The 72,089-nt window shown below is 33.6% G+C and overlaps 1 protein-coding gene across 1 annotated transcript; it reads right to left on the reverse strand.

Moving 5' to 3' along the window:
- Positions 1-16,765: 16,765 nt before the first annotated feature.
- LOC115881430 (tryptase gamma-like) lies at positions 16,766-42,119 on the reverse strand. The gene is made up of 6 exons (XM_030898903.1): positions 41,858-42,119; positions 41,603-41,805; positions 40,536-40,786; positions 24,747-24,962; positions 18,747-18,960; positions 16,766-17,023 (listed from the first exon to the last, which is right to left on the reverse strand). Exons 1-6 carry the CDS (start codon positions 41,907-41,909, stop codon positions 16,814-16,816), a joined length of 1,146 nt encoding a protein of 381 aa, XP_030754763.1. The 5' UTR covers positions 41,910-42,119; the 3' UTR covers positions 16,766-16,813.
- Positions 42,120-72,089: the final 29,970 nt, after the last annotated feature.

Raw genomic sequence — 72,089 nt, forward strand, 5'->3', positions numbered from 1 at the left:
TAGTAATAAATATAAAATACCAATTTTACTTTAAAGATTCTTTATTATAGTGTACCGTTTTTAAAAAAACTTTATTTACTCTATATAAATATCATAATAGTTCAAGTTATGAATCTCCTTTTCTATATAAATATGTTTTATCCTCTCCCAAACGATATCCCCTAAATGTCTGAGACAGCAAATAAAAGAGAACAGAGTTTTATAGTTTCTTGCGGCGTAATCTCTGACAGTTTACGATTCTATTATTGACTTTTTCGGAATTCGAAGCTGAATATCGAAGAGACCGTCTCAGTTTCTGCGGGGGTTAGTCCACGGACAATAAAAAAGAGGATATGACTTTTTAAATATCTCTAGGGCTTCTGCGGTGTGACAGTAAAAAAGTTTCTCTTTTAATGATAAGAATCGAGAAGTATACGAAGAAATAAATAAATCTCAAAAAAGCAAATAAAATTGAATAAAAATTCCTGGGTATTACGTACAATTTTTTTTAAACAATTTTTCATTGCATATATTATTACAGTTGAGGGTTGGAACCTTTGGTGTTACACAGCAAAATAAAACGCTAAATAACCACAATACACCAAAACACTTACTTTTACACTGGACGCGCTTTTCGCTAACCATATTAGCATCATCAGCAGATGATTATAAACTCACATAATTAGTTTATAATCATCTGCTGATGATGCTAACATGGTTAGCGAAACGCGCGTCCAGTGTAAAAGTAAAAGTGTTTTGGTGTATTGCGGTGATTAGTGTTTTATTTTGCATTGCATATATGTTTTTTTTATTTATATATCTTTTACATAAATTCTCTAACAGTACTTAAGACTCTCTTAACTTACTCTGGCCTCGAGAATACATGTGTTAAATACATCAACAAAAAAATATACTTTAATTTGTTTAACAAACACACTATATCTTTGAATAACTTTTTTTAACGCTTAAATTAGTCGTAGCCTGGGGCGCTATTCTGTAAAATCGTCGGTATCGGTAAGTTACGACAGCTCTCGATACGTATTTGTATATAGTAAAAATGTGCTAATTGTTGTTGTCATAGCTACCGATCGGTCCTATGGTAGATATCGCAAATGTGTACCGACGAAAATCGGTATCTCTACCGTGCCCTTGTCAACCTCACGGTAGAGATACCGAGAGCCGTCGGTACAAATTTGCGATATCTGTCATAGGGCCGATCGGTAACTATGACAACAACAATCAACCCGACGCTCATTGGCCGTACGTACCGATAGCTGTCGGTAACTTGCCGATACCGACAGCTATCGTGTTGATTGTTGTTGTCATAGTTACCGATCGGCCCTTTGGCAGATATCGCAAATTTGTACCGACAACTCTCGGTATCTCTACCGTGTGGTTAACAAGGGCACGGTAGAGATACCGATTTTCGTCGGTACAAATTTGCGATTGACCGATCGGTAACTATGATAACTAACAATTAACACATTTTTCACTTTTATATACAAATACGTACCGAGAGCTGTCGTAACTTACCGATACCGACGATTGTACAGAATAGCGCCCCTGGGTAGATATTATCATGTTATCTGGTATCATACAGATGTGTGTACATTGTTGAACATTATAATATTTATATATGTATTTTGCAATTTATTTATTATGTTATAATACAGTACCGTTATTCTAATACAGTACTTAAGTCTAGGGTTCTTCTTTCAAAGAGGAAATCAACTTAAAACGGAACTTAATTCGTAATCTAGAATGAGAATTCTCCAATAGTCTAAGACACTCGATAAATTTCTCAGGACTTAGGACCGAGAAAAATCAAAGATTTTCCTTGATTTAAGAAAGAACAATATTCGGATTGTCTCAATAAACACCTCAGAAGAAATAACCGCGAATGCAGATTCTTTGGGGAAATGGACAAACACCAAAACACCTCATCGCTGAGTGCACTGAGATAAAAACCAGTTGTGCCATAAGCTATGGTACGACTGATATCGGAGATAGAGAACAAACCTTTGTAAAACCTTTAGATACTGGCTTTTGTCCAAGTCCTGAGACTGTATAAAGACTTATAACTCAAGAGATAGGGACACAATAAGGTCGAAGTGATTAAGTTTCTCCCATGCACTCTACATCTAGAAGTCTGTAATCTAGAACTATAACAGAATAACACTTTTAAAACTGGCCAGAGTTGGTCTTGGTTACCCCAAATTGGCAATAAATGCACAATTTTTGAACCAAGAAGGCAATGTAGATCCTGTGCTCTGAAACAAATCTAGAAAAAAATGTTATTTTTTGTTAAATCGATCAAGTTTGTCGATCGCGCAGCGTCCGACACCTTGCGTACTAACGGCCACTCAAGTATTTAAACCAAAGAAATGTGTATCACGTCTTTAAAAATTGTGTGAAACTAGTAATATGACTTCAGTTCTAGCGTTTTCAAAAAAATCTAGCAACTTAGAGACCGAACTATCTGTCTGTGGTTCCTTCTTTTTTCAGATTAATTTAAAACTAAATTTAATTAAAATTTATAATACTGATGTTACAGTACTACCTACAGCAAATTCCTCTAAAAATAATGAAATTTAATATATATTACAAATATATTACAATATTACAATATTAATTAATAATTAGAATATATTACAAAAGGCCTATTTTTAAAAATTTTTGATGAGGAATCAATACGTACTTATTTAACATTTTGGCAAGTTAATGATATTAAATTTTTAAAGGTTGCTATAATTTGATTAAGGCAAATTAATTAAATTGTGTTTATCTCATCAATGAATCAACAAAATATCTAAAGACAACTTTTAATCAGCAAGGTCTACACAATTTAATAACTAACAAAAGAAAAAAATGTCAGTGACGCACATTTTTTTTAGCAAAATCCGGTGATAACCCATCCCTATTAAATATGACGACAATTTTTTCATTCGAATCACTAAAAGTATTTAAATTCGTAAAATTATAATAAATAGAAAGAATATTAAAACTTTAACCCTCTGTAGCTATGAAATAAAGCAGAATCGGACCTATGTTAATATAAAAAAAAATATTTTTACAAGAGGAATCTCCCCACGAGAGATAGCACATGTTTTTTGAAGCACCCTGTATATTTCATATCACTTTTATTTAATAAGTAGCTAAGAGGGTTCAATGATAGACATATGGGAGTTAATGAAACTATTATTATTATGATATTCTTATTCATAAAAAAAATATTTTTCCTAGAACAGATTTAAGCATTAAAAGAAGACACTATAGAACAATTTTATTACAAAATGTCTAGACATATTTCCATTATTCAAGGCCGATATAATAGCTGGCAATAACTTGACGTAATATATAAACGGAGGTCTCGAACTGAGGCGAAACAAACATGTTTGCGGAACCGTAATATGATGCAAATTTAAAATTTTTACGCCGCGCGCTTCGGCCCCGGGAATACCTAAGAGATATAAATTACAAAAGAAGCTGAAATGTTTTCTTGAGTTATTCCTTTATTTTGGTCGGGCGCGGGAGTAATATTAAACCGGTTAAGTTTATATTTGTATGTGCCCTGGAAAAACGTAAATATCGCTCACCGAAGCGGATAGTTTTATTTTGGACAGCTTAAAGGGAACTATCTCTCGACGACGTCAAAAAGCGTTTAAACTGCTCGTCTTTTCCAGGTTCTTTTCGGACCAGTTTATTTTTCTAACAAAGGAAAACAATAGCAAAATAAAATACTAATTTACTACAATACATCAAAACAACTTTACTTTTGCATTGGACGCGCGTTTTGCTAACCAATTTTAATTAAGTCATCAAATAATTTATATACTCTGTTTTTTTTTCTCAGGTAAGATTCGACAGACGATGACAGAAAAATAGCAGATGACGTCCATACCAATCTATTTATTTCGCTAAAAAAAGTTTCTAATATTTTTTAGGTTAACTATGGATGGGTTTATGTATGTTATGGCTAAAATGAATACTTTTCACACTAGCCAGCTTTTTTGCAAACAAACAGCACAACCAACACCACAAACTGACACCTAACCAACCAAATAACAGCGCTTTTTGCAAAATAGCTTTTTTTTATAGATGGGAAACGCCTTTAGGGCCGGAGTGTGGGGATCTCCCTCTCTACTCTACCCAGAGGGCCTACCCACTAAAAACCCATCTTTGCCAAACCTCAGTCTCCGTCTCGGAACCGCCCGGGGCATTACTTCAAGACTTTTTTTTTCTCAGGTAAGATTCGACAGACGATGACAGAAAAATAGCAGATGACGTCCATACCGTTGTCTTATGTGTGCATCCTATGTATTAATCGTTGCGCCAACTCTTCCTGAAATTTGGTTTTCATAATAACCCTAAGCATTTCCGCAACCGCTACGCTCTTCTCTTGGTCTTCACCCATAAGTGCCCCGACGTTATCTAGCGTGACCTTGGTGCCGCACCTTGCCTCTGTCACGTCCCTAAATTCCCTCCATCTTCCACACTCGAATAGAGTGTGCGCAGGGAATATCCTGCTCCTGGCAGTACACACAGCGATCGCTATCTCTTTTGCCCATCCTTTTCAGGTATGTGCCAAAACACCCATGACCTGTGATAGCTTGAGTAAGAAAGTGGTCTACCTCCACCCATCCATTCTTGTGCCACTCCGCCACATTTTCAATAAATTGCTTTGCCCAGCCATCATATCCCTGCCAATCCTCCTGCCATTTCATCAAGATTTTTTCTCTTACTTGCATAATATGTTCCTCGCCCAGCCTGTAGGTGTCGCATCTTTCCTCTACCTGGTGTACAATGGGCATGACACCAGCCAATGCCAGTACTGCCGTTGTCGGCGCAGTGCGGTAGGCGCTCGTAATAGGTAAGGCCAATTTCCTAATCATAGATTGCAGCATATTTTGATAGTGTTGATATTGTATAGCTCTTCAATACTGCTCTTGTAAAATAGCTGGCTAGTTTAAAAACTATCCAAGTATCCATTTTAGCAGTAGCATATATAAATCTATCGTGCATCGCGCGTCGTCCCTTGTTGTTTTTAACCAGTTTATTGGTTTATTTCAAAAATGACTGATCATATTTCAGTATTATTGGAGCGACGTAACGATGAACGATGCATGGACGCTCAAGCGTATGAAGTCACCTTAAGATTTTTGAGGCTTGTCATGTCTTGCCAAATTATAGGTTATAACTTTGTGTCAAATTATGTCAAATAACCTGCGTTATGCAAGATTATAAACATTTGCGAATTGTTCTTGTATTTTAGTTTGTGTTATTACGTGTGTTTTGTGTCTTTTGAAGTTAAGTGGAGGAAAAATCAAGGGAAAATGAACTGTATAACCAGATCACAGTTTATAGTTAATATTCGGTGCTCAGTGTTATTATTAATAAAATATTTTGTTTTATTTATGTTGTGTTTTATTTATTCCTGTGCAATATTTTTTTTTATTTTTCAACATAAGTTATATTGATAAATATAATAATAATGAGTTTCTTGAAACTTCAATGTAAGAAATAGTTCTTTTTTATATTTTTTGGTATGTCGTGTTTTATTTAAAATACACCCTTGTTTGTTTGGTATTAACACCGAGATTAACACATGTCGTATTTTTTAAATAAAATAACTCAACTAACTAAAGATTTTTTCAGTCTTATAGTTTTTTTCACAATATTTTGAAGTAATCATTTGTCACTGCCACTCAAATTTTAAATATATTAATTGTTTGCTATGCGTTCCAATCTTTGAATAAGAAGACTAAGGAAGGAGCATATCAAAAATCTTAGGTACACCGCGATGGGCCTCAAATATGGCCGACTTAAATTCCGGTTTATCAGTGTCGTTCTAATTTTATTTAAAAAATGTAAAACTATGATGTAGGGTAGACGTGGGGTAGACTCAATAATTTGTTGTTTTATTTTACGTTGTGAATAAATGTTGGTAGTTATTAAAATTGTTATAAAATATATAATTCTAATAAAAATAGATAAGTTATAATAAGTATTTATTAACACAAACATCCGATACGCTACTGAAGCAGGTAAGTCAAATTAACGTATCTAAATTCTTTGACATCTAATCTTTGACAAGTAATAAATAAAAGCTAAAATGCAAGAAAAATATATAATTTAGTTAATTTAAGTGAATTTCATAAATGATCGGTTTACTACACGTATGTATATTATATAGCCACTTACTAGCGAAAAGTTGTTCCATTATTTCACACAATTTTTGCCGAGATCTACCGCACGCTACACAACCAACTATTTTAGAATCTTTTTCGATAAATCGCGATAGTGTCACTGATAATTTAAGTTCTGCCACAATTTCCATCTAAATTTACTACCTTTATACAACTATCAGTAGTAGAATAAATAATAAATAACATAAAATAAGCTCCGTAAAGACTGACAAATCCACAAAATTTCAAATCAAATTCAAATGTGTCAAATGAATCGTCAAACAGAACTGTCAAGGATCTCCACCCTAGAGTGCTTTTATAGCGCTTTTTCCGCCCACCATGCATGAATACATGGATAGCATTATGCTCCTTCCTTAGTCTTCTTATTCAAAGGTTCCAATAATTGTACCAACTTATTTCTCTGTAGAATAAAATAAACTACTTTAAAATTAAAATGACAAACACATCTATCACTGTCAAGGATTTTGTCGTTGGACAGCCTATAGTTCATATCAAATAAAATTTTAGTCGCGTGATTAAGCTTGACCGGCACAGCGTTGCCCACTTTTACATATTTTGTTTTAATGAAAATATTTTCGGAAACAAAAATCATTTAATTATAAATTAACAATATCATTACTAATTATTATATAAACAATTATTATACAGGTTGCTACAAATTCGAGGGACGAGCATTGGTATCTCAGTAACCATAATAGAGACGAACATAATTAAATTGTGGTAAAGTTGCGCCTTTGGGATGTTCACCAAGATGCTATCAAAAAAAAATTTCAAGGATTGCTGATTTTTTTGGAAAAAAAAACGGATTTTTTGGAAAATCAATTTTATTTTTTCCTGTCGTTACTTTTTAGAAAATCAAAAAACTAATTGCACATTCTCATAGCCAATTTCTTAGGGCTATCTGATAGTATTTTTATATTTTCAATTTAGCTGATAATTTGTGAGATACAACTTAGTTTTTTTAAATACGGACCGGCATTTTTTATTTCAGGTTTTGAAATAACTCGTCTCCTGAATACTTTGTTTCCCTTATTTATTTTTATTTTATTAAACGCAGGTATATATATTTGCGATTTTGTGAATTCGACTTTTCAATTGGAGAAAGATATTCAAACTATCTTTCAATACAGTTTGATAGAGAGTCATCCCGTGGTCTAAAAAGTATTTTAAAGAATGCCTAACCTAACCAAACCTAACATATAGCTCAGATATAGTAGACGAAAAAAAAATTTTTTTGATTTTTCTCCTTGATTTTTCTCGGTCTTAAGTGCTGAGAAATTTCTTCGAGGATATTTAATTGTTATAATTAATACTGTTATTTTTAAAACAAATCTATACAGGGCGAGTCTTAAATAAGTGCAGATATTATCAGGGCTAATAGATCTCGATAAAAGGAACGTATTTTCTCTTTGCCGTTTGTCAAAAAGAGTCCAAAATAACCCAAATATTTTACTTTGAAAATTTCCAAAAAAATATATTTTTTTCAGTAAACTTTCAGAACCGCAAGATCTTTTCTGGGTCTTCTTTCTTGTAAATTTAATCTACTACCTATGTTGCCATATTATAAAAATTTTATGTTTTTTAACTAAAAATTACCAAATTTTCATTTTTTTTCGCGAAAGAAACCTCATAGATGTGTTTCTGGGGTCGAAATATACTACTCTGCTATTGCACTTATTTAAGAATCACCCTGTATGATGCGACGTGATGCAAGGAACTGCTGGTCGACCGTCAACTGAGAGGTTTACATCAATTTGGCTAAATAAAATTATAATTTTACATTTTTTTTTAGAAATGATACTAGCAGGGACAAAAAATATTCGTAACAGTCTCAATTAATTATAGAAATGTAAAAGACAAAACAACTCTTACAATAAGGTTTTTATAATGAAAACTTAATAATAAAACTGACTTTTATAATGAAAACCTAGACAGAGGAATAAAACGACGAAACTGTTTCCAGTGCCAACCCAAGTAGAATAATTGAGCCCTCAACGTTTGAACAGAATTATTAGAATTACACCGAACGTTTCAGGTAATCTCCGGGGAAGGACAATGTAATATTTAATAGAGCTAAGTAGTTCGCAAACAAATCTAAACCTAGCTGGTTGATTAATCGAAAAGATAGAGCAATAGTTGCTGAACTCGCTGCATCGTTATATATTTAGAAAAAGAGTGGCATTCATTAAGAATTTATTATACCATGTATTCAAGTATGCAAAAGTTTGGAGCGAACCAAACTCAAGTATGAAACAAAAAATGTTTAAAAAAATCTAAGACACATTACTTAGATCATATACAGGATGTGCCGTCTCTCGTAAAAATAAGATTTATTTTTATATCAACATAGTGAGAGATTCTGCTTTGTTTGGTAGCTACAGGGGATTAAAATATTGATTTTGTTATAGATAGATTTATAATTATACTATTTATTAAAGACTTCTTAATACCAATTTAATATTTTTAGGGCCATATTTTAATTCCGATTTAATAATCATAATAAATAGTATATAATACCGCATGATCAAAAAATGGCGTCCAGTTGGCTAGTTTTGCATATAAAATGACAGTGATCTTCATTTTATAACCATCGCTGACGCCATTTTTTTTATCACATTGAGCAGAGGCCAACAATATTTATTTGGAGTTGCATAAAAATACGATTTCCTCTTTTAGTCCGACATTTAATAGTCGGTAATATTATTTTAACAAAAATATTAACGTGAAAATTAAATACTTTACAGATACTCCCGTACTAAGCACAGTATAAATAATTTTTTTCTTGTAAATAACTTTCTTATCGTTTGCATTTTATGCCTATGCCCATGATGTTTGTTTAGGGTTTTTTTTCAAGTCTAAATATTGGTGCCTGCATTTACGCTTATATCACCGCCGCACTATGGGGTATTTTACCTCAAAACCTGGTCAATAATATTTTTATTTTTTTTTGCATTCTTCCGTCTTTTAAAACGTGAGAAAATAAAGAAATTGCTTCAAATTTTAATACATACCTAGCGTTTTTTTATTGACAAGATTAAGTCGAGACTCCCTCGAGTATTGGCAATAACATGTCAATACTCGAGGGAGTGATTCCTCAGGTCATTTTATGGAGAAAAGTTCTCATAAACATAGGTCCAGACATGCATTGTCTCTAAGATACAGGGTGTTGAAAGTGAAAAACACTACATTTTTATTCGATTAAAAAAATTGTAACTGCCAAACTCGCATAAATTAGCAAAATTTCTTATCAAGGTCTTCTAAAGGAATACTTAAGCTACAAAACCAGCCAGATTGATATACATGATAAGGTTCGATTACATACTAAAAGTTTACATAAACATTCTGTTATAAATGAAATAATATGTCTATTATTGAACTAGCAGATTAATATTGTTGTAACTACAAAATAACAGTTATACTAAAGAGTAATACTCCATATTATACTCCAAACTAATATAAGATCAATAAAAGATCGCGATTAGTAAGAAAAACCAAGATAATTATTGTTAAGTAAATTTTGTAAAAGCACAGCGATACACAGCCCGTCTATTCGAAGAACAATTTGTGATTGGCGCGGATTGTAACACGGGGGGACATTGACCCCTACCACCCACCCTCGAATACATTCATGTTTATACAAATAATTCCTGGTATCGGTTGGTTGATATCTTGAATTTAGATTTTTGAATATTGGCCAACTTTTTGGGTTAAATACCCCTTAGTGCGCCGGCGCCATGCCATAGAAACGAACGATGGCATTGTGGTCCGATTCAATTCTTACGATTCTTTTTTACGGCTCATCAATCAAATGTTAGAGATCCGTGCTGGCCACGATTCAATTGAACGAATCGAATATCGAATCCCACGATTCATTTTTAATACTCGTTCAAATGAACGACTCGTTCGATCTTTTTTTGCCCACCTCTACTATAAATGCTACATATTTTAATGCTAAAAAAGTGTCGATATTTTCATCAGGCACGTACATATGGGTTATAAATGGAATCTTTTTCTAAAAAACATGTGCGCCAATACTTTTTTTTTCTCTTGTTCAAAGTTCATGTTTTTTTCTCTCCTACACAAAAATTGTGTAGGGCGTTTAATGCCGATTAAATGTTGTACCTTGATATTTTGTCGATATCGATTTCCTTGATGAGATAAAATAAACTAAACCAAAAAAAAATAACCTATGCTTCAAAAGTTCTAACATCCTGCAACTTTAAAACTATGCATTTCCGCACCCAGCTTATAGGAACTTTTTTTCATAGTTTATGATGAGGAATCAAAGAGTTCTTGTTTAACACTTTTGGTAGTTAATGACATTAATAATGTTTAAAGGTTGCTATTGGATTAAGGCAGATTAATAAAATTGCATTTATCTCACCAAGAAGAAAAAAATCGACAAAATATCAAGAGATTGATATGAAGAGAATAAATATCAATTAATCAGCATTAAACGACACGACACGACATCATAACTTTACAACAGAAAAAAATCAGAGGCTAATCAGGTCGTTTTATTTAATATTCCAGTGATAACCCATACGCACGTCCCTGGTGAATGTGTCAACACCTTTTTAGCAGTAAAATATGTAGCATTTATAGTAACTTTTACCATCAAAATGTCATTCAAATCGGTTAAAGCACTTAGAGTAGCTGCAACGACGCGACGTTCCGTAATGCTGCTGTTAAAACATAACAATAGGTTTTTATATAATATAAAAACCAGCTGTTATGCTTTAACAGCGGGATTACGAGCCGTCGTTGCAGCCACCCGTAGAAAAAAATTATAATAAACCAAAAAAAAATAAGCCTTTAACCCCAAACAAAATTGTTTAACAATTAACCCCCTACAAAACGAAGCAGAATCGGACCCTATATTGATATAAAAAATAAATCTTACTTTTACGTGAGGAATCTCTCCACGAGAGTTGGCACATGTTTTTTGAAACACCCTGTATATCTTTTTCAGATTCCATATTTACGAGATTATGAACAGCAGAGTTGAAAATATATAAATTTATATAAAAATATTCTAAAAATACAGGGTTTTTACATTTTCAGTTCTTAATTTAACTACTTTATTAAGTTCTATTAACATTACGCAATGAAAAGATTAAATTAAAAGACACAACGAATATTCCATCCGCCTACCCAGTTGAAACAATGGCTAACAAGCCTTTGTATATCTCCTAAGTTTAAACAGCATTATTTGGATTATAGCGAGAGCATTTCGCTAATATCTGGAAAAGGGCCCGGTGATATCTAGCAGTCGTGGGCTAAGTAGACTGTAAACAAATTTTAGGGTATTTTCCAGTTAATCCGGACGATAACGAGATTACCTTGATATTAATTAACGTTTCTCCGGCTAAGTTAATTTAACCGTTTAATAGTTAGCTTTCGTCCGGGCTTTTGCCACGGGATTCTGCTTTCGGAGCGGTCTACTAGGCACGCACTGCCTGAGAATTTAACTCAAAGAATGTACCAAGATTTAATACGCTATTAGCGTTGAGTGAAATAGTTCTATGTTCTACGTGTGGTTTACTCCACCCTGTATTAATCTGTTTTTTTTATATGACTAATATATAAATCTTGTTGTTTGCTGCAATTTTTGTTTTCATTTTAGAAAATATACAGAAATATCTTAAAAAAGTTCTAATATTGATATTATATTGATAATATTGTCATTATCATTGAAACTCTAAAACTTAAAAAAAATAACCTAAAATCTCGTTATTTTTTTTTCGGAGAAACTTTCGATAGCTAGTTTTTAGATTGTCACTCTGTATATATAATTTATTGGCTGTTATAGTATTTCTGACGAAAAAATAGCATCGAAAATGCCGGAAGTCGATGGAAACATAAAGGTCACGGTCATTTCATAAAAGTTAAATTGGATTTTTATTTTGGCGGAAGCAGTTTTCGATTTTTCTCGTGGGTAAACAACCAGACGTCGCCATTGGCTATTTGGGACGTTATTTTCAAAGAAGTCGAACCGGTTTCTGATCAAAATGGGGCTGCGACAATCTTTATTAACTCTGCTGTTATTATATTTTGAAAATATTGTTTATAGTCGCGTACTGGTGTACTGAACTTTTTTTAAAAATTCTTTTATATAATCAAGACTTCAATTTAGGCCGACTTGGGTTTATCGATTTGGGAAGCATGTAAAACGTAATTTCAGAAAAATCAATTTGATGTAGGCTCAAGGGATATCAGTTACGTCGAGCTATAAGCGATACCAAATAAACTTTTAGCTACGTCATCGATGGCGCGACTATTAAATTCATTGTTGCCAACAAGGGACTATTCGGCGCCGGACTGACTAATAGAGTAAAAAGGCCATTACTACCGCTTTCCTGTTCAAAATATTCTAATAAAGTTTACGTTTTATACGTAAAAAAGGTCTCGTGGTAAAAATCGCTACGAGTAATGGTTTTCGAGATATTTGGAATCAAAATGATCAATACCTGTCATCATTGACATAAATTAAACATGTTGTCTAATTGTTAGAGATGAGCAGAAAATCGCAAACTGCGATTTAATCGCAGCGATTGTAAATTCGCAATCGCAACCGGTGATTCCTTTCCATAGCAAACTTCGACTTGCGATTGAAACATATATCTGCCGATTTTGGATTTTTAGGCAACCAATATTACACCAGTTGCGATTTGCAATCGCAGTGGGCACGCGAACGAAAATCACAGCATTGAGATTTTCGTTCGCACCGGCGTTGCATCGACACGGCACTGAGAAGCCGAACGATGAGCTGCGAACGAAAATCGCAATATTGCGATTCTCGTACGCCCCGGCCGGCGGCGGCGCGTCTTCAACACGGCAGTGGACAGGCGAACGAGGAGCTGAACGAAAATCGCAGCTCATCCCAGCATTGCGATTGCGATTTTCGTTGGCACCGGCGCGTCATCGGGAGTGGGCACGCCAACGAAGAGCGGCGATTGCGATTTTCGTTCGCAACTCCCAACACATCGGCCTAGACTAGATCGCAAAATCACATTCGCAATCAGGGCCCCGTAATTTTTATGAAGCGTTGGAAAATAGGCTTATATATGTTTATATACCGCATAATATATATAATCTATTAGTTTTAAATTTTGATAATAGTTTCAGATTTATAATATAATTATGGATTGAGAAGGTTAAAAAATTCTTGTTTTCGGTTATGACTAATTATAGTTACAGTTGCTCCCAGGTAATGATTCAGGTAAAATGATTCATAAGGACAGTTTTGGATTCAAATTATAAAAAATTATCTATTTTTATCCTTTATTGACTAGAAGATATAGAACACGGAAAAGAAACAGCTCTTTTATTTATTATATTTTGTTATATATTATATTATTATAAACATTTTTATAACAATCCATAATATAATATAATTTTCTGAATATACTAACAGTTGTGGATCGGCTGCTATGTTAATTTAAATACATCCTTTACAATCAGTTTTTTCATTTTAGAGAAATTGTAAATATAATAAAATGTGATATTGTCCTTTTATTTATCTAAAAGTTCGAAAGTTTGCACTTGCACTGGACGGGCCGTATCAAAGCCGTCGGCGTTGGCTTCTTTTGAGTTACATATAAAGAAAATGTTTTTAAAAGAAAACAAGATAAAATAAACAGTTTTTTTTCTAGTTATCTGAACTAAGGTTGGCGGCAACCTTTTTTATCATAAATTTTTCGTTAGTATACCTACCGTCTAAAAGCACATTCGAATATTTTGAACATTTTATGTATTTTTAATTTCCCTTTTAAATTTATTCGGTCTGTTCTAATCAAAAATGTTTAAAAAAAAGAAACTAAGTTATTTGTGGATTTTTTTTTGGTAAGTAATTGATGAAAATTTTAAGTGCAATATGTGTGCAGCAAAAATATCATAAAAAAAACGCACTACAAATTTTAAAAGGCACATAGCATCGAAACACCCAACAGTTTCTTATTAAAAAAAATTATTCCGCTATTTATTCTGTTTTTTATTAGAAATTTTGGGATTGAGCTTCCCAGATTACAGCGTACCAATTTAAAAATATCAAAATCGCAATCGCAGGTTACAGTCGCAGCGATTTATAAATCACAATCGCAGTTTCAACTGCGATTGGAAAATCGCAGTTTTGCTCATCTCTAAAAATTATGATTTACTTAAAAAAATAAAAAATTTCCAAATTTATTATTTCAGTCAAATAACTATCTTTATTTTTTGTCAATAATGACATGCATTGACTATTTCTATTCTAAATATCTTGAGAACGGTTGCTCGTAGCGATTTTTACCAAGAGACATTTTTTACGTAGAAAGTCACGGAAATGTGTATTTTTTCACTCAGTAGTTTTATACAGATGCTGACGAAAAGTTATTACTCTTCAAAACAGTTCACGTAGGCGTAACACATGTATAGGGAAATTAAAATAACTTCCGTTGCACATCATAATACGACCACCAGCAAACTCCATAAGACGACGCATTGTGTCATTGATGACGTGCAACGGAAATTGTTCCAATTTCCCTATAGGTAATTTATTTTATTATGTATATCTTTTTTTTAATTAAAAACCTTATTGACAAAAAGACCCACTAGTGGTAAATACTTATTTTAAATATTAAAACGTATTTAAAAAAACTGGTGACAGTTTATATTTCATTTTTTTCTATTGAAAATACCCAAAAAAAAAGCTCATAAATAAACAAAATTCTCTATCCGTATATCAAAGCGACATCCCCCTATTTTGACTTATCTTACACCTACTCTATTTAAATTTTAATTCGCCCTTGTTTTGTCCCAATAAAAATTCCCTTTCCACATGGAAAGGGACTTTTTTCCATACGTCTTCCTATTCTCCAGGCTCCGATATTTCTTATATATTCGGAGAGATCTTTATCTCCCGAAACAAGAGGCGACAGCGCTTTTTATATTGGAAATTTTATTGTCTTTAAAAGGGTCTATATATTTCTTTTCTTTTTTCACCTTTCCTATCTTTCAATCCTTTAGGTTCTTCGGCCATATCAAAAATTTTATTTTACAGTGCTATTTTTATTTATTCTGTCAAAAAAGAAAACAAGTAGCAATACAATAGATTATACAGTGTTCCTTAACGATATGCTAATATTTATAGCAGTTTATAACAGCCATATAAGGTATACTCATCGGGGTCCTTTCTTGTTATTCAGACTATACCATACGATCGAAAGAAACGGCGTCATAAACGGCCGATGATGACAATCGATGATAATTTTGGGGGGTCAAGCCCTTGGCTTGAACTTTTCTTTATTTTTTAATGGAACTTACTACCAGTTGGTTTTAAGAAGGTTGTAATTTATTTATATTTGAGTAAAAATGATTTTAAATGGCGTATTTTAAAATACAAGAAAAATAGTATATTATTTTATTAGGAGTAAAAATGATACTCTTGTCTTCTGGCGAGGCTGTACGTTTGACGCCATACAGCCGAGGCACAAAATGTCATTTTTACTCCGAATAGAACATGCTATTTTTTCAAACGCCACAAATAAGTTTTTATACAATTTCAAACGTTCCAAATAATATAAAAAGATTTAAAAGTCATATATTGTATGTAATTATACCGGGTGCGTTTCAAAAGTGGCTCACCCCTATAACTTTTTTATTATTTCAGATAAAACAACGAGATTTGGTATGTTAGTATATGACATAAATTAGGATTGATTGGCATATTCAATTGTTTTCGGCCACTTCCGGTTTCACCAGAAATGACTACAACTTTTGATTTTTAAATAGCACCCTTGGTATTTTTTTACTTTATTCGATGGAAAATGACACTCTGAATAGAATGACATAACATATGTCAACTTTTGACATTTTCGCATATGGTTTATTTGAAATTGTAACATGAGGTTCATAATGACAATTTGACTCGAAATACCAAGTGTGTGGTATCAAATTATTCGTAAAAAAATCCTTTAACCCGCCGGGACAAGACACCAAAGACATTAGACAATCAAATCTAGTTTTCCAAGGCTCCTTGATTAAAAATTAGTGTTTTTAACACATCCATGGCGCTCTAGATTGAAATTTAAAATACTATTTTTTTCTAAGCGAAAATGTCAAAAGTTGACATATGATATGTCATTTTATTCAGAATATCATTTTCTATCGAATAAAGTAAAAATATACTAGGGGTGCTGTTTAAAAATCAAAAGTTGTAGTCATTTCCGGTGAAACAGGAAGTAACCGAAAATAATTGAATACGTCAATCAATCTTAATTTATGTCATATACCAACATACCAAATCACGATTTTTTGTCTGACAAAATAAAAAAGTTATAGGGGTGAGCCTCTTTTGAGACGCACCCGTTATATCGAGAAACTATGGTTACACTCGTTGAATTAGACACATATCTTAGTTTGTGTTTTGTGACGTTTAAAAAAAAATATGTTTTTGGAAATAGATTTGTGTGCCTGATGTAAACATTCTATTCTTTTTTAATCTTTAATTTTGATCATATGGTAAATCAAAAATCAAATATTTCTAAAGAATAATTTATTTAAATAAAAATATTACAGATAATAATTTTAACCTACCATAATAAACGATACAAAATAAATAAAATAAATATATTTCTTCCACAAATTTTCTACAGGAATCTGTATGCCGGACAGCTGTTACAATTTTGTGTATTCTGTATACACTGAACGACACACTGAATCCAATTTGCGTACTGCGGTACATTGAGGTAAACACCATATACACCAGCTTGACCGCAGTTCTTACCCCAAAGGACCAATCCAGCTAGGGTGTACTGAGTACCACTGTCAGCACAAACTAAAGGCGAACCACCATCTTGCTGTGAAATAAACATCATTATCATGAAGCGTATCAAATATCTTATTATATTAACAAAAAGTAGCTTTATGAACAAAGCCGATTAATAGAAAACTAAAACAAATAAATTGGGGAAAAATTTGCAGATTTGGCACTAGATCACTACACAGTAGAGATGGGTAGGTCCGCATGGATATAATCTGTGGCATCGGTAGGATACAGTGGCGGCTCGTGGTTATTATTGTAGGGAGGTCAATATCTAAAAATATGGCGCCGATTTTTTTAGGACTATAATCTGGACGCGCTCAACTAGTTTTTGGATGCGCCCAAATTTAATTGGTTTCTTACAAGGTACTTTTTTTTAGTTAAAGGAAAATAAATCTAAAAATAAATATAAATTCTGTTAAAATGAAACCTCCCTTACATTTGCAATTTCACTAAAAATCGAGACAATGTTCTTTACACAAATTTTCCACGGTAGGATTTAAAATACACATAAATAATAATGTAACACACAAAAATATAAATGCATATATACACATACACAAATCCAAAAGTTTTATTTCACATTTTTTTATATTTTAAGTCAATGCGGCGTTCTTTCTCTACACGTTTTTCGAAATTTAAGCAATTGTTTTCTTTTAACCGCACTATTTCACAAACTAAACACCATGTTGTCTATTTTAAAATATCTATTCCAGAATCAGTCAACCACAGTTCATCATTTATCCATAACCAGAAAATTATGAATTATTACCTACACTAATTTCGCGCTACACCTCAAACTAGATGAGATTTCTTTCGATATTAAAAATTTAAATATTGCTTTATATTGACTAAACCAAACATTATAGTCGATAAACGATACAAAAACCGAGGTTGTTTTATAATTTGAGTTGTTATAAACACCCAAACTGCCCAAACGGCGAAATTTTTCCAACGACTGAAATCCTTTTATGAATGACGCGGTCAATGGCCAATATAAACTAAATCTATCGCACCTTAACCCGTTATATTTTCTATACGTAGTATACCTTACCTTGTTGGCGTTACTAGCCGCGGCATTTGGACTTTAATACGTGCAAAACATAGCGGGAACGAAGAACAAAGTGAAATTTTGACCGGCAATAGAGAAAATGGGTAAAATAAAACGTTTTGAAGCGAAAATTGCAAAAATTGATGGTTTTTGGGAATAGTTTAAAATATCTTTATCTTATATTTTTTTATGTTACAAAAAGTACCGTATGATCGAAAAAAAACGGCGTCCAGTTGGCTTGGAAATGACGATCGATGACATTTCCCATATAATTTTACATATAAAATGACGAGAGCGATCTTCATTTCATAGCCATCGTTGACGCCGTTTTTATTCGATCATACGGTATAATATAAATAGGTTTTTCCTAATTTTCTTCTGATTTTTTTTTGGGGGGGGGGGGCATTGACCATTTGACCTTATGGTTAAGCCGCCCCTGGTAGGATATGCATCTATGGTGCCGGTACTGATGGATGCAGATACTACTTAATATCGACCCCTATCCGTGGAACTGCATTGCTGACAGCCAACCGGCCACGTCGTCAGCAGATAACGCAAACATAATGATGCAGCGAAATAAATCAGTATTGGAGAGTATTGGAATAAAAAAGGAATTGTAACTGCTGCTGAGTTGTATTTACTGTTTTTTAAGTTTACTCTAATTATCTCATAGTTAAATTAGTGTATTTATTAATAGTGAGTGTATTACCGTGCAAGCATCCTGTTGGGCTTGTCCCCCAGCACAGATCTCATTGGGAAAGTCCAAATAAGCTGCCGTATTGACTGATCCTAAAACGTTGTTGTAGGACGTCGTGCATTGCTGATTGGTAACAATAGGCACATGGACTTGTTTCAGAGTTTGGGTTGGAGCATCATTTGTTTGAAAACTTGTCTGACCCCAACCAGACACTATACAAGAGGAACTAGAAAAATAAAAATATATTCAAGCTTACATATGTAATCCCAATAATAAACGCAACAAAAATAATAAAAATAGACAATATATACTTTACAAAAGGAAGGTGTGCAAGATATACAAACCAGATGTAAACAATAAAATGCCAGGTCGTCATTTATTTATTAAAAAAAGTGTATTAACGACTGATTATAGTACCTATTCCAATATATTATAAAGATATTCTCCTTTTCCTTTTAGCATAAAAAATATACCTATTTATTTACACATTTTCTTTCTATATGAACCTGAAACTACGCCAATGCCTTGCACACTAAGGACATGTAATGCCCATATACGGGCTGCAGCAGAATTTGTTACGTTAGACGCCATCATATTGGAGCCTACGGATGAGTCACCACCTCGTCAACAGCGACAATTTTAGCGATTTTTAATAATTTGTTTTGTGTAATGAACTTTGTTTAAACTTTATTACAATGGTGATGTGTTCAGCTTTCAAGTGTAAAAGCCGCATTGATAAGAAAGAGCCAGGAGTTGCTTTAATTATTTTTTGAACTAAGGGAAAGAAAGTCGAGAAAAAAATCGGTTTTGAGTCCGCCATAGCCTACCAGCAAGATCTAGATACAATTGAACTCAATTGGCTTATCTTTTCAATACTTGCCTCGGCTGTTTCTCGTGGTGTCGTCTGTCTTTTAAAAACATTAATAATTTACAGTACGTCTAGTCTCCTGGATCTGTGTCTATGAAAGGAATGCGGACAAAAAACATTTAAATAAACAGCAATATATTCTATACGTCGATTTGACGAGTGCGTCACCGCAAATCGCTCCGCCCACTCATTTTATTGGCTACTTGCAAATTTGTCGAATTTTTATTGATGGGACGCGTCGTCTATTTTTTACGAAAAACATCGAGAGAATATCGTTTCCCCTCTCACGGATACCCCGTAGCTACAGAACGGACAGAGGTACTGTAAAAGCAAAAGCAAACCATTTTGAATTATCCACTTCATCTAAACCATGCAGTTCCTGATTTGCATTTCTTTTGTTCCCGCTGGAACTGGCCTATTAGATTACGCATTTTTTCTCAACTTTTTCTGTTTCCAAATACATACTATGAAATAAAAATCGCTGTCATTTTATATGGAAAATTATATGGGGAATGTCATCGATCGTCATGTCCAAGCCAACTGGACGGGAGGCCGACGGGACGCAGTTTTTATTTCGATCATACGGTATTATTGACCAGTAAATAAACAAACCCAAGAACAGTTAACCTAAACAAACCAATATCAGCTCACCACACTAAGATTCTGTCGCGCACGTCCCTGAAAATATGAGCGGCTAAACTAGAAATTTAGCAAGTGTGGACGCATTGTTTCATGTTACAATAGCAATGTTGCACAACATCTTTTGATCTTTACCGACTACAAATGGATAACATCTAGCAAGTTATATAGCATCGAAATTTGCTAAATATAACTAAAAAATATGTAACATGTTATATAACTTTGCTATATAGCAGTGTTATATAGCAAGTGTGGACCGTCCTTTAGACGCCATCATATTGGAGCCTACAGATGAGTCACCACCTCATCAACAGCGACAATTTTAGCGATTTTTAATAATTTGTTGTGTGTAATAAACTTTGTTTAAACTTTATTACAATGGTGATGTGTTCAGCTTTCAAGTGTAAAAGCCGCATTGATAAGAAAGAGCCAGGAGTTGCTTTTCATAAGTAAATAAACAGTCCACTCCACCTTTTTAGCGTTTTCTTATTGAATATGGTAAGTACTTTTCTGATACTATACGTACTTGATATGTGCTAATCGTCGATACTAGTTTTGTACCTTTTGTTAACATTTTAATAGGTTTTTTTTCGTAATTAATTAGTATGATACCATCGCCTACATCATAGGCGTAGTTAAAACATTTATCAAAAATATAAATATCCCTTCAAGCAGCTAAGTGAAGAAAAATATATGGCCACGGCACTGTTTGGAGCCATGGTAACAATTTGGTCTCGGGTGTTATATGTCCTTGGATTCATTAGTCAGTCTAAGGATTGTATTAAATCTGTCAAGTCAAACATAATAATGGTCAAGTCAAACTGTAGATAAATAAACGATTTGTTTACATTTTGATTGCAAAGTGTCGGATCAAACAAATCAATGTATACGGTTAGTTTATCTTTTAAACGTGTGTTTATGGTACTAGATTCTTTTGTAGGTAGGTACTTCTTTCGAGAATTCTCTTAAAAAAATCCGCTTTTACTGTGAGCCGTACCGTTGAATCAAAATACAGTGGCATTTAAGAAAAAAAATAGATTTTTTACTGTTTGTTTCACAGACTCGTGTAGGAATGAATCTCACACAAAAATGCAGGGGGGCATTATTTATTGTACACACACTTCCCGATTAGAGATGCCCATATATTTAAAATAAATCTAAACCTATCGTTTTATTGTGGTATAAACCTAAAGGTTTCTACGGTAGTAAATTTTATGAGATACTTAAAGACTCTTAAGGTCTTGCATATAAAGACGTCTTTATTTTTATATTATAGCATCCTAAATATTTATTTTTATTTTCTTCAAAACTATTAGGAAAAAGAAAATTTATTACTTCACTTATATATACAGGGTGGTCCGAACTGTATTCCGGAAACTTCAGCAGCATATTTTGCAGATAAAAATAAGTAAAAAAGTTCTTATAAATATATGTCCTAAAATGCTTAGCTTCGGAGATACAGGGTGTAGAAGTTTCATTTTTATTTCAATTTTTTCCAAATAATTTCTGAAGTAACATCAATATTTGGATGAAATTTGGTGTCTGGGAGTTTTTTGATATGAGAAATTCGTTTTTGATGTCAATATAACTCCTACTTGTAGAGGGCGCCACCCACATATTTTTAACTGGTTTGAAGAGTAATAACTTTTTGTCCGTACCTGTATAAAACTACTAAGTAAAAAAATATACATTTACGACTTTTTTAACGTAAAAAAGATCTCTTAGTAAAAATCGCTATGAGTAATAGTTCTCTAGATATTTAAAATCGAAATTATCAATACCTGGCTTCATTGACATAAATTAAACATTAGTTAATAGACGGAAATCATAAATTTGAAATGTGTTTGTGCCAAACCATCATCAATCATCATTTTTTCGAAGAAAATTTTATGAGTAATTTAAAAGAATAAAAATTTTCCAAATTTATCTTTTTAGTCAAATAACTATCTACTTAACATGTTTATTTTTTGTCAATAATGACATGTATTGACTATTCCCATTCTAAATATCTCGAGAAGGGTTGCTCGTAACGATTTTTACCAAGAGACATTTTTTACGTAAAAAAATGCGAAAATGTACTTTTTTTTACTCAGCAGTTCTATACAGGTACGGACAAAATGTTATTTCCCTTCAAAACAGTTAAAACACATGTAGGTGGCGCCCTCTACAAATAGGAGTCATAATGACATCAAAATCAAATTTCTCATGTCAAAAAACTAACAGACACCAATTTTCATCCAAATACTGACGTTACTGCAGAAATTATTTGAAAAAAATCGAAATAAAAATGAAACTTCTACACCCTGTATCTCCGAAACTAAGCATTTTAGGACATACATTTATAAGAAGTTTTTTACTTCTTTTTATCTGCAGAATATGCTCCCGAAGTTTCCGGAATACAATTCGGACCACCCTGTATATTCTCTTAATCAAAATATTTTAGGAAAGAAAAATAAATTAATTATAAATATATAAACAGTTATTTTTTTATTATAAATATATAAACAGTTATTTTTTTATTATAAATATATAAACAGTTATTTTTTTATTATAAATATATAAAGAGTTATTTCCCATGGACTGAACGCCTTATAAACGTTTCCATTTTAAATGAACTTAATATTACTAACAGGGTTTCCTGTAAAATCCGACTAAAACAATTAAAATATTTTGGACATATAATGAGGAAAAGTCCGGAAAATATGGAAAGATTCATAATTCAAGGCAAGGTGGAGGGACGTAGACCACGTGGCCGATCTCCAACTCGATGGATAGACCAGATCACGACTAGCTGTAGCAAGCCGATGCACGATGTCATCGAGTTGACAAAAGACCAGAGAGAACACTAATAACTAAAGTGAGAGAGACAGATCAACGTTAATTTTTGAAGACTGTGTCAGTGGCGCGGCCTTTGGCGTCTAACCCGAACTATGAGCGCATTATCGATATAGCATATATAGTATAGCATTCATACCTATATACTGGCGCCAAAATTTTAAAATTTGTATATTTGAACCGAATCTTAATCTTTCAAGTTTATAATAAGAAATCTTCGTAGTTTTTTTAGATTATTTTGTTGACAACGAAAATTTATTATTAGACTTTAAAGCATTAAAACCTATAAATAAAATACTGTGTAGGAACATAATAATTTATTTAACTCCATACTCTTTGCCATACTCCAACTCAAGGCTGCAATCTTCAATATCTTTTTTATCTAACTTGGTTGGGAGTGAACAGGGAAGCACGGTTGGGAGCTCGCACAGAGTATCAGTAGGTATCCCGTAGATATTCAATGCTTTTGATAGTCTTTATTCTATAACAAGAACCTAGCAGTTGAAGAAAATAATTTGTATTACTGGAAATAATACTAGGTATAATACCTAGTCGTTCCATAGATATCAGAAAAAAATGTGATGTTTTAAATTAAAAAAATTAAATTAGCAATGTACGATTATTATGTGCACTCACTATTACTATTAGGTATGTTAAAATAATTACCGAGATAAAACTTACCTTTAAAGGAAACGTTTTGTCTACAAAACAAAAATTACAAAAATGCCGAATAATCGTGGAATCTGAAATAATCAATAATGACAATAATCTTCTCTTCTGACAAGCTAAAAGAACAGGCACATTCAGTTAAAAACAATTTATTACTCCGATTATCAACAGATTTTAGTTATCTCCTTCTAGAGCTAAGAAATAGAAAAAGCTACTGACAATCTAATTAATCCTGTCAAATGTTTAACTCGCAAAGTTGAAAACTTCCTTTTTTGACCGTCTAAACGCTATGCGCGTCTGGTATGCGCGGTGACAAAATAAACTTGTCTACGAAATGTCCTATTCCACAAGCCCTCTCACTTTAGTTATTAGTTTCTCTCTGCAAAAGACAGAGGCGCATGCAGAAAAATCATCCATTATGTTACGCTGACCACTATACTCCCTAATGGGGGTCAGGACTGAAGAGAGAGAGAGTTATTTTTTACATCAACAAAATTCACCTTCTTAACAGCATATAGTTGCGATGAGTTTTTTACAGCTATATATTAAGCTATCTTGTACCACTTCGCTCTAAAGTCTGCTAGTAAACATTTTTAAGCTTAAAATATCACAACACTATTTATTTCAACCAAAAAATCGTAATACAAAATTAAAGTGTCAAAACAAATGACAATGTCAGGATATAAATAAATAAATGAGGCAACTTGACATTTCTTACAGCAGAGATACCACCTGAAACCCCAGCGCGATATTTAAATTCCAGTTAGTTAGCACGGCGCCGAATATGTCCATGGTTGGCAACAATGAAATTAAAAATCGCGCCCTCGATTACGTACGATATTTCATATCAATTAAACTTTGAGTTTACCAAACCACCAAACCAAACCAAAACAACTGTGACTGGCATGTCACCTCTCCTTAGATAGACTTTACATTTTCTACATTTATACAAAAGGCAGCATAAAAATATTAGAATTAATTCAATTTTATTTTAGAATTACCTTGGGGAGCCTATAAAACTTCTCCCAGCTTGGGGTAGACATATGGGCAGAACATTTCCTCCCAAATTGACCGGAGTGGCCAGTCTCAATATGGCCACGTCATTTTTCAAGTAAGTCTGGTTGTAGTTACTGTGAATCCAAGCCTGTTGCACTTGTGATGTTTGGGTGTTCACAAATGACGTGTTGTATACTCCAAGACTCACACTTATACTCGTCCTAAAGCGTACAAAACCAAACAATGAAATTTAGTATACAAATTAACTAAAATAACTGGTTAATGTGAAAACATTAATATAAATACCTGGCATTAACCAAAAGAATTTATAGTTTACAAACTAACTGGCTAGTTTGAAAGCTATTCGGTTACCCGCTATTTTGCAAAAAGAGGCAGATTCTTTTAATATAACAATGTTTTTAGTGAGTGTGTATAAAGGTACATTCAGGCTGAGAGCTCGAGCGTCGCGTCGCGTTTGCGTTGTGTCCGCCCCATTGAACTCGAACCCCGACGCTCAGCGGACGCTAGCGCAACGCCAAACGCGACGCACAGTGGTCTGAGAGCGGCAGAAACCCTATTTTCCGAAGTTTCAGAAAAAAAATTATATGTTACATTTTTTAAGTTTATATATTTATACTAATACGTTTGAAAGATTTTTGCCTTCAAAAAACGAATCCACTATCTACCATATACTTTTAAACTCGGACACACAATACTATCCACTTTACTTAGAAATAAACGCTCGTAATATGAGTCAATTAGTATTATTCAAGTGGGGGGTAATCGAATTTAAGTATTTTTCCTGAGTTAGTTCAAGTATAATGTGCTCAGAAGTTTTGTCAAGGCTATCCTTTTCTATTTCTTCTACTATAATTTTTCAAATAGTATGGTTATTCATATTGTTGGGGTTTTTTCAAGTTCAGAAAGGTATAACTAGCTTGCTCCAACATTCTCCGTGACGTATCAAGCATAAAAATATTATTTAGACTTTACTTAAATAGTATCATTTAAATTTAGCTGCCGTCACCTGCCGCTCTTGTTTATGTATCGAAGATAAGTGGTAAGGTTGAATAAGGTTGAGTATTTTGAATACATTTTTGGACCCCACTTTAGTTTCTTGTTGTTTGTCACAAAATGGAGTTTCGAGTGTTCAAACCGCGAGTTAGTAGAAATAATTTTAGAAAATGGCCGGAATTTAACACAAATTGGGGAAAGAATAAAATTACCGAGCAACTTACTCTCGACCAGCTCGATGTTATAAAGAAGTATTTAGGTCAAATATTTTTACCACATTTTAATAAATGGTGGCAAGAATCTAATCGCACAAAAAAACGTTTTATACCAGATATAGTAAGTGGCTGGAACACGTGGTAGATGCACGGTACATTCACAGATGAAGAACCCTCATACTCTTCTGCGCAAGTCGGTCGACCTGAAAAACGCTTTGAAGATTGCTCAGAACGGACCTAACGTGCAAAAATCAAGGACATTTTAGACAATGTTTCATATAAATTAATAATAGCTGCATCCAAGAAAATTACAGGACAAAATGAGGTTATTTCATACCATCCAGAGACAGCTTTGGCCTTGATGGTTGATACCTCGTTATCAAAACATAATTACGGTATTCTTAAGCAATCAGCAATAGAATTAGGAAGTGACAGTTTCCCATCGTATGAGCGTATTTTATCATCAAAAAAACTTTGCTATCCACCTGACGTAGAAATAACAAAAACGTTTGCCAGAGTAAATTTGCAATCATTGCTCATTGTTATTTTAAATTTGTAGTGATTGTTCACCCTATATCATACTCTCAAACTTGCTAACTTTTTAATATTCATATAATATTATGTAGTAATACTGGCTATATAATTTGACGCAAGCATTACTATATCGACACAACAATTTTTGCCACTTTTGACTACTTTTCGCCATTTAAGACTACTGTTAAATGTCATATATTGACAGATGATCACCATTTCAAATCATAAAATTTGCATTTTCAAATATAAATATATGTACAGGATGTTTTATAAGAAAAAAGTGACTGTGTCAATATTTGACATTTGAAAACAAAGTATAAATTAAATATATATCTAAAATAAAGTACTTAAACCTCTTATTAAGTATACCAGATATGATTCGAATATCATTTGTCATTTCGAAGTTATTGAATTAATACCGTATAACCATATACCCTAAACCAATGTACGACGCTGTCTGCCTGAACGGTCTAATTTAAGTTAAGTGAATTGATTCTATTTCGACACGCGGACGCGACGCTCAACGCTCTCAGCCTGAATGTACCTTAATACAGTTCATACCAAATAAACTTTTATTCACGTGATTAAGCTTAGCCGGCACAGCGTTGCCCACTTTTATATATTTTCTTTTAATCAAAATATTTTAGAAAACAAAAATAAATCAATTATAAATATATAAACAGTTATTATTTACATCAACAAAACTCACCTTCTTAACAGCACTCAAGGGACATAAAGGGCCATTACTACCGCTTTCCCGTTCAAAATATTTTAATAAAGTCGCGATGAGTTTTTTACGGCTATTAAATCTTGTATAATTTCGCACTAAAAGGGGTTCTAAAAAGAACAATGTTCGACTGCAAGGTCTGCTAGTAAAACATTTTTAAGCTTAAAGTATCACAACACTATTTATTTAAACCAAAAACTCGTAAAACAAAACCATAGTATAAGGAAACTAGTAGTTTTACTCCTTGTCAAATCTTTTGTTCTTTTTCTGCCAGTTTATATGACTTTGTTCTCGCCTCCCGTGACCACTGACGTAGGTGTATAGTCGTGGTCTATTAACTAGGCAATGTATAGTTTGGTATAGTCGTGGCACTCGCCATAGTTCCACAGATATGTATTTAGGAAAATGTGAGTTCACAAAATAAAATAAAAAAATTGATCATCGAGTAAAAACCTGCTTGAAAACAGAATATTAGTGTAGGTAACAATTCTTCTGTATCTAAAAATCTTCTGATGGGAAGAAATGCGGAAAAAATATATAACGACATATTTTTATATTATTATCTATTTCAGAGATTTTCTACAACACTTTTTTAATTTAAAACAAGTTTAATTTTCTGTATATAATTGGATTCGGCATAAAATTCTGCATATAGTATACTGTCTTTATTTAAAGCACACTGCGGTGTTACCATTCTATTTCTTATTTACTAAAACTTTGGTTAAAAACATTATACCGGGTGTTGCATCGTCGGACGGGACATAGGAAATCCCATGTAAATTTTAATGGGGTCAATTATTGACTTCCCTAACTATTTTAGAGAATAATTCTATTTAAGTTTATTGAAGAGCACTAAAACTCACATTCAAAAGAATAACTTTAGATATTTTTGATTAGCCCGTTTACGAGTTAACTCCGATTTCTTTTTAAATATTTCTCCTTTCTTATGGCCCTGTATTTACTTATGAGCACCAGTCAAGGTGAAAGATAACTGTCAAATGAAGTTGTCATTTCAGAAATTTATCTATTTAGTGCTTTATTAATATTGAAAACTCATTCCTACATCGAAAATCTTAAAGATGTATTTATAAATACAAATTAATATGAAATAAAGTAAAATACAGTAATCAATTACAAGGTTAATTATAGTATTATTACAATATTCAATAACTTATTAATTTTGGTACTATTAAATTGTCAGAACTTTAGGATTTAAGAAGATGTTCAAATATTCCTCCATCGACTACTAGACAATAACCCAGGCGATCATAAAATATTCTTCTTACATTCGCTAGTTGGTAAATTGAAAATCTATTGCATTCGGCAGAAATAGCATTTTTTAACTCGTCTAGATATGGGTATTTTTTATCCTTGTATATCCTGTTATTTAAATGGCCCCAGAGAAAGAAATCATTTGGCGAAATATCAGGAGACCTTGCTGGCCAATTTACTGTATGATTTAGGCCAATAACGTTTCCGTTAAAACTATTGTCTAAATATTCCCGAACAGTCAGGGTACTATGTGCTGGGCAGCCATCCATTTGGTACCAAACTTCTTGATTTGCCCTAGCGGCATCATGTAAAGCAGGTAAAATATGATTTTCGAGTAGTTCCAAATAATATTCTGCATTTAAATTTCGCGTAAGAAATAATGGCCAATATTGTGTCCGAATATCCCTGCCCAAACATTTACTTTATATTGCGTCCTTGTTTCGACAAAACTGTGTTGGTTTTCTTTGTTCCAATATCGATAATTTTGAACATTGGGTTCATTATTTAAGGTAAACGTGCATTCGTCAGTGAAACGTATGTTTTTTAAAAATTCCCTATCCGTGTTTGCTCTTTCCATCATATCAAAACAAAACGCCTGCCACCGTATTTCGTCCCCATCTCGTAGCTCTTGGTGCTTTTCATATTTGAAGGAATAGTATTTATGTCGTTTCAAAATTCGAATCGCTGTAGTGTGATATATTCCTATTTCATCCTCAAGTTTCCTTGTGCTGTTCTTTCCATCATTCTCTTCCACGCACAATAAAACTTCCAAGTCGGTGCAATACAATCATTTCTTGCATCTTCTCTTTGTTCCTGCCTTGCTTCACATCTGCAGTTATTTATTAGGGCACCTTTGGTCTCAAATCTCTGAATATTCCTTGCGATTGTAGATTTTCCAGGTATCGGTCTATTCGGATACAGAGCAGCAAACATGTCCGACACCTTTTGATAACTATTTCCTTGATAATACCATTTAATCATCAATACTTTTTCTTCGGTAGTGTAATTTATGGCTAATATTTTCGATGTAGGTATGAGTTTTTAATAATAATAATAAAGCACTAAATAGATAAATTTCTGAAATGACAACTTCATTTGACAGTTATCTTTTACCTTGACTGGTGCTCATAAGTAAATACAGGGCCATAAGAAAGGAGAAATATTTAAAAAGAAATCGGCGATAACTCGTAAACGGGCTAATCAAAAATATCTAAAGTTATTCTTTTGAATGTGGGTTTTAGTGCTCTTCAATAAACCTATATAGAATTATTCTCTAAAATAATTAGGGAAGTCAATAATTGACCCCATTAAAATTTACATGGGATTTCCTATGTCCCGCTCGACGATGCAACACCCGGTATACGAAAAGTGGTAAAAAACTAGAGTGAATATAACTTTATTAATACTTAGCTATGTTTTCTTAAATATGAAGGATACCAGAATAAATTCGTGTAGAAAAATATACCTTATCGTATACAGGGTATTTTTATGGCGTTACCAAAATCGTAAAATTTAAATTGTTGTATCTCATTTTTTTTTAAATGCAACACCTTGTATATTATTTTTCTTTCAGATGTAGAATTTTTGACAGGTGAACATTTTTTGTATTTAAAGCGTTCTTAAATTTTTAGCCGTTTTGCAAATATTTTCTGTATTTCATTACATATATGGGATTTTCAACGATAAAATATTAGACACAGATCATATTAGGTGGCTTTGATAAAAAATTACTGTTGAAAGAGCCATATGTAATATAATACTGCGAATATCTGCGAAACCGTTAGGTTAGGTTTCTAAAAATTTAGAAACACTTTAAATAAAAAAAAATGTTCACTTTTTAATTCTGCATCTGACAGAAAGATATTATACAGAATGTTGCATTTAAAAAAATTGAGATATACCATTTTAAATATTCCGATTTTGGTGACGCGACGCCATAAAAAATACCCTATATAGAATGATGTAAAATAATTAAAAAACTAACTTTACCATAATTTTTTTGTGACACCCTGTATATAACAAAATATTTTAGGATACGCTTAAATATAATAAAATATTTTAAAATACGCCCCTTTATAAACCTTGAAACATATGAATAAATGCCCACATGCTAAAAAAATAATAACTTTTAATTATTTACATAATATCTCAGCTTCTAAAATAAACAAATATAATTAAATGTTTATTGATAATTAGGTACTATCAGCTTGCCGATTTACATCCGATGGAAATCTAAAAAAAAACTCAAAGAACAATTTTTTGAATTATTACTACAATTAATAGCAGCACACGGTAAGGCACTTATTTTTTGTCAATCCGTCTCTGTGCTGGGACGCAATGCTCGAACCTCGCAGCTCGACGGACGGAATTCAACTGAAACACTTTGGAATCTACCGATATTCGACAGATTGCAAAAACTGGCAGAAAATATTTGCGAGAGTGCAACTACTCTTTTCCTTAAGCTATGACAAAACTAAAGTGTCAAAACGAATGACAATGTCAAGAAATAAATAAATAAATGCTGCAACTTGACATTTTTTACAGCAGAGCTACCACATGAATCCCCAGCACGAAATTTAAATTCACTTACTCATGTACACCCTGTATAATTTCTACAGATGCTTTTTCTTTATTAGAATAAGCATTTTTCTAAAATTATTTTATTTTTCTTTTGTAAAAGTCGACAAACAAATTAACAATTAAAACTGTAACGAAAAAAAAATACGGTTTTCGAAGTTCTTTGTTAAAATTTAATGACGCAAATCAAAAAGAACTGAGAGTATTTTGTGAACGCAGCCACCTACAGTTTTTTTTATAAATAGATAAAATAATTCGGCATTTAACAACAGCAAAACTCTTCAAGCCCTAAGGGTACTCGAAAAATCAAAATAATTTCCAATATAAAATTGAACAGAATACCGAAATATCGTGATAAATGATAGAAATACCGAGCAAAAACTATATATTTTCAAGGACTTAAAAATAAAATATTCTTGTTTATTATTTAGGACAGAGAGTTTTAAGTTTTTGTATTTTTTACGGGAGAAAAAATATTATTTATTATAAGTATAATAATATATATATTATTTTAATAGTAATAATAATTATATTATTTTTATTATAAGTATGTCCTAAAATGCTTAGTTTCGGAGATAGAGGGTGTAGCAGTTTCATTTTTATTTCGATTTTTTCCAAATAATTTCTACAGTGACGTCAATATTTGGATGAAAATTGGGTTCTGGGAGTTTTTTGACATGAGAAATTTGATTTTGATGTCAATATGACTCCTACTAGTAGAAGGCGCCACCTACATATTTTTTAACTGGTTTGAAGAGTAATAACTTCTCGTCCGTACCTATATAAAACTACCGAGTAAAAAAATGTACAATTACGACGTTTTTTACGTAAGAAATGTCTCTTACAGGCAATTAGATGCATATGAAAGCATCAGAATTAATAAATGTAAAGATAGTATGAACAGAGACAACGGTCCAATTCCTTCAAGTTCTTTGTTCCTACTACTCTAGTGGCGGAAACTGTTACGCTCAGTTGGCTCTGACTCGGTTGGCTAGTTTTTGCCACGCCCACTCGGTGCCCACTGGGCGAGTATATAAACGCTCAACTTGTAGATTGTTCTTTAGTTTATAATCATCTGCTGATGATGCTAACATGGTTAGCGAAACGCGCGTCCAGTGTAAAAGTAAAAGTGTTTTGGTGTATTGTGGTGATTTAGTGTTTTTATTTTGCTGTTTAACACCAAAGGTTCCAACCCTCAACTGTAAATGTCTCTTGGTAAAAATAGCTACGAGTATTGAGTTTCGAGATATTTGGAATCGAAATTATCAATACCTGTCATCGTTGACATAAATTAAACATATGTTGACTAAATAGTTATTAGACTGACATCATAAATTTGAAAGTTTTTGTACCAGAAGTTCAACAGAAACTGTTTTGTCATCATTTTTTTGCAGACAAATTTATGATTAATTTAAAAAAATTAAAATTTCCCAAATTCATTATTTCAGTGAGATAACTATCTACTCAACGTGTTTATTTTTCGTCAATAATGTATTGTCTATTTCCATTCTAAATATCTTGAGAACGGTTGCTCGTAGCCACTTTTACAAAGAGATATTTTTTACGTAAAAAGTCACAAAGATGTATATTTTTCCCTCGGTAGTTTTATACAGGTACGGACAAAAAGTTATTACGCTTCAAAACAGTTAAAACACATGTAGGTGGCGCCCTCTACCAGTACGAGTCATATTGACATCAAAATCAAATTTCTCATGTCAAAAAACTTGAGACACCAATTTTCATCCAAATATTGACGTTACTTCAGAAATTATTTTGAAAAAATCGAAATAAAAGTGAAACTTTTACACCCTGTATCTCCGAAACTAAGGATTTTAGGACATACATTTATAAGAACTTTTTTAATTATTTTTATCTGCAGAACATGCTGCCGAAGTTTCCGGAATACAGTTCGGACTACCCTGTATACAGGGTGTCCCAATATTCCGTGGACATAAAACTACTACGTATTTTTGGAATCAAAATAAGTTCATTGGACACAATCTACCTCTGTAAAAAAGTGCTTCGTTTATCTGTTAGGTTCGTTTGTCTGTTAAGCAAAACATATTCACCCAAAATCTCATTCAAATCGGAATAACGGTTCTTAAAATATTTGAAAAAATGTGTTATTGAAAAAATGTCCTCTAGCAGACAAATAAAGCACTTGTATAGAGGTAAATTGAATTGAATGAACTTATTTTGGTTCCAAAAATACGCAGTAGTTCTATTTCCACGCAATATTGGGGACACCTTGTATACTAAATAAGTCTGATTGTCTAACACATACACGTGAACATCAAAAAATATGATTCATGCTCGGTAAATATTCGGTATCTTCTTTTATTTTCTGAACGCTGTTTTTTCGCATGCAGAAATCTGATCTCAAAAAGCACTAATGTCGTATATTTTTCAAACGCAAATGGCGCAGCGCAAAAAAAAAGTGGCATAGTTAAAAAAAGCAGAAAAAGCTATTTTGTTCGCAGAACAACAATATGAAAGCTTGCTAGCGCTTCCACTTTGTCGCAATTCCGTAACCTTTCTGTCTAACTAAATTATTTTAATGAAATGCTCCAGAACGCATTGCACTTTCCATTCAAGGCTTTGTTAAAATAGCACTCTTAGAATTAGAATTTAGAATGAGTGGGAGGGGGGTTAATCACTTCGACCTTACAGATCCATTGTGTCCCCCTTTCTTGAATCATAACTCATCATACAGTCCCAGGGCTTTGACAAAAGCCAGTATCTGGGACGGTTTTATAGAGGGTAGTTCTCCATCTCCAATATCAGTCGTACCAAAATTCATGGCACGAATGGTTGTCCTCTCGGCGCACTCAGTGATGAGGTGTACTGGTGTTTCCCCATCTTCCCCACAGAATCTGCATTCGCCGTTTCTTCTTAGTTTCAATCTACTGAGGTGTTCATTGAGGAGACAGTGTCCTGTTAAAAACCCCGTGACAATCCGAAGATTGTTCTTACTCAGACCCAGGAAGATCTGTGATTTTTATTGATCATAAGCCCTCAGAAACTTCTTCGAGTGTCTTAGACCATTGCAAGATTTCCATTCCAGGTTGCGGATAGAATCTTCCAAGTTCTTGAGTTCCGCCTTGAGTTGGTTACCACTTGGAAAGCAGAACGGTTCTGGTCCAGTTAGTGGAGTGTTCGCTCCTTTCCTAGCTAGATTATTTGCTTTTTCATTGCCTTCTATCCCTTGGTGAGCAGGCACCCAGTGTAGGAGGACTTTGTTTTCTTTGCCTAATTTATTCAGCTTCTCTATGCATTCTTTGACCAATTTCAAATCGATTGATACTGAGTTGATCGCCTTTAACGCTGCTTGACTATCAGATAAGATGGCTATTTCTTGTTTCCGATAGTTCCTATCTAAGATAAGTTGTACGCATCTCTCGATAGCGTAGATTTCTGCCTGTAGGATACTAGGGTAAGTGCCCATTGGTTCGGAGTAATTAGCTCTCGGCGCAAACACTCCGATCCCTGTTCCCGTATTGGTTTTGGAAGCATCAGTATACCAAGTTATGGTATGGTCTTTTAACTGCTGGGCAAGCGTTTCGCTCTTCCAATCCTTCTTATTGCTCAATACTACATTGACATGTTTGTCAAAGTTGTACGTTCTTGGCATATCGTCCACTGGGAGTTGCAGGAGTGGTATTTCCTTTTTGAGGGTGTTCCAAGCCCCTGATCTGACAATTCTCCCAGTACTAATTCCGTTAGTGACCATTCTAATCATTGTCGCATTGGCATATCTACCAATAACAATGTGCAGTGGTGTTAGATCTAGAATGACCTCCATTGCTGCTGTTGGACAGGTTCTCATGGCTCCTGTGATGCAAACACATGCTAGTCTCTGGACTTTGCATAGGTTTAGCCTTGCCGTCCGTTGCTCTAGTTTTGTGAACCAGGCAACTGCTTCATAAGTAATCATGGGTCTTACTATCATGGTATACATCCAGCGCAAAATGTTAGGGGAGCAGCCCCATCTATTTCCGGCCAGTCTTCTGCATATCATGAGAGCCTTTATGGCTTTGCTGGTAGTGTTCTTAATATGCCTGTTCCACAGGAGTTTACTGTCCAGGGTTATTCTCAGGTATTCAACTTCCTGTGTTGGCAGTATTTCCTTTCCATCTAGTTGGATTCTTTTCAAGTTTTTCAGACTTCGCCTTCTGGTGAATGGCACTATCGCGGTTTTGTCTGAGTTGATACTCAGCCCGACAGTCCTACACCATCTCTCAGTGATACGGAGTCCTCTTTGGATAATATCACACAAGGTGCCTTCATGTTACCCCGAGCGATCATGACTATGTCATCTGCATACCCAATGCAGTGTATTCCCGCTAGAGTTAATTCATCTAGTAGTTCATCCACCACCAAGCTCCACAGCAAAGGGGAGGTTACTCCACCTTGTGGAGTTCCTTGCGTTGTTTTAACAGCTACAGTTTTGGTGCCCATCTGAGCCTCTGCTGTTCGTGTTGACAGCATTTCCCAAAACCAGCGAATAATAGTTCTGTTCACCCCTCTTGTTTCTAGAGATCGCCTGACCACCTAATGTGGTATATTGTCAAACGCCCCCGCAATATCCAAAATAGCACTCTTAAGATACTCTGAAATTCGGTAGATATATGCAATTAAATTATTTTTAATAATTTAATTACAAATAAGTAGTATAAAACTTGATTTTTATGCGTCCCTTATTCGTTGATACGATGCCGATTAGTAACGGGAATTCCCGGTTCTTTCGGTACTTTCGGGACTCTGTAATAATAATTAAGAACATATTTTTTGTTACGTACGAAGGTCTTTTGATACTTTCTAGCGGTCGAAATCAAACTCTTCTAAATAAGTAGTGATGCCATCCCTTACTGTTCTTACTTCTGAAGTTTCTATAATGTTTATTAGCAGTTATTGAAGTTTAAATATGTTATTTTATTATTTAGTATAATATTGCTAAATGTATTAGTTATATTTTTTTGTGTTATATTTTTATAGGCATTTGCATGTTTAATTGAAAATGTATAATTTTTTTTTCAAATTTAAGTTGGTATCGAGGTTGGTTGATGTTGTATGATGTAATTTTTAAGCTACCTAAGTGTTATCATTTTTTTTTCGCTTGTGTTCTTGTTTACTTTCTCATGACTTAATAATTTGATATTATTTTCATTGAAAATCTCAATTTTATATCCATTTTACTTTGAAAAACCATCCCTTGATTTCTAATTGATGAACAGCACCACCATTGAACAAAAATTAGTCAGTACCGAAAGTATTGAAAAAACGGGAAATCCCGGTTCCTAATAGGCGCGGTACCGAAATTTCCGGTTCCGAAAACACTAATGCCGATGGTCCGATGGCTCTCTGATTGGTCATAGCGTTTTCGCGCCACTTTTCATCCGTAAATTTTTTACTCCAGCCCGTCAACGGAGAAAGATCGTACGGTAACGGACGTTTTGACACTTTTTTGACAAATTTAATCTAACCTTAATAAAAATATAATAGTACAAGAGCTAGCAACGTCGGGAAAACGAGAATTTTAAGAAAGCTGGTTCTTTAATATATCTTTTGCTATGCTTAATTAACCAAAGTGCGGGCCGTCTGGCTGCACCGTAGACTACTGCGATTCACTTCTGCACATCACATCCGTACAGGATATCCCATTTTCGTGTGTTTTATGGGATTTCTCGTTTATAGTAGAGATACAATGATGCCATTTTCACATTACTTTGCTACATTTTTATGAAACTAAATATGCTACACATATGTTTGTCCTAGCCTCCTTAGTTCCTGAAATACAGGGCAAATTTGTGATGCGTAGTAGTGAACAGATGTCGAATACAGATATGATGCGCAGTAGTGAACGCAAGGTCTACCGGAGCCAAACGGTCCACATTCTGTTCAGGAGAGTATAACCAAATACATATTAAAGAACCAGTTTTCTTAAAATTATCTCTCGAAAACGTTGCTGGCTCTTAGACTATAACTATAACAGCGAAATCATTATGGAAATGAAAATATAAAATGACACCAATCACAAGCAAATCGTACATCCGATGAACGGAGGCGTGAAAATGAAATAGATTTAAAAAGTGCGTAATTTTCTAACCAATCGAAGTCTTTAAATTGAACCAATAAATTTAAAACCGTATCACTATCGTATCATCGGATAACGGATGCACGAAAATCAAGTTTAACATAGTATCACTTACAAAACACCCTATAAATGTTGATTCCCTTGAAAGTGTCAAAATATACGTTTCTTGCGGTATAAACGGCTGTATCTTTTTTAGGTTAACTTAGAAGTTTCAAAGAACTGTAAACTTGAGTGTATGCTTTTAATTTCAACTCGGTATTGACAGACAGACAATGTTTTCAATATTATTTTTAATAAAATCTAATGAATTAAGAAAGAGAGGGTACATTTTTAATGGACTGTGTTAAGGACGATCATTCATTCATTCAGTACAAATAATACGGCAGAGAATTTGCTTTTAAATGAAGCTAGATTCTTGAAGGAACATAGAGTACGGTATGTGCCCCAGTTCGTTTTATGTGTTAGTGGAGAGATTTTACTATCTCGTAATTAAATAATGTTCAACTTTACAGAGCGTACCTCTTAAATACTAAATAGACATGTCAGATATTTATTAATAAAGATAAAGATTATAAGTAGGTATAAGTAGGTATATTGTAGGAAGTAAACATTGTTTTCAATATTATTCTCAAATTGGTAGTTAGTCGAATCGTATGTTCTCTAATGCGGGGTTTACACGGGATGATTTTCGCCGCACGATTAGGCCCTTCAGCGAAAATCGTTCTTGTAAATATCAAATCGACTATACATTAAGTGACTAAAATCGCAACCGCCAAAGTAGGATACCATCCGACATTTGCCACGCGATCATTGGACGCAAGAACGGGTGACTAAAATCGACTGTGAAAATGCTTCAGTTCTAGTCGATTTCTCGCCGCATGAAAGTCAAAGCTGGTGTAATGTTTTCCTTTTCTTCTTTCTTTGCTCTTTAAGAAATTCCTGAGCAATTAATTCACTAATTATTTTAATGCAAGCACATAAAGCACCTGCTCTGCTTAACATTTTCAAAAAAATATAGGCTGAGTCGCTTAGGATTTCAGTGGACTGTGTAAATGGGGAAGCTATGCGGCTTTGGCAAGGCGTTGTCGAAGCAACTTGCCGCACGGCGAAAATCGACTCGTGTAAACCCCGCATAATATCACAGGATCGCCATGCATCACAGGATCCATGAGAACCTCAACAACAGCAGTGGAGGTCGTTCTAGGCCTAACACCACTGCACATTCTCTAGATATCCTACTGTGACATGATTAGAATGGTCATTCACGAAAACAGTTCTAGGAGAATTGTCTAGCTCAGGAGCTTGGTACACCAGTAACTTTGAGAAAAGTCTCACTGTATTATTGAGCAAGAAAAAGAATTGTAAGAGAGAATCGTTTGCTCAGCAGTAAAAAGACACATAACGTTGTATACTGATGCTTACAAAACTAAAGCAGAAACAGGGATAGAAGCCCAGCATCTTTCAGGCAGAAATCTACGCTATTGAAAGATGCGTACAATTTATCTTAGATAGGAACTATCGGAAACTATAAATAGCCATCTAATCCGATAGTCAAGCAGCCTTAAGAGCGATCAACTCACTAACCATCATTTCTAAGTGGGTCCAAGAATGTCTAGAGAAACTTAACAAATTATGCAAATAAAATAGAGCCCTTCTACTTTGTGTGCTACACCACCAATGGATAGAAGGTAATGGAAAAGCAAACGATCTAGGTGGAAAAGGAGCGAACACTCCACTAACTGGTCCAGAACCGTTCTGCTTCCCAAGTGGAAAGCTACTTAAAGCAGAGCTCAAGAACCTGGAAGACTCCATCCGTATCCTGGAATGGGAATACTCCAACGGAGAAAAGACACTCGAACAAATTTCTCAAGACTTACGATCGAGAGAAATCTCAAAATTTTTCTTGATTAAAGTAAGTTCAGGCAAGGGTTAGGTACAAGGGAAGCGATAGTTGCAACACAGGTGCTTGTCCAGAACTGATACGATCAGAGAAAGGGTGTGTGCCTGTGTTTCATAGTCTATGAAAAGGCATTCGATCGCGTGCAACACCACAAATTAATGCAGCTACTCAAAAGGCTTGATATAGACCAAAAAGACATACAATGCATCGGAAACTTGTACTGGAACCAAACAGCATAAATAAAATTGGCCAATACCATGTCCAATCCCATACAAGTTAGAAGGAGGGTGCGACAGGGTTGCGTGCTGTCTCCACTCCTATTCAATTTGTACTTAGAGGCTATTTTCCAAGAGGCTCTAGAGGACGTGGAAATGGGAGTCAAAGTTAACGGAGTGTGGATTAATAACATCCGCTACGCCGACGATACGGTCTTGATTGCAGATAATATACACGATCTACAACAACTGGTCAACAAGGTAGGAGGACAGAGTAAAGCAATGGGTTTAAACATAAACATCAAGAAAACTAAATTTATAATAATATCCAGAAATCCAGATGTGATTAAAAACTCCATTATAACATTTAATACAAGGCCCATAGAAAGGGTAGATAAATTTAAGTACTTGGGCATCTGGCTCTCCGAAGATTGGACATCAGACAAGGAAATTAAATGTCGCATCGAACAAGATCGGCAGGCATTCTTGAGGTTCCGAAAAATACTTGTCTGTTCTGATTTTCACCTTAACCTCAGATTAAGATTCGTAAAGTGTTACGTGTGGTCGGTGCTCCTTTATGGTATGGAAGGTTGGACATTGAAAGCAGCTGCCATTAATAAATTAGAGGCTTTCGAGATGTAGGTATATCGCAGAATTCTGAAGATACCTTGGACGGCTAGGTTAACAAATGAGGAAGTTCTGAGACGTGTCAGCAAACAGCGCGAATTGTTTGAATTGATTAAGAAGAAAAATACCGCATACCTAATATCAATTCTTGCATCTGTTAATCGAAGGCAAGATCGAAGGCCGGAGGGCATCGGAAGAAAGAAAATGTCTTGGCTGAGGAATGTTAGAATGTGTAGTAGAATTAACATATGGAAAATGTTATCGCAAAGATCCATTAATGGATTCGCACTAGAAGAAAAAGAAAGTAAGAACATTCTTTGGATTGTTACAGTTTTTTTTTATCAGGACACTGTCTCCTCAATGAACACGTCAGTAGATTGAAACCAAAAAACAACGGCGAATCGTGGTTCACCTCATCACAGAGTGCGCCGAAACGACAACCATTCGTGCCATAAACTTTGGTACGACTGATTCAAACCTGTTTCAGATACTGGCTTTTGTCAATGTCCTCTGAGACTGTATGATGAATTATAACTCAAGAAAGGGAGACACCATGGAATAACTATTTACAATCTCTACAATACCAGACTGCACGTTAGCAGTTAAATGACAAACTTACAAATTTGTTATTTTGTGGGCTGCAGTCAGGACATGGTACTGATCGATCAAAACGCCTCCACCAGCATACCCATTCCGAAAATTGAGATTGTTGTTGTTACGTAAAAATGCTTGCCAAGGAAAAGCATTGGGCGTGGCAAATCCGTCCTGTGGACTAGGCTGTACGGTTGGAGTGCCACAAATTACGTTGGTACATCTCACATACCCCGCAGGGCAGTCAGTTTGCTGCTGACCTGGAGTCACAATACTCACCTGAAAAGAGAGTCAATGAGTTCGTTTCATGTTTTTAAATGTCTATACCGGGTGTTTTTCAAAAGTGGCTCACTCCCTATAACTTTTTTATTTTTTCAGATAAAAAAACGAGATTTGGTATGTTAGTATAGGATATAAATCAGGATTGGATTGACGTATTCAATTATTTTCGGTAATTTCCTGTTTCAACGGAAATTACTAAAACTTTTGCTTTTAAACGGTAGTTTCGGTAATTTTTATTTTATTTGATAGAAAATTGCATTCTGTGTAGAATTACGCATCATATGTCAACTTTTGACATTTTTTCTTAAAAAAATAATATGTAGTTTAAATTTCAATCTAGAGTACAATGGCTTTGTTTATAAAGCCAATTTAACTCTAAATACCAAGCATGTGGTAACAAATTATTCGTTAGAAAATTATTTTCCCAAATATGCTTTTCCAAATGATCCACCCTAATTTCTTTTGAAAAAAAATTGAGTTATGATTAAAAATATGATTGAGCCATCTTTTCCCAAGGTTCTTTGATTAAAAATTAGTTAACACATCCATGGCACTCTAGATTGAAAAATAAAATACTGTTTTTCAAGCAAAAATGTCATAAGTTGACATATGATATGGTATTCTATTCAAAATATCATTTTCTCTCAAATAAAGTAAAAAATAGCGAGAAAACCATTTAAAAATAAAAAGTTGAATTAAAATTTTGAATTTTGTTACTTTAAAAAAAGTTATAACATTTTTTTAGAAATATGAATTTGACTAATACTTAATACATGTATTATTATTAAGAGTATACTATTTATTTAAGCTTACCACAGGGTTTCCACTACCAGGAAAATTTCCTGGTGGTCCAGTTCCTGGTCCAGTACTACCAACACCACTGGACACACCTGCCGATGGAAAAATACCACCATTTGGACTCAGAATTCTAGGATCAATAATGTTTCCGCTGTCTCGACATGCAGAGGGCAGTACGCAACTATATGGTCTAGTTTGGACCTGACCAACAACCAGTTCTTAAAAAAAATCACATTAAAAAGATTATACATAACTTTTTAATAAATATACCTAATGCATTCAAAACTAATAATAATATGACTGAAAAGATTGTTGAATTCATGGCGAAAATAGATAAAAATCGATGTTTTAGTATATAGCGCGTATAAAATATAGTGTTATATACTCAAATCCCTCATTATATATTTATTCTTTGTGATGATACAGTCAATTAAGTTCACTGATGGGACCATTTACACAGAGTTCGTTTAAATGTGATAATTACAGTTATAGTTATTATTCATTTATATGGGATTTTATTGAAATTGTTACTTGTTAGCACCAAAAAATACGTAGATCTATAGCAAAGATAATATTTCTACTAAAATTGTCAATAAACAAACAGATTAGTGATTTATAAAATACATGAGTACCATTATTAATAATGTTACAGAGTCTTTCAAATACATATAAATAATTTTAAAAAAATATGTTTTTTTATATTTAGTTAATTAATTATTAATTCGTATACTGTGGTACTTCTATACAGGGTGAGTCGTAAATAAGTGCAAATATTTTTAGAGATAGTGTATTTCGATTCCAGATTAATTCCCATTAATTTTTTTTAACTAAAAATTAAAAAAAAATAATATATTACAAGAAAAAGCAACCAGAGGACATCCAGTGGTACCTTAAAATTTAAGCGAAAAATCAATTCTTAAATTTTCAAAGTAAAATATCTTGGTTATTTTGGACTTATTTAATAAATAGTACAGAGAAAATGAAAATATGTTTCTTTTGTCGAAATCTACCACCCCTGTATAAGCTACAAGTATTATGGAGTGCTTTATCTAGTATTCACTCAATTTAGAGAGAGACAGAGAGAGAGAGAGAGAGATTTAAAAAAACAGATCAACTGTTGCACAAAATCAGTTCTAGTATTATAAACGTCGATAAAGAATATAAGCAAGCAAATTAAAATTAATTTGCTTGCTCATATTAAATTAATTGAACCCAACCCAAAGTTAATTTAGTAAAAACTGAAGTAATATACAACGAACTAGTGGAAAGAAAAGACATTCCAATAAATAATACAACAATGAAAATAGCAGATATTTGGGACAAGTAATACACAGCTCGGGATCTCTACATACCAGAAATCGACAGAAGAATTAAGTTAGCATTCAGTACTTATGGAAGAAACTTAATCATATTCAAATCTAGAATACCACTCTATCTAAAGAAGAAAACATTCGACCAATGTGTACTACCACCTATTCAAGCGAAACCTGGACACTTAAGACGGGCATCATAAGGAAACTGCAGGTGATACAACGCTCAGTGGAACGAAATATGCTGAGAATAACCAAGAGAGACCGTAAAAAATAGACTGGATACGAAAAAAGACCCATGTAATAGATATCCACAGAGTCAAATCCCCCAAATGGTAACGGACAGAACACCTGGCTAGAATAACGGATAACAGATGGACCACAAAAATTACAGCAGCATTACAGCAGATTAGATAAAACCTGAGATGGGACCATGATATTAGGAAATTAGCAGAGATAACTTGGGCCCACATAGCCAACGATAAACAACAATAAAGTAGAACTCAACTACTAGAGAGTATCTACAAAGAGAGTATCGAAATATGCGAGGGAGGCTACACCATAATGAGGAAGATGCATATATTTTATTTTTCGCCAGAAACTGTTCAATTTATTAGAATAAATATGTAAAAATGCAAAAAAAACTTTTTTCTTGAAAGCAGTACCACAATTTTATAAAACGGGCCATTAAAATACTATAGATAACGCAAACGACGCCTCGCGAATTGAAACGATATTCTATTGGTCTGACGTCACCCGCCATTCTCGTCGACGCGCGATGAGCAGCAGCCAGACGTGTTCCGTTTATGTACATATTTAGGTGGCGTACTAAGACATTTTTGTTGCTTTTAGCGTTGATTGAAGGAGCTTTTTGTGCTTTTTTGTGCAGTTATTATTTGTATGTGTTATGTGTTCTGAGAATTTTTTAAGTAATGGCAGATTCCGGGTTTGTAAAAGCACAATCAGATAACTTGCCAAAAGTCGATGCTTTTATGTTGGCTGCTTTTATAAATACAAATTCCCAATTTATTGGTGCTGAATTACGAGGAAAAAACAGAGAGGTATGTAACATTTATCCTTTGTAGTACTGAGGCATATTTAAGTATAAGTAGGTACCTACTGTTACAAACTTTTCTATAGTTATAAATATTAATGTTATAAACTTATTTTTCAGATCAGGTAGTGAAACGTATGGAGATAATGCTGTAGGTTATGTAGAAGTGAAAAGAGACAAAAATATTTGTTTACTACGTGGAAAAGTAACTCCAGAGCATAGCGTGAAAAAGAAAGTTTTTTTTTATATATTGACACCCCCTTACCCTTGTTATTTTTAAAGATTGTTTTTTTTACGAAATTATAGGAAATAAATTGTTTATCAGTAATAAATTGTTATCGGAAATAAATTGTTTTTCAAAATATTATACAAAATTTGCCCATAAGCAAACGCCAAAATTAAGTTACTTTTTTAAGTGAAACACCCTATATATTTTTGGATTCTTCGGAAATTTCTAGATATTCTAGATATATTTCATGTATAATATCCTATACCTATCTTCAAATGTTTACAAAATATTTACAGTTGAAAAGCGAAAAATTCCTACAATTTTTTGACCACCTTTTTTGAGACACCCTGTATGACTAGAATTAATTTTAAAAGAGAGTATATGAAAAACCATGCAACTTTTTTATTTAATGTTTTCTTCAAAAACTTGCAGTTAAGGCTGTATGTGGGTGTCAAAATATAATGAATAACCCTGTACATTCAAATTTCATATACCTATGTAAGACAATATACATAAATATATGAACTTACATCAAAATGATCTTCACAACAATAAATCGTAAAAATAGAGGATAATTTAACGTTTTTCTTTTCATCTCTTCTCATGGGCTTGGACCATTTTTTTTCTGTTTTCGCTCATCCATTACTATTTATAAATATCACTAATTACTAATTATGTATTAATTAACACAAATAACTAAAATTTTGACTAGGATTCAATAGCGTTTAAAAGCAAACTGTGTAAAATAAACACGCGTCTGGCTCCACTCAACCAGAAGAACGGCGGCCATTTAAATTAACAATATTTAATTATTTTATATTAGAGGCATTTCTTAACCGGTATCAACGATTTTTTTTGTTCAATTTGTAATTATATGAACTATTTTTTAAAACCATTATTTAAAAACATGCATTTTCCTCATTGGAAATGGTTGAATAAGCTGAAAATAATGATGATGAAAGAATATGAGTGATATAGTACACTTATTTGTTTTGACCTATCATAAAAGAGAGGGGATAAGCCAAATCTCACGAGGGAGAAAGTTATTGAAGCCCCTTAATAAGTTTCACAATAAAGGGAGTCTCTAGAAAAAGTATAAATATAATTTTGTTACAAATTAAGATAATCTAAAAAATAATTTTTTGGGACACTGTATACACGAAAGCCTTAGGGAAATCCATATTTCTATTTCTGTGTAATTTCCCGTCCGCAGAGGTTAAACTCGTTCAATTACAATTACAATCGGCGTTGGCTTCGACAATCTGCGAAGGTAAGGTCGAACCGCTGTAAACATGTCGGAAAATGACGTGCAATATTGCATTTACAATACACCATTTACGCAATTTAACGCAACAAGGGAGTAAATAACGATTTACGTGGCCACGGTCAGCGATATCATGCAGGCCTAGGTTGCTGGGAAATATTATATTGGACAATAATAGTCAATGCCTAAATTATTACACTCAACATTAATTATATGTTTTTTTAAATATTTAATCTATATTTATAAAAGTAATTTTGCACTCACTGACTCATCACGATATCTCTAAACTATAGCATGACTATAGGCCAGACTGAGATGAAACTTGATATTGTTACTCCTTACTGGACATAGATGCTTTGATAAGATCACAAAACATCCCCCTTTAGAATTTTGACTTATATGTCATGAAATGAAAGTAAAAAAAGCGCCCCCTTGAGTTTGTTCGCGCACTGAATTCATGAAATATCGATCGGTATATTTAATTTTTTGGAATATTAATTGTAACGAAATAGGTATATTAAAATTACATTATGCAGTGGCGTGCTTATTTTTTCCTTTAAAATAATTTAACAGTGATGCCCCACCGCCGCCCCTGGCAATTAAACTTAAATCTAATTACATCAAATTAAGTCCCATAGTAAGTGTAATAAACGGGTAAAGTTATATCAAAATCGATTAAATAGTTTTTCAAATATCTTAATTTTTTTTTAAGTAACTTTTGACACCGTGTATCTCGAAATGGAATCTTTAAATCTTCCAAGTTAATATAAACATTTTGTTTTATTTTTGCAAGTTCTATCGTCTATTAAATTTTCCCGATTAAAATCTGAGACACCCTGTATATTAAAAATTACAATAAAAAAATATAATTTATACAGGGTGAGTCTTAAATGAGTACAAATATTTTCAGGACTAGTAGATCTCGATAAAAGAAACATATTTTCTCTTTGCCATTTTTCAGATATATGTAAGTCCAAAATAACCGAGTTATTTAAGTTTGAAAATTTAAAAAAAATCATTTTTTTGAAAAAAATTTGAGAGCCACCGGATTTTCTGCATTTGGATCCCTTTTTTTGCCGTAACCATAGAGTAAATCAGTAACTAAGTAATCAGAGATTAAGAAATTATACCGTGGGAAAATTTGCGGTGAATAGGCAGTTCTAAAAAGTTTTCGACAAATATATAGGGAAATTTAAAAGAAAATGCACGATTTTCAACATCTTTTTTTAGCGGAAAAAAAAACTCATAGGTGTGTTCCTGGGGTCGAAATATACCACCCCTGAAAATATTTGCACTTATTTAAGACTCACCCTGTATATAACATATAATTTAATTTTAGTATACCTATTTTGTCACAATAAAAAAATGTGATTACCCGATCGAACGTTTATAAAAAAAATTGGCGATGGGAGGCACGTATAGCCGCCCATACTAAAATATGTTAATAAAAAGTTGGTAGGCAGTTCTATTAGTTTCATAGTAAAGGAATTTTTCCAATTTTTTTTATCTCAAAAACTGCGACGATTGATTTTGATGTTATTACAAAGTTTGTTGCAAATATTATTTCTAATCTTAAATTGAAAACCGCGTTTCGCTAGCTACTGTAATTTTGGAGTTACGATTTTTTAAAATGTTTAACCCCCTCCCATATCCCCTTACCAACCCCCCACCCCACCAAAAACTAATGGCCAGATTCTCGGGTGCCACAGTATTTTTGTGTAAAATTTGGTTAAAATCGGTTTAGCGGTTTTTGACTTATCGTGTTACAGACGGACAGACAGACAGACAGACACCATGAAAATATTTTTTATTTAGGTCATTTATGACCCAAATAACTCATTTTGATTGAAATAAAAAAACGTTTTTTTGCCGATTTTAATACCCTACCATACCTGTTGGTATGGTCGGCTAATAAAACAATTATTGATGTTATTATAAATTATGTATTTTACATACTACATACTTATAAACTGAAAAAAAATATACAAAACAATTCGAAAATTTCCGGGGATTTGGAAAACGAAAAAAACTGCCATTTTTGTTGTCGCAATTAGGAACGCTACTAGTTCTTCTTCGCAGGTTTGCGTTCTCGGTCGAAAAAAAACCATTGCAATTAAGTATGAATAATTAAAATAAAATGTACTTATTGGTAAAATAAGTATAAATACACTAGTAATTAATATGAAGAAATTGCCAAAATCACACACCGAATATTCACAAAACGCAACGAAATAAAAATATTGACATATTTAAAAAACAAATAAATATTGATTTGTTAACTTTTTAATGACTAGGAGCGCCTCTAGTGTTTGTTCGCACTGTATAGCTTTTACTTCCAGTCATTACAGAAAATGTTCTAAAGGGAGATGTTTTGTGGACAAGATTAAAAAGAATAAGGGGGGCTATCGGCCTGTTTTACATCTATTGTGGTCCTCGTCTGATCCTTAGGTTACATCCTCCAATCCTATCATTTTAAAAAAGTCTAGCATCTTGGAGACTAAAACCTCCTGAACATGAGATTAAACAAGGTATATCTTATGTCAAGGTCTGCTTTAGGACCACAACTTACTAGGTCGTCTGTTGACTAGGACCAAAAGCAAAGGCATGGTTTTAATGTAAAAATTACGAAAAAATGTTAGTGTCTTCTTCAAAAGCGAACATCTCCAATAAAAATAAAGCTATTGTGATGAACCAAAAAATAAACTCTCGAGAAAGGATGTACCTAGATGATAAAATTATTTTTAAATTCCTTGCTATCTTAACATATTCCACAGGGTGTTTCAAACTTTTATCAAAATATCAACATTTTTGTTTTCGCTCGTATAATTGACAGATTTTTATTTTTAAATAGACGAGTCATTTCGGCAAATTTCAGTATAATTAAATGTAGTTACAATATGTAATAATTTAACTGATTTACAGCATATCGTAAATAACAATTACTTAACTGGAATAGGTAGTTATTGTGTCAACTAAGTGGTTGCGGTTACAACGGTCCTTGTTCTGTGGTTTTATTACGTCGACTTAATGGACAAATCGTAGCATACTAAACAATGATTGACATTAGAAAATGGATTGGGGAAATTTCGCCACAATGTAATTAAATTAAATTAGATATGGATACTAAAGGGCTTAGACTGAGTGAATATTATTAATAGAAAGGACCAGAATTCTGGTCTGTAATGAACAGTAAATTGCTTGTCTAAACAAGAAGTACAGGTGTATAAAATATGAGTAACCTTTCTTTGAATTAAGTAAGGACAATCTTCGGATTGTTACGGAGTTTTTAAGAGGACACTGTATCCTCAATGAATACCTCAGTAAAGCTAAGAAACAACGGCGAATGCAGATTCTGTATGTATGAAAAATGAGGAAACACTTCATCACTGAGTGCGCCGAGACGACAACCACTCGTGCCGTAAACTTTGGTACGACTGATATCGAAGTTGGAGAACTAACCTCTGTAAAACCGTTTCAGATACTGGCTTTTGCCCAAGCCCTGAGACTGTATGATGAGTTATAACTCAAGAAAGGGGGACACACTATGATTAACTTCCCCCTCCCATACAATCTAAGATCTAGAAGTCATAGATAAAGAAATACATTTAGATTGGAATCAAGAACAGTTAACCTAATAGGACTGCTCATTCAGCCAAAAGTGTCCGCCAGGTGCATGCGAAAACGCCTCGCTTTGTGACGTCATTGTAGTCCTTGTCATGGTTACTAGTCCTTATCCGGCAACCAATAATACACACACGTGCATTATTGGTTGCCGGATGTGAAACGTTCATTGTTTAGTTTATTTATTTAAACACCTTATATGTATGCAATATAGAAAATTAACTGTATAAATCGTATTAAATACTCGGATAATGCATTTTTTAGAACAGCAGTTCCCAGCATCACCTTTTGCAGGTATTCTTTTTAGAGTACTTCCATATTTTGCTTTAAAATAATTAATAAACAATATCGTAAGCACTTAGTAAGCACTTTGTCACAATCCACAACACAAAATGAACGTATTTATACACTCTATAGCACTAAAATCTTTAAAAACACCTTTTTCACATTTAAAATTGACAAAATAATTAACTCAGCTTTTATTTTTATAAGTTTACCATAGGCAACTAATAACACACAATCATGACAGGGACTACAATGACGTCACAACTGTCAGATGAAGCGCGGGAAGAGGCGAACGTACGTCTTATGAGAATGAGCAATCCTATTAGTTTACCGTTCTTGGATTGGAATGCCCATCAAAATATATATGCCCGTCCTTTAGTGTTGGGTCACGACCGTTGTATGCGATCTGGCGCTGCTATAGCGGTTGCTAAGAACAACCGTAAACAATAACAAAATAATTTTCTGTTGTCAAAGTCAAAATCTTCAAAACTTATAAAATCTTTCAAAATTTAAACCGCCCTCATTGAAAAAATCCCGAAAAGTTTTTAAATCGTCCATTCTCAAAGTAATTATTGCTGTCGTGTAAATTATAATAAAATAAATAAACCCGCGATAATTGCGAAAAAGTGGCATTAAAAACTTAAAAAGCTGTGTTGTGGACTGTGAACTGCAAAAACCATCGTGAATCGTGGCATAACGTCGGTTTCCAATGTTTCATAGTTATTTCAAACATGTCCATATATAAAATAAAGTTTCTTGTACCCAACACCCTATATTTTATTTATAAAATTAAAATAAAATTTGAATAAATAATATTTGGCGACATAATTCCGGAAAAAGCCGAACTGATCCGAAATTATCAAAAGCTTTGGGCACAGATTAGGTATCCTATAAGTATACAGATAAAAATCTTGTCCCTAATTCGTGGTACGAAAATTGTGTTTTTTATGACGATGTGCAAACGAGTAAAATTTCCTGTGCGCAAAAATAAACTCGCGTAAAATAACAATAAACAGCGTAATAGAGAGATATCGCTAAACCGAATAGCGTGCATGGACGTTAATAAGACCAGGTGTTATATCCTTTACGTGAGGTGGTATTAACTCTCTTCATTTATAGTTATCGGATCGGAAAGAATTCTGTTCGCGTCGCGTCCGCTATTTAAACTTAACCTAACTTTGAATTTAAAACTTTGAAATTGTTTTGTTTACTAGGTATTTTAAAACTAAAGGGCTAAAGTGCTTATTTCCAGTTCTTTATTGTTCAACGTCTGCCATGGGGTTTAGGGCAACAAGCAACAAATTCTCTTAGAAGGGCTAAGTCGTCATCTGCTGAAAACCTAAGCCTCTTTATAGATTCTTTAATATTGGAAGAGGTGGAATCCATATTTTGGGCCATATTTATTTAATCAAAACTAATCCCAGCTACTTAAATATTAAATTACCTAATAAAACTAAAGTAATAATTCAAACATAACCTAAAATAAAAGATCTGGCCGGCCGGCCCCGGTTGTCAAATACCCGCACATGCCCATTTAAGCAATTTTTAAACGTTATTAAGAAATAGCGCTTGGTGTAATTGATCCGCAAATTACGTCAGGGGGTGTCGTCACGTTATTAGCGGGTGTTACGTTACAAATTGACTCGCGCACTAACTGTTCTTGACTCGCGCATATCGTAACCATGATAAGGTACGCATAAATACTGCATGACGTTATTCGGTTTTCCGATATCTCTCTAATAACTGTGCCGGTCAGGCGCTGTGCACAATTTTAGAGGCCATAAGTGGGCGTGCTATGTGCGCAAACTAGTAACACACTAGTAACCTAACTAGTGCCCGATTCCGAAAATTGGAACCACGAAAAACAATAAAGAAAAAACAAAGTTTATAATCTGTATAATCTGTGCTTTGGGTCGCCACCGTTCGTTGCAAGAAAAGTGCCAAATAGTATTTACATTGTCCTTATGGGCACGTTCAACCTAAACTTGTTTCATTTATCTATGCTAGTGTGCTAGAAGTACTATTTGACATATTTATTAGTTGAGTCCTATTAATTTTCTAGGAATATATCCATTGTATTTTTTCAAATTACTCGTATATTCCTATGTAATGCTTAAGATATGCAGCTTCCAACAAAATTGTGAAATAAAATTTTATGAAATCTGTTACAATGCACTCTATATCGTATACATTTCCCGGATTTCCCTATATACATTTTCCTAATTATTCTATTTAGCAGAAATTACCTATGTCAACCGCATCTGCACGTAGAATATAATAGTTTTAACTGAATATTTCGATATAGAGTTGGCAAAACTAGGCTAAACTTGTTTATAAATAATGGAGCGTTCCACGTTTGCATTAGGTGCGCTGAAGTATTGTTGTTAAAATTTAATATAGCGTGGAGATGTTGCTTAACAATCGGAATTGTTTTCTGAAATAAAAAATACTAAAGATATTTACAGGTAGGGTTTCCATATAAATGTATGCAAATTCCAGACAAAATATGAGCTTTGAAAAAACAACAAAATCCGGACTTCATCAGAAAACTCATTATGAATTTATTTCTGTAAAATTTGTCTAACGAGGAGAATACCTGATACTGATATAGAGCTCGACTAGCTCCCACTAGCTCTATCCGTAGAGGCTTCACTGGTTGTTTAACTATTTACCTTTTCCGAGAAGAAACATTTTTTTATTGACACTTTTATTTTTTGTTCTTCTGGTATAATTTATTGTAGCGACCAAACGCTAAAATTTTCGAAGTGACTTCCACGCTTAATTTCAAGGTTAACACCTTAAAAATTATTTAGAATCATATAAAATAGGCCCCCTTCTTATTTTATTTTGAATTAGTGTTAAAATATTTTCAGTGTGTTAAAAGTCAATTTCACTAGTCCGAAAAAGTAGCAAAATAAGTGTTCTGCATTTAGCGTTTTATGTAAAACTGGCTAGATATTTTTACACAAATGAAGAAGGAAATTAAAGATAAAGAAATATAGTATATCCGTATTATAACACATTTTTAGACAACTTCTTTATTTTTAAGATTTTGATGGTCAAACACCTACAAAATATTCCTTATGTTTGGACTAAATTTTCTCGAAAATAAAGACATAATTTAAAATTCCGTTACAATACAGAAATAGATTGAAGTTTTGTAATTACAGTGATATATAATTTATATGGTTTTCTAACAAATTGCTCGCTATTTTCTGGCAAATGCTGAGGCTCTGCAAACCTTAATCAAGGCTTAATCAAAGCACGTGTGTTTGGAATTTTAGGTGTGGCTTAAGAAGACAGGATCGGGCTAAGCCTTAGGCAGATTTCTGAAATATAATATATATTTCCTTCGGCCACGCAACCGCTTTACCCGACCCCTGAGAGCGAATCGAACAGTATAGCATAATAGACTTAAGGCACTGTCACCACAGTTAAAAATTTAGTTAACACAAGAAAATATTAGTAATGAAATTAATCTTTTGTTACTCTAAATCGAAAACAAGGCTTATTTAATAACGTAATTTATTTGCAGGGGCTGGATAGTGAAAGGTTGTAGGAACAACTCCATCGCCCGGATACAATACTTTAATTACTGGGGTATTACTGGTTTCCAGGCGGAGACTTCTCCAATTTTCGCGTAAATTTCCACAACAACAGCAACACTACCCGTAAATTTGGCCGTTCTTTGTCTGCGATGCACATCCCAGTTATAATACGTTAAACTCTCGCCACTAGCTATTTCACTTTAACAATAACCCGCTCATTTAGAGCTTCATATTAATTAAAAGCCTTCTTTCGCGGCCTTTGTGCTTTTGTACGTAATGGACTCGGTAACTTTGTAAAACAGTTCTTTTTTACACAGTCTTTAAACTTATTCAGGCAAAAATAAACTCATGAATCTTTCGTAATTATACCGGGTGCGTCTCAAACGTGGCTCATCACTATAACTTTCTTATTTTTTCAGATAAAACTAAAAACGAGATTTGGTATTAGAGGTTAGAGGTTAGAATATGACATAAATTAGGATTGATTGACGTATTCAATTGTTTTGGTCACTTCCTGTTTCACCCCTTTGAATAAGAAGACTAAGGAAGGAGCATATCAAAAATCTTAGGTACACCGCGATGGGCCTCAAATATGGCCGACTTAAATTCCGGTTTATCAGTGTCGTTCTAATTTTATTTAAAAAATGTAAAACTATGATGTAGGGTAGACGTGGGGTAGACTGAATAATTTGTTTTATTTTACGTTGTGAATAAATGTTGGTAGTTATTAAAATTGTTATAAAATATATAATTCTAATAAAATAGATAAGTTATAATAAGTATTTATTACCACAAACATCCGATACGCTACTGAAGCAGGTAAGTCAAATTAACGTATCTAAATTCTTTGTCATCTAATCTTTGACAAGTAATAAATAAAAGCTAAAATGCAAGAAAAATATATAATTTAGTTAATTTAAGTGAATTTCATAAATGATCGGTTTACTACACGTATGTATAATATATAGTCACTTACTAGCGAAAAGTTGTTCCATTATTTCACTCAATTTTTGCCGAGATCTACCGCACGCTACACAACCAACTATTTTAGAGTCTTTTTCGATAAATCGCGATAGTGTCACTATTAATTTAAGTGCTGCCACAATTTTCATCTAGATTTACTACCTTTATACAACTATTAGTAGTAGAATAAATAATAAATAACATAAAATAAGCTCCGTAAAGACTGACAAATCCACAAAATTTCAAATCAAATTCAAATGTGTCAAATGAATCGTCAAACAGAACTGTCAAGGATCCCCACCCTAGAGTGCTTTTATGGCGCTTTTTCCGCCCACCATGCATGAATACATGGATAGCATTATGCTCCTTTCTTAGTCTTCTTATTCAAAGTTTCACCCGAAATGACTACAACTTTTAATTTTTAAATAGCACCTTCGGTATATTTTTATTTTATTTGATAGAAAATGACACTCTGAATAGAATAACTTTTGACATTTTCTCTTTGAAAAAAATCGTATTTTAAATTTCAATCTAGAGTACCATGGCTGTATTAAAAACACCCATTTTTAAACAAGGAGCTTTGGAAAAATATATATGATCATCTATTTGCGTCTTGTCCCTGGTTGGTTAAAAGTTGTTCAAATCGTTTTTTTACTCATATCTCAATTTTTTCAAATAGAACAAGGGTGGCTCTGAAAACTCTGGCTCTTTTTACAAATAATTTGGTGCCACACACTTGGTATTTCGAGTCAAATTGTCGTTATGAACCGCATGTTATGCCGGTTCCAGACCAAGCAGACAAAACAACGACAAGACAGAAACTTTCATGTATTACGACAAAATTGCGACAAATCCAATTACTGCGACATTTTTGTCTCATTTTTGTTTTGTTTTAAAATTCGGATACTTTTCAATGTACCGTCTTGAGTCGGTAAAGATTAAAGTGTCTATGTTTTGTTCGTATATTTTACGACAAGTTGTCGGCGCAGTGTGAATAGCGTGTATTCAGGGTTCGGAAGTAGTTAATTAAGACATAATTTACCTGATTAACTACGTGTAGTTTTTCTTCAAAAACTACGTCTTTTCCCGTTCATTAACTACATGAAAACTACGTTAATAAACTATGTATTGATATTCTTCTACCTTCTTCTGTTTTCTTAAATACATTATGTGTTTTTAAAGCTTCAACTTATTATAACCTCACCTCAAACCTTTGATATTTGAAACACATACATGGTTTGACAACATACATAGGTTACATAAACTACATTAACTACATGTAATGTATTTTATGTAGTTTTTAAAAGTTACATGTAGTTTTCCTAACCCTGCGTGTATTGCCAACAGTAGAAGACCAGTGAAATCACACATGGTTAATAAAACTCATTCGCAACAACTACACTTTTGACTTTGTTGTACTTTTGTCCTTGCGGTGTGGACAATTTGTCTCAAGTTTGTCTTGTCAGAATTCCCCATTTTTTGTCGCAAGTTTGTCTTGTTTTTGTATCAAAATCGTGTTTACTTTTTGTCACCTTGGTCTGGACTACATTATTTTCTTTTATCTATGGTCTGGACCCGGCATTACAATTTCAAATTCAACCATCTGCGAAAATGTCAGAAGTTGACATATGATATGTCATTCTATTCGGAGTGTCATTTCATTTTTTTTTGGCATTTTATCGAATAAAGTACAAAAATACCGTGGGTGTCAATTAAATGTTGTAGTTATTTCCTTAAAGTAAAATTTTCTAGTTTTAAGGAATATATAAAATTAAAACTGTTTTTAAGTCATCTGAATCATCAAACCAAGAGAAACAGTCTATCTACCAGATACCTTGCGAATACGGTGAGTCGTATATTGGAGAGACAAAACGTCCTCTACATGTACGACTTGAAGAACATAAAAAACATACGCAAATATGTGAAACAATGAAGTCGGGCATTGCAGATCATGTGTGGTCCAAGCACCCACAACTTTATACATTTTATATTACACACGCCACTTTTGCCATTACAAGCACCACAACATTGTATATTTTATGTACAAGTCGAACGGCGATTGCAGATTTTGTGGGGAAAATGGGGAAACACCAGAACACCTTATCACTGAGTGCGCCGCGACGACGACCATTCGTACCATGAACCTTGGTACGTCTGATGTCGTGGATGGAGAGCTGGCCTCTGTGGAACCGTCTCAGATACTGGCTTTTGTTAAAGCCCTGAGACTGTATGATGAGTTATAACTCGTTATAACTTAATAAAGGAGAACACACAATAGATCTATACACTGAAAAAAGGATCTCTCAGTCGAAATGAATATGATTTTGACCCAAAAGATTGGCGCTTTTCAATAGGGCCAAGAACGACGTTTCTTTGTCCAAAGCATAAACTATCTTTTCATAAGATTTAAAAAATTACTTTAGAGAATAGAAAAATCTATCTGTTCAAAGTATTTCACTCTTGACCCAAAATGAATATGCAAAGAAGTTCTTGCTACAAGAACAATAGTCTCTTTGATTCATGCAAAAATTCCTGATTGAAAAAGGACATTTCTTGATTAAAGAGACACTTTTCTTAAACAAATAGCGAACACTATTGACTCAACTAAAATTTATTTTGATCTAAGAGAAGTCTATACATCATATACAGGCATATTACGAGGTATATTATTTTCTGATAAATTTAGGTCTTCCTGGTCTGTAGTAAGTAAAGTGATATTATTTTCCATTATTTCTGCTTCTTCACTCCTTTTGTTTTGGGGTGGTTCATCACTCTACAAATTACAAAGAAATGTTACATCACGATTAATCAAAGTAAAGCAAATAAATTATTAAAATTATAACCTTTGGTCACATTTTGAATTTTTTAATACGACGACTTGAAATTCTAAAATTTTTGTAATTATTTGCATAAAAAAATCGATACCTATATTCTTATTCTATCTATAGTCACATATGCATTATCTAAACAGGTGCATTAGGTAAATGTCTCTTATAACTCTGTTTTTTTTCTCAGGTAAGATTTCGACAGACGATGACAGAAGAAAAGCAGATGACGTCCCATACCAATCTATTTATTTTACTAAAAAAAGTTTCTAATCATTTTTAAGTTAACTATGGATGAGTTTAAATATAAATTCGTCATGCGTCGTCATTTCTTGTTTTTAACCAGTTTTATTGGTTTATTTCAAAAATGACAGATCGTATTTCAATTTTATTGGTTTGACGGAACGATGAAAGACAAACGGACGCCGATGCGTATGAACTCGCCTTTAGATTTTTGACGTTTGTCAAAGCCTTGCCAAATTATAGGTTATAATTTTGTGACAACTTTTGTCAAATACCCTGCGTTTTAGAAGATGATGCATTTCGATTCGTGTTATTACGTGTGTTTTGTGTCTTTTGAAGTCAAGTGGAGGAAAAATCGAGTGAAATTTAACTGTAGAACCCAGAGCACAGTTTATGGTTAATACTCGCTGCCCAGGCAGAAAGTCTTATACAGATACACCAATAAAGTTACTATCTTGTTACTATCAATAAAGTTCGTATACCATCTCGTCGTAGATAAGTGCATCTCGAATATGGTAGAAGGACCATACTAAACACATACCAAAAACTGGAGTAGCTGTAAAATATCGACATTACACAATAGGTAAATAATGGATTTTAGTACTGCAGAAAAATAATGTCAAAAGGTACTGGTTTAAAAAAATTAAGATTAAAGTTAATTAATCAACCTGTGAGGTATAAAATTTGGTAAGTGTTATTATTAATAAAATAGTTTGTTTTATTTATTCCTGCGGAATATTACAAATTTGTATTTGTACATAAGTTATATTGATAAATATAATGATAAATGCGGGAAGTTTCATAAAGCTTGAAAGTAATAAATAGTTCTTTTTTATATTTTTTGGTATGTGGTGTCTTGTTTTTGTTTGTTTTGTATTAACACATAACGTTTTTTACTAAATAAAATAACTCGATTACATTTCTTCAGTTTTAAACAGTTTTTTTCACAATATTTTGAAGTTACTTGTCAGTCAAATTTTAAATACATATATTAATTTCCTGCTATGCGTTCCAGTTGTACCAACTTATTTCTTTGTAAAATAAAATAAACTACTTAGAAATTAAAATGACAGAAACATCTATCACAGTCAAGGATCTTCTCGATGGACAGACTATACCTTCAAATATAGCAAATAAATGCTCTAATTGCCATTTTTTCAGAAACTCCTTTAAAGAATCCATATATCCTAAAATTTGTCCATACAAAATGACAAATGCATGTAAATAACGATCACTAATTTGTCATACGATATGCGTTTAAAAAGCAAATTATGCAAAATTCGAAGTGGAAAATTCCAAGCAACAAAACCCGTGCGTACTATGATGTACGACTGATCGGACTGCCGACTGATTGTATATACGGTCCTTCGTCATCGTCTTTGCGTGTTGTTATTATTTTTCATCAAAAGAGTATTTAGCTATTGAAAAAATTACCATGTTTCTTGAATGAAGTACTTCCTAGCGTATTTTTCTTATTATCTAAAAACAAAGTAACTTGCACTTGGTTGAATGAAAATAGATTCAAGAGAAATTTTCGAATTTTTTAAGAGAACCAGTTTTCTTGAGTTAAGAGAGTTTTTCTTCAGGCAAAATATTTTCTTTTACGCTAAAATAAATTATCTTGCCACTAATTTTTTTTTTCAAGAACGATGACGACTTTAGTTCAAGTCTATCTTTTTTATCAGTGTAAGGTCGCGGTGATTAACTCCCCTCCTAAACATTCTACATTCTACATGTACAAGTCGTAAATTTCTGGATTTTTTACTCCATACTTGGATTTTGTACAATCCAAGTATGGAAATTTCAACAATATGGCAACCACTCATAAAACGCTCCCATGCAGGTGTTCTTAGTGGAGAACCTCATGCTGCACCTAACAAATTCACGGGTGGAATGCTCGGCTTTAGTATATATAAGGTTATTAGCTTTAGGATTTAGTTTAGTTCACATTTGATAACGGTCATACTTCTGACCGAAACATTATGTAAGCAAAATAGATAACGACAATGGAAGTCCAAAACTCTTTTAATTTTAAAAATCAGGCGTATTTCTGCTAAACCCCGCCGAACCAAGTTTGGACTTTTGTAATTTCTACCCGTGCTGATCCTAACTGCCGACAGAAGAACTAGAGGGACCGGCCTTCGGAAAATACAATAAAACGAAATGATACGAAAGAGCGACAATAAAAACGGGCCGGACTGGGTTGAAATTTAGCCGTTTTGCGTTGGCGTCATTAGAGCGAAATAAAGGTACAGAGAAGCCATATCCAGAGCGAACAAATGGATGAATTCGTCGGCAGGATGAAATCGTTTGGGCCTGACAGGTATAAGGTTTTATTCTCCATTATTTCGAGGCGATATTACCTTTTTTTTGTTGTAAGTAAAAGGCTGGTTTCGTATGAAAAAAATGAATGGGTAAACGTGTAATCATCATGAAAATATGCTATTTAAAATCAGCCTCTATTACTACGCCCTAACTTCAGAAAAATAATATAAATAGATTAACTTTTCTGGAAAAGGCAAACAACAGAACGATAATTCATTGTAATAGACGTATCTGCTAAAAAGAGAAACAGTAAAAGAGATTTCAAAAGAGTAAACTAAAGGTAAAAAGAATAAAACAAACCACAAAAGCAGTAAAACAGTCAGCAAAATCAATAAAATGCTGTCACAAGAAGTGCTCCCACAAAGCTCCCAACAAAAATGAAATCAAAATATAATTTCAAAATATTTTATCTACGCAATGACTAAAGAATATAAGGACATGTAACGCCCATATACGGGCTGCAGCAGACTTTGTGACCTTAGACGCCATTCTTTTGATGGCAAACAGTGAGTCATCATCTGGTCACCAGCGACAATTTTAGCGATTTTTAATAGTTTGTGTGTAATAAACTTTGTATAAACTTTATTACAATGGTGATTAGTTATAAGCCATTTTATAAGAAAGAGCCAGGATTTACGTTTCATAGGTAAATAAACAGTCCCCTCCTAGAGGTGTGTAGTTCGTGAACGAACTAGTTCCAATGAACTATTCCGACCCCGGAATGAAAGGAACTAGTTCCTGGTTTCTCAAAGAACTAGTTCCTCAGGACCTATTCCGGGATCGAGACTGTGTCCGATATAGAATAATATGCGCGGCGACGGATCGGCTAGCGCGCGTAGCCCGATGGTAGACAGGAGTGGGGAGTGCCAGACGTACGTTATCGGATCCGGACATAGAGGAACTATTAAAAGACTAGTTCACGGGAATCTATTCAGTCGGCAGATCCGAGATATTATACAAGGCGACGACGATGGATTCGGCCTTGTCTATTGCCGCAGCCGGCAAGGCGTAATTACCACAGAAAATTGTCGTGGATACTGTTTTTGATTTTTAGTTTGTTTTTTAAATATTTTATGTTAATGTTTCACTTTAGGTCCCTAAAATTAAGAAATATCTTATAAAACGAACTAGATATTCTGAATTTTTAGACAAAAACAAAAAGCTTAAAGTGAGGAAAAATGCAATTTTTCGTAAAATTTTTGTAATATTTGCTCCAATTGATTTGTGATATAGTTTTTTAAATTCTGATTTGAGTTTTTTTTTATTTTTTTTTATCTGCTATAAAACTTACAATTACACGTCTCGTTATATCTCCGTACATTATAAAAATTATACAGATCATACTGTGAATAGTTCTGACTGACAACGAAACGCATTAGCAAGCAAGGGGGATGTCAATGTTAGTCGGGAACTATTGTGAACTAAAGATCTAGTTCAAGGAACTATTCCTCTGGAGGAACTAGAACTAAGGAACTAGTTCCTCCCAAGGAACTAGAATTCCCACCTCTATCCCCTCCGCCTTTTTAGCGTTTTCTTAGTTTTTTTCTTGAATTCGATAATTATTTTTCTGATATTATATATATATATATATATATATATATATATATATATATATATATATATATATATATATATATATATATATATATATATATATATATATATATATATATATATATATATATATATATATATATATATATATATATATATATATATATTGATGTGTGCTATACGTCGATACTAGTTTTGTACCTTTTGTTAACATTTTAATACCTTTTATTCCTAATTAATTATATAATACCACTGTATACACCATAGGCGTAGTCAAAACATTTATCAAAAAATGTAAATATCTCTTCAAACAGCTAGGTTAAGAAAAATAAACGACACTGTCTGGTGACATCGTCACAATTTGCTCTCGGCTGTTATTTGTCCTTGGATTCTTTAGTTATTGCATCTACGAGCATAATATGTATGTGTTTGGTAGATCCTGCTGGTCATCTAATTTGTGTGGTCTGGATTTTAATGGGCGTGACAGAGAACAATATAAATGACCGATTGACAGACAGAGAGAAAAAATCAAAAGCGGCATACATTGTTGCCGGATTTTTACGTTTATAGGAAAATGTGTATAAAAAATAAGCTATTTTAAAAACTTTCATGTATACTACTGAAATGAAGATAATATATCTAAGCTAAATATAATCTATTGCATCTGTAGTAAAAAGAGTAACTAATTGTGAAAAATAAGGTTCCAACCCTAGATGCAACATTTTCCATAAACGCCTGACAACATTTTCCATAAACTTTCCAAAAAACAATGGCTATTGTTAGTATGTCTTTTATAGGGATTAACTTTAAAACTTTATTATTGCAATTTTAAAACTTTTTATATTTTAGTACGTTCCAAATAAATGCAAATGGTCTCTACGACCCAGAAAAGTCCATAAAAAGCAGCTCTGTAGCTCCTATTCCGTTCGTCGACGGGGAATTGAAATGGGGAGATTCCTTGCCGATGCCCTTATGCATTATTTGCCTGCGAAAAGACGGATTTGTACCAATTCGATACCCTGGAGAGAGCCTCTGTAATCTGTACGCCGTCTCTTGCAAAAACTATCGATCTTTGAAGCCGCTCTCGCATCGGGATTCGCCCTTTTGTTCTTTTACGTGTATTAGGCAGTATTTGTAGTAGGGATGACTTTCTAGTATCGATACTTTCAAATTTGTTCCTGAGCATTTTCTATTCGATATTGAATATTAGCGATTAAGACGGAAGACCGTCTAAAGAAGACTTACTGACAAGTAAATTTACAAAAAATAATATGGATATATGTTATAGAATCTATAATATGCCACCTTTAATAGTTATTTATGGTACTAGTGTGTTATCTTACATATAAGTCACTCTGGGAAATGTTTAGCCCTCTACGACGTAGACCGACCACATTACCACCTCATGTAAAGGAAATAACACCTGGCCTTATTAACGTCCATGCACGCTATTCGGTTTAGCGATATCTCTCTATTACGCTGTTTATTGTTATTTTACGCGAGTTTATTTTTGCGCACAGGAAATTTTACTCGTTTGCACATCCTCATAAAAAACAATTTTCGTACCACGAATTAGGGACAAGATTTTTATCTGTATACTTATAGGATACCTAATCTGTGGTGCTACGCACTCGTTGTGTTAGGTTAGGTTAGGTTAGGTAGCACAATCATCGATATTATTGAAAATATCGTACATCCCTACTTTAAAGCCTCTTTCACATCCGATTCATCTTCTTTTGTTCTTTTACGTGTATTAGTTCGTATCTGTGCTTCTGGAAATGCGGCTATTGTTGCACGATATAGACAATTCGCCTGAAAATTGGAAATAAATTGACAAAAGCTGATGGCAGCCGCACCAGAGAGTCATGTGCGGTCTTTGATACCATATATGCATAATAAACTCGATTTTTAAGGAATTTGGAATTTTCAAATCTAAATTCGGTGATATATCAGGAGAGAATAACAAATCATGAGAATAACAAATCATGTTTAAAATGGTGATTGGTTAATATTTCTTTAAATAAAGAAATATTAACCTAAACAAATTTTAAAAATAAATATGCAAAACCCGTATTTTCTTTTAAGTTCTATTTCGAAATACGTATGTACAAAATTTTCGAAAAAGAGAACAAACCGTAAACAAACGCAATAATATTCGCAACCTGAAAGATTTTAAGTAATTCAGAAAGCATGCCCCGTGTGCGAGTCTTTCTGTGTACCTACACAAAACAAAACGGAGTAGAATTCCAGTTATTTTCGAGTTGTTTTGGAAATAAAACACTTTCCCAAAACAAAGCGAAAAGTTTTTGAACACAAAGACTGCCAGCCAAACCACAGGAATTGAATAAAAATAATACAGGGTGGTCGAAAAAGTGTTGTATAATGTTTGCTGTACAAGAATTTATCTTCAATGGGTAAGCAAACCTACAGAATCTACAACCGGTTTTGTCAGTTTTCTGTCATTGCATGTCAGGTCTTGATAAGCTCCTTTCATATATAAAGGAAATAAATTTAGATTGGAATGGCCGTGAAAATGTTGGGTCGCGACAGTTGTACGCGATCTGGCGCTGCTATAGCGGTTGCTAAGAACAACCGCAAACAAAAACGGAAATAATTTCCTCTGGTCCATATCTCTTGTCAAACTCAGAATCTATAAAAATTATAAAATCTTTCAAAATTTAAACCGCTCTCATTGAAAAAATTCCGAAAAGTGTTTAAAGCGTCCATTTTCAAAGTAATTGCTCTGTCTATTGCTATCTTGGGACAGGTCAAAAACTTTTTTATTTTTATTTTCGTTTATATTCTGATAGTAAAGTATTAAATATTTGTTTTTTTTTAATTACCAGAATTATTTAATACTTTACTATCAGAATATAAACGAAAATAAAATAAAAAGTCTTAAAAAGTATTAGATATCCAACACCGCCTTTTTTCCTCTTTGTCTCTTTCGTTTTGCAGTAATGACCGCACTATGTCACACATGTCCAAACAGCACGAACGCAAGCACAACATTACAATGTGGACGCCGTTGCTTGCGAGCCGAAAGATCTTGAGAATCACGACAAACAGGAAGCGCAAGCAACGCAAGCACAATCAGGAGCAAGAACGCAAGCAGGATCACGAGCAATGTGGACGCACCTTAAGAAGAAGAACCGCTATTGTTTTAGAATTATGAGTTGAATTAACAGAAAATGTTTACAGAGATGGAGAAAAAATATATTTCGCAATTCACAAAACAATCGAGGTATAGAAATCTGTCGTAGTTTCACCCTGTATATACCATGTACCTGTTTATACCTTTTTCATATATCGTCTTTCTGGAAATAAAGGCGCTAAAATATGGAGATTGTAGTTAACGTATTTTTCGAAATTTGCATTTATATACGCCGAGGGACTGTCGGAAAAGTGAGGAAATGGCAAACAATTTCAGAGGAAAACAAATAAGTGTTTTGGCTTTTTTAAACATTGTTTCAACATTAATTCGCACTCATACATATTTATTGGTGCATTACACCTTTCTCGCTTTATTTTATATAGTGCAAACAACGTTATATCAGTTCCATTGTATCAGATGAATATGTATATCGAATAAAACTGAAAAATGTTGTTTTAAAGTAATACATAATGACAAATAAAAAGAAATAAAACTCATCTTTGTATTTCTTCTGGTTGCAATGCACGCTTCTCCTGTGCAAAATACAGAAACTGGCATGTATCGGCATCACAGGTGCCATGAGAACATGTCCAACAGCGGCGATGGAGGTCATCCTAGACCTAACACCACTGCACATTATTGTCGGTAGTTATGCCAATACGACAATGATTAGAATGGTCATTGACGGAAACAGTACTGGAAGAATTTTCAGGTCAGGGACTTGGAACACCCTCAAAAAGAAAATTCCACTTCTCCAACTCCGAGTGGATGACATACCAAGAATTTACAACTTTGAGAAACACCTCACTGTAGTATTGAGTAATAAAAAGGATTGGGAATGAAGAAACTTTTGCTCAGCATGTAAAAGACCATAATCTAATCATAACGTGGTATACTGATGCTTCCAGAACCGAAGCAGACAGGGATAGGAGTATTTAGGCCGAAAACTAAACACTCCGAATCAGTGGGCACCTACCCCAGCATCCTTCAAGCAGAAATTTACGCTATCGAAAGATGCGTACAATTTATCTTAGGTAAGAACTATCGAAAACAGGAAATAGCCATCTTATCCGATAGTCAAGCAGCACTAAACGCGATCAACTCAGTAACTGCTGCGCGAGCCTTTGAGAACGCATTTGCCGCTCGGCCTATTGTCGTGTCCCCTTCTCTGTTCCGAATTCCAGCTTTATTCCAGCACTAACTAGTCAATCAACTGACGTCTTTCGGCAATGTAGATGCGAGGGGTTTGACGTAGTAAGCACTTTTATCGTGTACGGAGTAAAAACTTTGTCCCGGTTTTACAGCTTTGCTGGTGAAAAATGAAATTGTAGAGATTTTCTGTTTAGCCAGAAAATAGAAACCAAAAAATTTTTTGAGTTTCTCAAAAACGCTACCTTCAGCGCACCTAAAAAAATTGGCGCCGGGTGGCACGTATAGCCGCCCATACTAAAATATGTTAATTAAAAGATGGTAGGCAGTGTTTTTAGTTTCAAAGTAAAGGAATCTTTCCAATTTTTTTTTATCTCAAAAACTGCGACTTTGACTGATTTTGATGTTATTACAAATTTTATTGCAAATATTACTCCTAATCTTAAATTGAAAACCGCGTTTCGCTAGCTACTGTAATTTTGGATTTACGATTTTTTTAAATTTTTACCCCCCTCCCATACCCCCTTACCAACCGGTGGGGGGTTAACCCACCAAAAACTAATGACCAGATTCTCAGTGCCACAGTATTTTTGTGCCAAATTTGGTTAAAATTGGTTTAGCGGTTTTTGAGTTATCGTGTTACAGACGGACAGACAGACAGACACCATAAAAATATTTTGTATTTAGGTCATTTATGACCCAAATAACTCATTTTGAGTGAAATTAAAAAACTTTTTTTGCTGATCTTAATAGCCTACCATACCTGTTGGTATGGTAGCAAGGTAATACCTGTTGGTACAGACCACTTACGACTGACAAAGTATGAGGGCAGGGGTAATTTGATGGGAGTCTAGACCTTTTTTGATGCCAGATTGACTGTACTAAATGAATCATATTATTTTCTCTAGTTAACTTAAAAATAAGAGTTTTAAGGTTAATTGATAAAATAAGTCAAGGATTTGACAGACATGAACATTATACTTATTTCCAAGTTTTACAGATATTTTATTTAAATTGTATTGTGTTATAAGCCCTTAGTATGTATATATTTTTCTCCTGTTTTTTTTTAAATAACCGTTTTCAAGCAAAAAAATACCTTTAAATACACTTTACTTCTCCCTCATTAAGTAAGCTTTTAATTTTTTTAACTGACCAAATACTCCACCCTCTCTAAAAGATAGAGAGGTCCAGAGTATAAAATTGAAAAAAAATCGCATTTTTTTCATTCGCGTCAAAAACTAAAAGCTTTTCATCGTGGAGAAAAACGCGGAAAATTTTAGTAGGAAAATTTAATAAAAATGCTCTTATTTCAGCGCCCTTAAACGGCAAATCAATAATTTGATAGAAGAAAGTTTTCGGCGGGCTCTAAAACTTTTAAGACAATTAAATTAAAATAGTTTGCTAGTCTTTGCTTTTTAATTAAATAGGTCTCTTTCGATGATACTCTTACAGAATAATTATCGAAACAAAATAATTATTGTTTCTGCTTTATTCATTTCTGCATCTTCTGTGTGTAGAATTGCACAAACAAGCAAAACAATACAAATTTTATTTTTATAGTTCATCATTATTTCAGCTTTATTAGTGCTGGTAAAATTCCATAAGCGATTATTCAATTGTGTTTTTTTCGTCACAATAAAATGTATAGAATGTTCAACCATCGTCCAACGTCACGTCATTGTCGAACTCTTTCAATTACTTGCCAACCAGATGAAAGACATTGGTGATGTCATTACGGCATTTCGTATATTAATACGAAAGTAGTATGTTAATATTAATAGTGGCAAAAAAATGTCTAGAAGTCTTCAAGAAACAGTTCTTTATTTGAAATACATATTTCTGAAACTTCGGCAATAAGTCTGCATCCCATAATAAATTACAACTTCGTAACATTACTATTACGAACGCATTTACTCAGTTCTCTGGTAGCAAGGTAATTAGTTTCCAACAAAGGATGGGTTCTCTAAAAGTACATGATATATAATCTCTATGGTTCGTATAATTTCCACCTTATCCAGGCTATGTGAAACCGCTAACGATTTTATAACCCAGAAGAGAAGAGAGAACTATGTCTTCATTAAGGACATATTTAATTTTGTTTATTTTAAAATTTCAATGTAATTCGAGATAATGGAGAAACAGAAATATAATAAAATTTCTATAGGATCCAAATTGATAGCCCAAAAAATGTTTTTTATGCTATCAAATCGTCATTTTTTTTTGTCTAAGAGAATTTTTAACGGATTCAAGCTATAATTGCCGTTTGGAGAATTTTATGTTCTATTAGAAGATGTATTATAGTTCGAGCTAAAATGATAATAGTTTTGAGGGAGAACCCGGGAGAGAGCGGTAGTTCCGATTAATTTGTCTTAAAGCTGAAAAAAAAACAGTCATTGTCAATTTACTAAGGTGTTAGTTGAAGAGACAGTGTCCTGTTAAAACTCCATAAAAAAATAAAAATCCGATGATTGTTCTTACTTAAATCAAAGAAAAATCTTTGATTTTTATCGTTCATAAGTTCTGACAAATTTCTTTGAGTATCTTAGACCGTTGGAGGATTCCCATTACAGAGTACCGCGGTTCTGGTCCAGTTGGTGGAGTGTTCACTCCTTTTCTAGCTAGATTGTTTGCTTTTTCGTTGCCTTCTGTCCCTTGGTGGGCTGGCACTCAGAGTAGGACTTTATTTTCTTTGTCTAATTTTTTCAGCTTCTCTAAGCATTCTTTGACCAATTTCGAATTGATGGTTACTGAGTTGATCACTTTTAATGCTGCTTGACTAAGGGATAAGATGGTTATTTCTTATTTCCGATAGTTCCTATCAAAGATAAGTTGTACGCTTCTTTCGATAGCGTCGATTTCTACCTTAACAATGCTGGGATAGGTTCCCAATTTTCTTCTTCTTCCCGAGTACTTCTGTCCAAATATATCAATACTATTCATATTCCTGCTTAGATTATATATATATATTATATATATATATATATATATATATATATATATATATATATATATATATATATATATATATATATATATATATATATATATATATATATATATATATATATATATATATATATATATATATATATATATATATATATATATATATATATATATATACTGCCATTACTCGCTGACGAGTATTCGACACACATCAGAAGATGGTCACGCAAGGCGTTTTCTTTCATGAGCTTTTCTGTGACTGAAAAGCCCAATACGTGATGTTATCTGCCTACCGCACTCTGGACATTCAAAAATCTCATTGCTTTGTTGCCTCTTTACTTTTTGGTTGTCGCTGTTAACTGAGTTTACAATTCTTTTCCATTGAGTTCTATTGTGAGCTGCTTCTTCCCACTCATTCTGCATGTTAATCCTCTTTAAGTTTTCGTGGAAAATGTCCTTGTATTTGTTCAGTTGTCCACCCGGCCTCCTCTTACCGTCTACAAGCTCACCGTAAAGCAGAGATTTTGGTATGCGGTTTTCTTGCGTTCTGCATATGTAACCAGCCCATCTTAAGCGGGATTGTGTAACCATGACTTCAATACTCTCGCAGTTAGCTTTTTCAAGGACCGATACATTTGAGACACGATGGAACTACCGGATTCTTAAGAGTTGTTTAAGGTGTCTCTGTTGCCACTTGTTTAATGCATTCATGTGTCGGCGCGGCGGTACGGCACCGATGTTTCGCTCCCATATAACATGGTGGGAATTATAATTGCTTGATACACTGCAAGTTTCGTTTTTGTACTCAAGTCATGATTGTAGAAAACCCTGTCTTTTAATTTCCAGAATGCTCTTGAGGCGCTGCTAATCCTGTGATGAATTTCAGAGTCAATATTAGCCTTTTCCGAAATCAAACTGCCGAGGTAATTAAATTCCGCCACATATTCCAATAGTTCTTCTCCGATTTTTATAGCATTATTGTGATCTTCCGGGGGAGTGCACATGGTTTTAGTTTTGTCGATGTTTAGCTTAAGGCCCAAAGCCATCAGAAGATCGTATGCCCAGGTATATGTGTACAACATTTCTTGTAATTGCTGTAACGTGTTTGCAACTAGAGCGTAGTCATCAGTGTATTGAAGTTCTGTGATAAATTTTGTACGTGCTTTTGCCCTGAGACTTTTTATGTTGAACAGACCGCCGTCGCTGTATCTGTCGCCAAATCTGTATCTAATGCCCAATCCTCTCTCCTATAGTTTGCTGTCCACTGTAATGGAGAGCGCTGCCATGAATATGTTGAATAGGAGAGGCGCTAAGACACATCCCTGCCTAACTCCTGTATTTGTTAGGAATGGTTCGCTGAGTGATCCATGATGTGACACTCTTGACTTTTTGTTATGGAGGCTTTTACACACTGTAAGAAATTTGTTGGGTACACCGAACTTTTTTATAATTACCCAAAGCGCATCTCTGTTTACAGAGTCGAAGGCTTTTGTTAGATAGATGAATGCAACATAAAGTTTAGACTGCTGCTCTTTTGCTTCAGCAAAAGTATACCACTTTATGGTATGGTATTTTACCTTATTTTATTTATACTGTTAAGAAAAATACTAATAAAAGTCTAAACGGATCCAGACTGACTTGCCAAAATTTTATATTCTATAAGAATATGTCTTAGTTTGAACTGAAATTAAAACAGTTTTTAGGGGGAGTCCGGTAGTTCCGCTTATTTTGTCTTAAAGCTGAAAAAACTGTAAATTAAGTTTTAAGGGACTTCACTATTCCATCCCCTATTATTCATCATCATTCTCAGCTTATTCAACCATTTTCAATTATGGTGTAGCCTCCCTGACATGTTTAGGTACTCGTACTATAGTTGGGCCCATTGTTGTCTATTGTTGGGTATGCAGGCCCATCTCCAGTTTTGTCTCCCTCTAAGTCTCTAATTCCTCGTGGATACAAAGCTGTAATTTTTGTGGACCATCATCTATTACCCGTGTCTTTTGTCGTATCCACTCTATTCATTTACGGTCTTTCTTGGTTATTTCCAGCATATTTCTTTCCATTGAGCGTTGTGCGACCTGCAGTTTTGTTATAATATTCGTTTTAAGAGTCTAGGTTTCGCATGCATAGGTCATGACTGGTAGTACACATTGGTTGAATATTTTCTTCTTTAGGTAAAGTATCATTCTAGATTTGAATATGATTGAGTTTCTTTCATATAAGTTCTCCATGGTAGGTTCTGCCAATCTGAAGAAGAAACGTCAGAACACATTTTATGTCGGTGTGATGGCATGGCAAATGTGCGGTTCCCGCGGCATTGTCGCCTCGGTAATAGGCAATGATAGGCCATTGCCAAGGAGCTACATGGAGGGTTCAGTCTCCAAGTTGCTAAACTTTGTGAAAAGGATAGGACCGGAGAATGTAATCTAACGATCAGAAGAGGACCACAATAGATCTGAGAAGGTCGCAGTGGATCAGGCCGAAAGCCACCTCTAAGAATCTAATCTAATCTAATCTCCATGGTAACTTATTTTTCCCCTATTATCATTGTGTACTAATTTCAAGTCTATGATAAGACCTTTTTTGGAATAAGTAGAATTAAAAAAAGAATGACAAAAATTTAATGTAAAATTTTTGTCAAAAAAATAATACTGAAGTAATAAAAATAAAGCTTCAAATGGTCCCATTACAATATTCTTGTTCACATTCTTCCAAAGTATAAAGGATAAAAATGACTAATCGAAAAAGGTACCTACGCCAAGAAAACTAAACACATAAAACCGCCCTACACACAAAGGAAAAATACACATTCAAAATCGTATCCATACAAACAAGATGACGTTGTAACAATTTGATGGCGGGCGGACCGGAAATCAGAGTGTAATCCCCCAAATGTAAATGCGGGGCTTTACATATAAGAATATACCACTGATGTCGAAAGAAACAAAACAAACAGAATAACCACCAGTAGCTGCTCGTTAAAAAGGCAAAAAAATAACAAAGTAAATGAAATTATAACTAAAATATACAGGGTGAGTCTTAAATAAGTGCAAATATTTTCAGGGGTGGTATATTTCGACCCTAGGAACACGTCTATGAGGTTTTTTTTCGCAAAAAAAGATGTTGAAAATCGTCCATTTTCTTTTAAATTTCCCTGTATATTTTTCAAAAACTTTGTAGAAGTGCCTGTTCTGCCTGTTCTTTTTAGAACTGCCTAAATCTCTGATATTGCCATATTTACGGCTTTACTCTATGGTTACGGCACTAAGAGGGATGCAAATACAGAAAAAATCCGGTGCCTCTCAAATTTTTTTAAAAAAAATCATTTTTTTTTAAATTTTCAAACTTAAATAACTCGGTTATTTTGGACTAAGCTGAAAAATGGTAAATAGAAAATATGTTTCTTTTATCGAGATCTACCAGCCCTGAAAATATTTGCACTTATTTAAGATTCACCCTGTATAACGGTATTGTAGTGTAACAACCCAGGATCGTCAACAAAGTTAAAGAGATAATATTTTAACCAACTGTATAACAAACAATTTAAATGAAATAACGGAACCTACGTTATGATAAATGTATTTTTTATTGTGATTACCTCGGATGCGCCTCGACAGAAGCAATATTTTGGGAAATTTGGGGAGAATAGGTTATGTAAATGAAACGCTAAATTCGTAAATAGCCCTACTTATTTTATTAAATAAAATGAAAGGAGTGCCGTACTCTATCTGGAGTTCACAAGTAAAAGAGCAGAGCAGAGAAAACCCTGATCACTATTCCATCAGAGAATCTATGCTGTCCTGAACTTTAATAAAAGAGAGATAATAATAATATAGAAACTGTCCTCATACCTAGGTTTTTTCATACATTCAAAACATGCCACATTCATTATATTCAAAACGGAAGAGGTTTTTGTTAGTTTAACGGGTCCCCCCCCCCGTAGGTACTAATGCCTTGGTTCCTTGGTTGGATCTAGAAGCTGAAGCTGAAGGTATGGTGCTAATATCTTTAGATTATATTTAATTATTCTAT

The sequence above is a fragment of the Sitophilus oryzae genome, unplaced genomic scaffold (assembly GCF_002938485.1).
Source record: "Sitophilus oryzae breed Bouriz unplaced genomic scaffold, Soryzae_2.0 scaffold_1720_pilon_pilon, whole genome shotgun sequence".
In the NCBI taxonomy this organism is placed as follows: domain Eukaryota; kingdom Metazoa; phylum Arthropoda; class Insecta; order Coleoptera; family Curculionidae; genus Sitophilus; species Sitophilus oryzae.

Excerpts from the sequence above, each read along its gene's own strand:
- LOC115881430 (XM_030898903.1), bottom strand. The coding sequence starts at position 41,909 with ATGAATTCAACAATCTTTTCAGTCATATTATTATTAGTTTTGAATGCA. Across the intron at positions 41,806-41,857 it reads ATTAGTTTTGAATGCATTAG|AACTGGTTGTTGGTCAGGTC; the intron begins GTATATTTATTA and ends ATTTTTTTTAAG. Across the intron at positions 40,787-41,602 it reads CTGGTAGTGGAAACCCTGTG|GTGAGTATTGTGACTCCAGG; the intron begins GTAAGCTTAAAT and ends CTCTCTTTTCAG.